Genomic DNA, 55902 nt, shown 5'->3' on the forward strand with positions numbered 1-55902 from the left:
AAATAATTTTATTTTTAAAATTTTAGATACAATGTTTAACTCTCTGTTTCATTAAAAATTACAATTAATATTTTATTTTTTTATTATTAGATGATAAAACATAAATATTATGCGTGACCAATTTTTAAAAACTTTAATAAAATTTTTAAATAAAAGGAATGGTCAAAGGCTGAACATAATTTTTTTTAGATGGAGAGAGTACTTATTTTGGTAGAGAGTGAGGATCTGTTTGTTTTCCTAGTGACTTTTTTTAAGTATCTGTACGTCACATCGAATATTTAAACACTAATTAGAACCATACCATTTTACGAGACAAATCTATTAAACTTAATTAGTCTATCATTAATAAATATGATACTAAAGTAAATATTTGCTAATTATGATTTAATTAAGTTTAAAAAATTTATCTAATAAAATAACATTTATTTATATAATTAGCTTTATTATCGGTCTATATTTAATACTTCTAATTAACTCAGCCTCTCTCCTGAGTACTCATCGAATGGAATCATGGTTGCTTGCGTGGAACATAAATGCGGGAGCGCGACGGGAGACAGACGCCGCCATTAAATCCTGTGGCAGCTGAGCTGCTGCATCGATCGACCTGACCGATTTCTCCTCATCATCTTCTGGTCATCGATCTGGTGTGCTGCGCTGAGTGGTCACCTACTCCTACGTACGTTAGTACCCAGGCCCAGGGTTGGTTAGCATGGACTGAAAAAAATATATCAAATGATTTGTTTTAGTCATTTTAATGATTGATTTTGAATTTTAAATTGATTATATCTAATTGGATCTGAGCTCATTGAAATGATTAAAATCATGACAACCAATACAGAAATACTATAGATATGTTCTAGCCATACGACCCACGTATGACCGGAACAACGCAGCGGCTTTCTGTGTGCTGTGGGGCTGTGCCCGATGCTTGACTCCTACTGCATGTTTGCTACGGTACAGTTTCTATCGCTGCGTCTATCTCGGTCGTACACGAGTCATACGACTAGGACGTACGTATATCACGTTTACAATCAATATAGAAATTTTAGATAAAAAGGCTCAAGTGTGAGCCCTGCTTTTACTCAAAGCAAGGTAACCTATCTATATAGTAATTTACTGTGGTGCAAACTTTAAAACTAACAAATACTAATATTTGAGTATGGTGGTACTATGACCATGTTATTTTGATGATGACAGATTATTTGATTTTTTATACCTAGTTAATGTATAAAAGATAAAATTGAAAACATAAGATGATAACTTTTATATAGTTTTCTTTAATAAAAAAGTCATGTTTAGCATGCAAAAAAAAAAGAGTCATGTTTAACGATAGGCCAAACAAAAGCCGGCCGGCCGCATGGATCCACTCAGAAAATGATCATCCACCTAAGACACACGATCGATGACGCAGCATGCAGACGTCGTCGTGTCGGTCCATCCGTAATGTTGCATGCAGCATCGCATACGACATGCATGTATTGCTCTCCGTCTTTCTACCTCCGTTGTTTACTTTTTTTTCTGTTTGCAACATTTGTTTTATTTAAAAATTTAGTATAAATATAAAAAAATAACAAGTCATGTTTAAAGTTTTTAATAATAAAGTAAGTCACAAGCAAAATAAATAATATTTTTATAACTTTTTAAATTAGATAATTGGTCAAGCATTGCAAGCAAAAAGCTCAAACATCTAATATTATAAAACGAAGGGAGTATTTGTATTCCATTAAAATTCATATCGATACTAATAAATATAAATATATAATATTTATTAACTTATGAATGCATTGAGTTAAAAATCTTATAATCCATACACATGCGATGCTCATGACAAAGTCTGTTAGTGGCTAGTAGTATCTGATCTTCCGTAGAAGTATCTTAGATAGTATACATCCTATTAAACCGGAACCATATCAATTTTATCCAGTATTATAGTTTTCGTAGAATCACAATCTTATTACTCATATTCATACTAATTTTTTTTATCGTATTTAGATAGTATTCCGGTCTTACTATATAAAAAATTATTTAAAGTCAGGTGGATTAAAAGTAAGATGAAAAAACCCCAATTAAATTTATCAAAATCATATTGCTTCAATGCATTCAACACAATAAAAATTTCTATATAAAAGTATGTATTTTCTGAAGTACCAAAAATTACACAAAAATATGCATATACTACACTTTCTAAAGTTCGGAGCATCTCAATCCAACGATACTACGAAGCAAAAATAAATAAATAAATAAATAAATAAATAAATAAATAAACCCTATATTGATTATCTTATTATTGGCAACAATACTGCCAGCTAGCATACATGGAAAATCATTCTTAATCCTTTTTTTTATCCATGAATAATACACAGCGTTTCTAGTGAAGCACAGATGCAGAGAGGCTGCATGAAGGCTTGCATACTGTGGGCTTCTTTCTACCACTGGGCCTATCCTAATTGGGCCGTCAAGGCCCATGACCGCATTAACAGGCCAGGCCGCCTACTCTTTGGCAATTCCAAGACCAACTAATAGCCAGCCCATATACGAACGCACGTACAAGGATCCGCGGCCGACATACCGTACGTACGCACACGAGTATACGTACTCGTGTACATACGTACATACAAGTACTGGTGTATACGTGCGTACGACAACATTCGGACCAAGTACCGAGCAGAGTGCGTCAGCATCGTCAGAGCGAATTACTAGCGATGGAATTTGATCGATCTGGATAATATAGGATAAGATAGGCACCACGCTCTATTTCAGAAATATATGAAGTTTTAGAGTTAAATACGGTATTAAAAAACTGGTATTATAATTGATTGAAAAAATGAAAGCAGGTAATAGAACACATCAGTGGTATAAAGTTTGCGATTATAGATAAAAATGTGGTAAAAAATAGTTGTTTGGTTACGCGTACGATATATACGACGTTATTGACTTTTGGATCTAAAATTTGATCACTTGCCTTATCTAAAAAAATTATTTAAATATATAATATTATAAGTCATACTCAAAGTTCCTATACTAATAAATCAAATAATAATAACAATTAATAATTATATATTTTTTTAATAAGACGAATAGCGAAAAGTAACATAAAAGTAAAAAAAAATACAGAGGGGGTACTAATTTTGGTTTTTCTCTACGTTCCTCTATACGCGGCGTGGTGCAATACTAGCAAGCTCACTCTACGGTATATATGCCTATGTATTTATACAAATAGAGGAGTACAAGTATAGCTAGCTACGTACCTTCCTCCGATATATAGTTCCAATCGTACATTGCATGCGTATAAATTTCGTTTCCTATCAGTTAGCACGTCCTCATCTTTCATTTATACTTATAATTATAAACCAAAATTTAATTTCCAATCATAAATTTTGGTGAATTTCTAGCTTTGGCTTTTAGATAGCTAAAAATATGTATATAAAAATTTTATTATAAATTATTTTTTATTTGCAAGTTAATCACCATGAATGTGTTTATTTCTTGGTCCCGACTATTAGTGGAACAAGTTGTAATTAATTAATCACCATAACCAAGTTGTCTCCGAATCCTCATAAGCTGCATTAAAACCTCATCAAAAATCTGTAATTATCCATTAGGAAGATCCACTTTCGCTTCCTCCGCCACTTGTAACTCTTTGATGTTGTACAAAAAGGGTTTAAATTTATGTAATGCCATTTCAGGTAGGGAACCTCTCACCGTTGAAAAATTCAAAAAGAAAAAAAGAGAGAGAAACAAGTTGTAATTGATCTTAATTAAGACATCGATTAAGATCGATCATCAACTCCCCCTAAAAAAAATAAATCAGTTTGCAGCCTGACGAATTCCAAGCTAGGATTTTTGTACATCAGGTGCGTGTGTTCATCCCCTTTTTTTTTTCTGCATTGTGTGGCAGACAATTAACCGGAGAGAGATGCATCTCCACTTTTTCGAAGTCGATCGATCCCATCTCGTCTCATCTCATTTCATCCCATCTCGATCATCTGCTCACAAAAATATCTAGGATGGATGCATGATGCTTGAGCATGAACAACCCAGCAGTTTATCCCAGCTAGCTAGGTTAGAGCAAACTGGAGCGACGATGACAGCTGAAAAGAGAACAAAAGCGACGGCATTTCATAGACGAGCACACCGCTTTTTTATTTCTGCTTATACTTATAACTTAAAATTTAAATTGTTAAACTTAAATTTTAAAAATTTATTTTAGGATTTTTTTCACCTAAGTTTAATTTCCAGCTTTTTAGCTTTTAGATTACTAAGAATAGGTAAAAAAAATTTATTAACAAATTATTTTTTACTTACAAATATATTATTCGGCAATCGCCTCCGAGTGGATGCTACCCCGATCATCTGCCGCTATCTTGAACTTTGGATATATATAGCAGCTGCAGAGAGATAGATATATATAATTGCAGATTAGAAGCCATATCACACAAATCGCTTTCAGTACTTGCCTAGTAGCAGCATGGCCTGTGATGGATACGTGTCCAGGGTACGTACGTAGATCGAGCCGAATTTTTATCATCATTTATGATTGATCGTGGTAGACTTGATCCTTTCCTGTTTGGCTAAACATCGTTGTATACCATATAGGCCGCGTTCGTCACCACCGACTAGTTAACTAAGCCCTTCTCGTTTTCGTGTGCACGTTTTTCGAACTATTAAATGATATTTTTTTTAAAAAAAATTCTAAAGAAAAATTGTTTTAAAAAATCATATTAATCTATTTTATTTTTTAATAATTAATTAACATATACTAATCTATTACTAATCAATAGTATAGCCAACTACTAGCTCTAATTTATCTATAGTCAATCTAGTCAATTTATACAATAGTTACCTACAAAACATCAATACATGTCTCACATGTCACACACATATTTTGTCTTAAAAGCACGTATGCAGTTGGCTACAAATTAGTAGCACACCTCTCTTCTCTTCCCTTTTATCTCTTTAAATATACTTATAGTGGACTTATACCCTGTTATTATTGCTCTAAGTTAACTTATTTAGCCATGTCCAACGCGGCCATAGTAATCTCGCTGCTTGTCGCCCACAGTTTGCTTGCCTGATTATGGTTTTTCATGCTCTCAGAGATAGATGGCCAGAGAAATTTATAGTAGTGTAGCACACTGTTGGAGTATATAATTAATTAAGCTGCATGCATGATCTGATATATAGTAGAATTGATATAGACATTAATTAATTATGTTCTTTTTTTTCTCATCCAACTGAAGTAATGGATGTACTGATGCAGCGCTGGTGAAGCACAGATGGGATTATGGGGCAATTGGTGGGTGGCGGTGGATTGGGAGATCGCGAGGAGAAAAGATGAGAGTTAAATTTATTTACACAAATCTTGACAACATCTGAATATTTTAAAAGGTTAAATGAAATCAATGTCAATAGGATGATAAGTAGCTAGCCCGACAATGCTAGTGTAAGTAGTACAAGCTAGTTGGCTTTCGAATTGAGATCATCCCCGGTAAAACCTACTGACATATAGACCTATGGTCTCAGTGGCAAAAGTCACGTGACTTCGACTGCGGACAAACTTGATCCTCCTATAAACATGCCTTTGTCACATTCATGCTCATGCTATCATGCAACATCTTGGAATGATTGTTTGGTTTTTTTTAGAAAAAGACAAACGACGCATTCGTAAATAAAAATAATTTATGAATAAGTTTTTTTATTTATGTGTTTTTATGATCTAAAATCATAAACCAAAAATAAATTATGATGAAAATACTCCTAAAATTAACTCTAAATTTAAGTTTGAAAATCCAAATTTTGGCTAATAAGCATAAGCAAAAGTGAAAAAAATGATGGTGATTGCCTTTCGAGGATTCAGCAATTTTTGGTTGCACAACACGATCGATTAGGATCGGCTCCATCAGATATTTTGACCGCACTTCACACTTTTCCCCCTATTCAAAATCCTCCCAAAAAAACCTTCAATTGCCCTTTATACCTATAAATAAATAAATTCAACTCAAAATTGTAAAACTTTCAACTCGGTTACCTCCTAAAAAAATTTCAACATGAATCACAAATTTTCTATCAAAATTTAAACTTTAATATCCAATTTTAAAAACTTTTGAATCGAAAACATTGAACTTCCAAATGCACCGAGAGAGGGCTAGCAGTCGAGGATTGAGTGGCACACCATAGCAAACACTGCAGATAGAGGAGAGGAAAGGGGATAGCGCAGCTCGTTGTCATGTTTGACCTCCACGGTTTAATTTCAACTGCAACTGAAGAGGCGAATGAGAGGATTGGGACGAAACATGTGATGGAACTTTTTTTTTTCTTAAGTAGATATAAAGTTTTCGTTTTCAATGAGTTCGTTAAGTATGTGCCCCTGAGTAGTCTACTGATAAAATTCATATTAAAGATTTTTTTATGAGAACGCTAGAGAATAGGACCCATCCCCTAGCATCGAGAAGAAGTTCCCTCGCAGATGCAAGGAGTCGGATCTGACAAGGGAGAAAGGTAGGTTGATGTGTCGCGTGAAGAAAAAGAGGAACCTGATCTAACTAGGGTTCATGAAACTATTTGAACTTTCAAAGCTAACCCCAAACGGTAGAGTGATTGTTGCGATAATTGTAAAAACTATGGAAACCGCAATGAATTCAACTTCCAAAATTTAAATTTATAATCGGTGTTAGGGATGTTTTTTTTCTCGGTTTTGTCCTGTTAACCATGTGGTTTGAAGCAAAAATTGTTGCTGGTTGAACCAAGGAAAATCACGGTAGGGATGGTTTTGTCATGGTTTCACTGTGGTAACCTCACAATTTAAAGTGAAAATAATTGTTTGTCGTAACCGAGAATCTTTTGCATTTAGACAAATACTATTGAAATGAAACCATCAATTACCGCAACCATGCCCTAGCGGTAAGCCTAGTTAATGCAGCGGTAACCGTTGATTTCATGATCTCAAAATATGATAACAGAGACTAGACAACCATTTGCCCACTGAGCCATTGACCACCCCCCCCCCCCCCATATACCCTGCTATGGCACCGCCGTGCCTCTTTCCCTCTAGTCATGTTTATTTACCTTACTGTGACGATCCTGTCTCTATCCCGAGACAACACCGTTATACCTCTCACCTATCCTCTCCCTTTCCAATATCATTGTGCTTTTAGGGAGACAGTTTAGCTTAAAGTTTCGAATAAGAATGCTAATACGGTTGGCGGGTAAAATTCTGTGATCGTACCCATACTTGTCGTACAAGGGTATGTCCGATAGGTACCCAATAAATTTTATATGAGTAATATTTGAATAGATAATAATTTACCAAAGAGCAAAAAAATTAATAAATTTTTCATTAGCAGTTATAAAGAGCAACATAAGTTAACACTAAACTAGTATAGTTTTATCGAAGTTCATTTCTTAGATAGGATAAGATAGGATAGTGATTTATCACTCGAAAGCAGCTAAAGACGACGCGCGGCAACGTCCCATGCTTTTTAGGCCATGCGAGTAGGGAAAAAAATTTGGTGGATACCGCCTGCAAACATTAGCCCGTGCAACCCCGATTTGAATGTGTGACACGTGGATGAGAGTGAGATCCGACGTTCAGGCGCTCAGTTCCAGACTTCCAGACACTAGGTGAGAATACTCGCCTCGGCTCGGCTTGCTCGCGTAGGCTACGACGAGCAGAAGCTTGAGCGGGACGACGGGCGTATACATACATATATGCCTTATATCTAGGTAAACCTTATACATATAAACTTTATATAATTTGTATGAATAGGTGTACTCTCACCGGTAAGTAGGTATGGAAAAAAATTTGGTGGAAAAAAGTAGGTATAAAGTGGTTATATATATATATATATATATATATATACTCTCTCCGTTTCTAAATATTTAACGTCGTTGATATTTTATACACGTTTGATTATTCGTCTTATTTAAAAATTACATAATGATAATTATTTATATATCATTTTATTTATTGTTAATATATTTTTATGCATATATATAGCTTTACATATTTTTTTAAAAAAATAAAATAAACGGTCAAATATGTATCAAAAAGTTAATGGTGTCAAATATTTAGAGACGAATAAAGTATGTATGTATGTATACGTATCCTTATACGTATCGCATGCGGCGGAGGCGTGCCTGCATGCGCATTAGATCGGCCCGTCGCCCTGCTCGATGACAATGCTTCTGTTTGCCGTAGCCAACGCGAGCGAGCCGAGCCGAGTATTCTCTCCCTTCCTCTCGAAGTCTGGAGCCGATCGACTGAACGTGAGATCTCACTCTCATTCACGTATCGTACATCTAAATCAGGGTTACACGGGTTGATATTTGCAGCCGGTATCCACCAATTTTTTTTCCGCGAGGAGCGGAGTCGGGACACGGGACGGGAGAAAGCGGTGGTGGCGAAGCGGGCGAGATTAGAGGTCAAAGCGATGGCCGGGGCACGGACGTCGGCCCGATCGACCGCCGCTCCGTGGATCGTCCGGTCAATTCGAGTCCCCACGCGCCACGTGATCGTCTCCCCGCCCACGTTGGCGCCATGCCATCCGGTAGCTAAGCCGCGAGAGCTCCTCCTCCTCGTCGTCGTCGTCGACGCGGAGGGATAATAATATCTGCGCCATGCGCGTCACTCTCCCCACCCCACCTCTCGCCACAGCTCCCAACTCCCCCGCGGCACATCAACCTCGATTCGGTCCCCGACAAAAACCCCCGGCCGGCCAGCCACCGCCTGCCTCTGTCTTGTCCACTTCCGGCCTGATCCTCAATTCCGTTGCCGCCGCGGCCGCCGCCGTGCGAGGTGGCGGATGAGCGTGGTGGAACGATGAAGGTGCTCTGCTCGGGGTGCGAGGCGGCGGAGGCGCGCGTGCTCTGCTGCGCCGACGACGCCGCGCTCTGCCCGCGCTGCGACCGCGACGTGCACGCGGCCAACCGCCTCGCCGGCAAGCACCACCGCTTGCCGCTCCTCTCCTCCTCTTCCTCCTCCTCCGCTCCCGCCGCCGCCGCCTCCTCCTCGCCCCCAAACTGCGACATATGCCAGGTATATATGTCCAAGCTACCTCAAATTAAGAAGTTTCTTTCTTCATTCTTTTCTGGTTCTGATGATGATGTTGATTGAATCCAGGAGAGCCACGCCTACTTCTTCTGCGTGGAGGACCGCGCGCTGCTGTGCCGGAGCTGCGACGTCGCCGTGCACACCGCCAACGCCTTCGTCTCCGCGCACCGGAGGTTCCTCCTCACCGGCGTACAGGTCGGCCTCGACCCCGCAGCCGCCGACGACGACAACCAGCCAGACCCCGAGCCACATAACAACAACGCCTCCTCGGCACCTCCCCTGCAGCCTCCGCCGCAGTGTGCGAGGAAGCGCAGCCCCTCGCCGCTCTACAGCGACGACGACGTGATCGACTGGGCGACCGGCGGCCAGGCCGTCAGCATCACCGGGAACCTTCCCGACTGGTCGGTCGTCAACGAGCAGTTCAGCACGCCGGCCCCGGCGGTGGGGCAGGCGGCGGAGCCGGTGGTGACAAAGACCCCGCCCAAGCGGAGCTCCCGCGGCCCCGTCACGCCAGCGACCGCCGCCGCGGTGTTCGGCAACCTCGCCGGCGGCTCGCCGGACTGGCCGCTCGACGAGTTCTTCGGCTTCGCCGAGTTCAACGCCGGCTTCGGCTTCACCGAGAACACCACCACGTCCAAGGTCAGTACAGTACGTGTCATCACAGTGTCACTTTCCTTCCACACAGCGCAAGAAAGCTCAGATTTTTTATTTTCCAAGTCTTGTTGAACTGCAACTACTAAAAACCAGATTTTTTTTCTTTGCTCACCATATCTTGTTGAATTCGAAATACTAAAAATTCGATTTTTGTTAATGACCTCACGATTCGCTCATGCTGATCTGAGCGGTGGCAATAGATATTTGGGCAAGCCGATCTCTTCGTCACACAGCGTGTGCTAACGTGGCGCGCTCCGTTGGCATGCAGGCGGACAGCGGCAAGCTCGGGAGCATGGACGGCACGCCGAACGGCAGGTCGTCGTCGTCGTCGTCGTCCGCCGCCGCCGCCGCCGGCCAGGACTTCTTCGGCCAGGTGCCGGACGTCCACTGGGCCGTGCCGGAGCTCCCCTCGCCGCCCACGGCCTCCGGGCTCCACTGGCAACGGGACCCACGCCACGGCGGCGTCGCCACCGCCGCCGCCGCCGAGGCCGGCGCGGTCTTCGTGCCGGACATCTCCTCGCCGGAGAATCCCTTCCGCTGCTTCGCCGCCGGCGCCGGTGACCACACAGTGAAACGGCGGAGACGATGCTAAGCCGCAGACACCGGCGACAAAAATTAGAAAGAGAAAAATTAAGAGCAAAATAATAAGGGTCAAAATGTTCAACTTGGTACATGTAAGCTGTAACTAGCTAGAGAGTAGTAATATTATGAGTGTGAGATTAATTAGTGGTAATCCGTTGAAGCAAGTTGATACTGCTGCTACTACTACTAGGTGATTAATTAGGGGGTGCAATGTTGCATTTGTGTCACGTTCTGTTCCTAGCTGAAGTAGAAATTAAGGCCAGTTAAAAAAAATCCTAGAAAAAGGAAATAAAACGGAGAAAATCGACATGCAGGTTCTTATACATGTTGCCTATGTTTCTTTCGGATTTAGTCCATCCATAGAGGATTATATTTTTGCAATATTTTGCTCAGTTAGTTCGAATTTGTTCCATATTATTCATTTTTCGAGGAATTCGACCGCAGTTGGCCTGCCACAAATCATTGGCGTCTCACCTGAAAAATCTAAGCCTTTTTTTGTTGTCGCTACGGTTTGCTATTTATGAGAACGGCTTCGCACTAATTAGTTCTGACTTTGCAAAAAGGCGCGTACACACTGCATCCCTGCTGAGATTGGCGACAGTTAATTCAAGTTTGTATTTGTGTTTATACACCAAAATTTAAATTGGAGTGGATCTCGAGTTTTTTTTACCGAAGTTTATTTTCCAGACTTTTACATCGCTAATAATATATGTATAAAAATTTTGTTTATAAATTATTTTTCGTTTCCAAATATGTTGTTTGACTTTTCATGAAAGACCTAAAATATCACCCCATAATCGTGTTTATAGCACTCTAATTTGTTAGCAGATGTCTACTTCATTTCAGAATTAAAGCTCGTACTACAAATTGAGCATGGTTTTCGTAACTGACTCCAATTCTTCACCAACAGATGACTTCACAGGTCAAATAGTATAGAGCTGCTCTAGTTTTAGAGTATTACTGGAAGAACAAACAGCTGAATCGAGATTATGTACACCGGCATAAAGAAATGGTTCATGGACAAAGGAAATCTCCAAGTATAACTGCAGTCTAGCTGTTTGTCATTGCCATAATCCCACAATTTGTTTTGATCACTTTGACCACAACTCTTCTTTTATACAGTACTACTTCCCAGAAGGAAGCAAAACAGCCCAATTCTCCAACCTGAATATAAATAACAAAACAGTCACAATTTTTTTTCTTTTGAAAGAAAAATAAATATCCTTTAAATTGTTAAATGGGCCCAGTTCAACAGGGCCTCATCAGACCATGCCCGAGAGTCAGAGTGCTTTGCAAAGGAGTGGAGGCCCACTAGGTCAACCAAGCGGTTTGGCCCATGACGAAGTCAAACCGAGCAGAAGCGTGGGCTGCAAGGATCCCCGGCCCACTAGCCCGTGGAGGCCCAAAAGAAAGAAAGGTTGCGCCTCTCGTTGCCATCTGCGTCGGCCTAAAATATTCTCCCTCCATATTTTTTTTATATGACGCCGTTGACTTTTAGGTCCACGTTTGACCATTCGTCTTATTCAAAAAATTATATAATTATTAATTATTTTGTTATAATATGATTTATTATTATAGAAACTTTAATGATGCATTATAATTTTACATATTTGGATATAAATTTTAAATAAGACTAATGGTCAAACGTGATTCTAAAAGTCAACAGTGTCATACATAAAAATATAGAGGGAGTATATATCTATCGATTGTGAAAGGGATCTTCCTTGGCGTTATGTTAGAGGGCATAAAAATATTCAGTTCCTTTAAATTATATCTAAAATGATAAGAATTATGGAATAGGAGGAAGTACCATACAAACGTTATAGTGACAAGCATGTAGTTATTCATATTATTATTAGAAATCCTTCTATTCAAAATCTATAAGGCTTTTTAAGTAAAAGAATAAGGCAATATAAAACATTAAGCTCCCAACTCATAACGGCTTAATTACATTCTTCTTCCACTGTGCACGTAAGCCAAGCCATAAGCCCATCAAGTCTACTCTTTGGCCCACAAGAGCACCAGCTGATCAACCTTATCTTTTCAAACTGTAACTGAAAATTTGGGTATTTTGACCGTGTTGACTTAATTAGGAGTAAAATGGTCTTTCAACACCACTTAACTGATGGCCACTAGCAGAAAACTGATGACTATGATATTTCTTATTAGATAAAGTGGTTTGTACAGTGTTATTTTTAGAACCATTGTTGCAAAATGTGGAATCATCAGATGCTTGTCGATGACATCTGTATGATTTTTCTAATAGTAACCACTTTCTATATTTGCACCATCTGTCCGTTCGGATTGGATGGATGACTTCAATTTTCTTCCTGCGTAGGAGGGGAACGCAAGGGTTTCAAAGAAATTTTGGAGGGCACACAGGGAATTCGGTATTTTTCAAGTGCACAGAAAAGACTAGGTGAGTTTTTAGGTGCACGGAAGGAATTGTTCTATTTCTTAAATATCTATTGGACTGCTCCTCTCTCTCCAACTGTGTAATTCCAGCGATAATTTTGAATAAAAGGACCAACAGATTTGATTTCCCATGCATATGTTTTGTTTCTCATTTGCACTGTTCAAGTGCATAACGTTATTCTGATGCAGATGGGTAACAAAGGTGGATATATTCCATTCGCTGATCCATATCTAAAGCAGGATACTGCAACATATTTTAGATGTGGAATGTCCTTTTTGAATTTGAATAGAAGCTTCCACACCCATGGGTACTTAGTAATGTTATATATTTCTCCAACACTACCTCTCCCTACTCCTTGGAATTGGATGCAAATACTCCTAACAGATCCCATGGCAAACACTGTTTACCAATATCAGTAGTTCAACAATCCAGTGAAGAGTGTTAAAATAGTTGCTTAATTTGCAAATGACCAAAAGTTAGGATTGTGAAAAATATAGGATTGCAAAATACAGAAGAAAACATACATGACCGTTTGATGGGATCACATGAAAAAACAGAAACTAGAAAAGATATAATAAAAAGAAAAGTTTTCAAGAGGTTTGATCTCATGCTATAGCATAGAGATTTGCTTCGGTCCAACAAAAAATACCTCGAAGTACCAATACCTCATAGTACCAAATTATTTTCTACGTATACCATTAGATTTAGCTAAGTATGATGTGCACTGTTAGATCCAACGATCAGAAATGATTTGGTACTGCAGGGTACCGGTATCTTAAGGTACTTTTTGTTAGACAGAAGCAAATCTCTATAGCATATATATGATTCTTTGAATCCCTATTCCTTTGTTTCGAAAGATGAAATCGAAAACATCCTTATAGGATTTAAATCCTACAGATTTTCTATATTATTCTCTACGAATCAAAGGGACCTTAATAATAATCAAACTAGAAAAAAGGCAACCAAATTAACTTGAACGGCATCCTTTGAATGGGTTTACTGAGATGGTTATGAAGATAAAAGAGACTAAATTACTACGCGAGTTAATTAATTAGTAGAATGTTGACGGCACTGCTCTTGTTAACTGTTACAGCTGAAGTCAAGCCGATTCACATCTTGTCTTTCAGTTTGCATTGCCGACTTTTCGTTGTGTTTCCAATACATTTGACCAGCCATATCTATCCTGTACGTGTCACTAGCTTTATGTTCCTCCTTTTACCAGTATGAACACCTGAGGAATATATCGTGCCTTTCTCTCCATATATGATGCTGTATGTGCGATCTATCTGGAGATTCCTCATCTTTCGTAAAACATAGGATAGGTCAATTTATTAACACGGGTTGCCACGTCAAATATTAAGCATACCATAATTTATTATATTTGACGTGTTTTAATTTTTTTAACCCCATCTTTCTGCTTTTTCTTATGCTTATAAGTCAAAACTTAAATTTCAATCTTAAATTTCAGACTGATTTTGATGTTTTTCATCGTAGTTTATTTTTCAGTCTTATCTTTTAGATCGCTAAAAGCATATATATATATATATATATATATATATATATATATATATATATATATATATATATATATATATATATATATATATATTATTTAAGAAAAAATCCGAACGATATATTTGCATATAAAAGTATTTTATGAATAAAATTTTATGTGTGTGTTCTTAGAGATTTAAAATTCAATGTTAAAAAATAAACTATATTAAAAAACTTTAAAATCAGCTCCAAATTTAAAATTAAAAAAAATTAAATTTGGCATATAAGCCTAAGAAAAAAATGAAAAGATGATGCTGTTAATCTACGGCGGATATCACTGGTTATAGGAGTAGCTTGATCCTTTTATATGAACCGGTGAACGCATTTTTTTCCCGGCATATTTTATCACGTGTGAATGATTTGATATGATCTGATAACCAGCCAATCAAATATCCTAGGATTGATTGCTAAGTCGGGTGCCACTTGCCCACTACATCTTGCCTTTTTGCATTCTTCACTATTGCCTTGAATATCCCTTTTGTAAGAATAGTACTACCTTTTGGCTTATTTAAAATGTTTTCCTTTCAGTTATAAATACTAATAACATGCATCGTACTCTTTTCAGTTTTCTTTATTCGACATTATTAAATTTTAGATCTATCTTTTGGCTTATTTAAAATATTTGTGTAAATATGCAAAATTATAAGCGACGCTTAAAGTTTCTTTAGTAATAAATTAGATCATAATAAAATAGTTAATAATTATATATTTTTTAAATAAGAAAAATGTGTCAAATGTAAATGTAAAAGTCAATAGTGTCAAATAAAAAAAAGAAATTTATTATGCTTCTAGCTAGCTATATGCAACATCATATACATAATTTTTTAATAAAGAAATAAAGGAAGGAAGGAATTCGGTAGCCAGCCACACACTTTTCCTAGCCTTGTTGATAAGACATGTGTTTTTGTGGCCAGCCAATGAAATTTTTTTGGAGGCAGAGAGGAAAAGGATCCCCAGCGTGGATCACACCACGATTTCACTGCAAAGTAGTATTAGATTCCTAGCCGATATGATTGTAACATTTCAAAAGCTCAGCTCTCTCTTTAACATTTTCAAAAGTTACTCTTAATTAAGACATTGGAACATAGCAATTCTGTGGAAATCCAGTCAAATATATGAACCTTAATCGGTGTATGTGCACGTGTGCAGTCTCTCTGTATGCGTGTATATATATATATATATATATATATAGACATGTAAATGATACAGCTACATGTATAGAGTTTATACTTTCTGTTTGAAAGAGGGAAGAAATATGTATAGAAGTGTTTCTGCACCTTAGACGTGAGGGGTATAGCTACACCTGGTAGTAGGATAGAGAATTCATATATATATATATATATATATATATATATATATATATATATATATATATATGTGTGTGTGTGTGTGTGTGTGTGTGTGTGTGTGTGTGTGTGTGTATGTACTCCTGAGGCACACTGCTTTAATTTCTGAACCCAAACCTATCTCCCATGATTCCATGCATTTTACTATATCGCTAGGATTGATCTTTCCTAATTAATGTAGTACTCTCAAGGGCATCAAAATAATTTTACCTTAGCCTTAATCTATGCTAAAACTCTTATAATTGCTTATATTTGTGGATGGAGTGAACAGCTAGCTACTAGTTAAAATTATGTTCGGTCATATATATATATGGAGTCGCTAAAAGAACATCTGATCATTTTTAGAAGAAAACTTTGATTTTTAGCCATCATATATGCTTTGAGATTGCGGCTACGGGGAGAATAAAAATTTACCCACGCACGCTTAGTGCTACATGGAACTACACTCGTTTTTGCTATATAACTAAAGACCAATAATACATGACCTGCACAGTTACTTGTACCGGTACAAAGCTATATAGCTAGTCCTTGGATATCACCCACATTTTTTGTTTTTTTTGCTTATGTTTACATGCCCAAATTTGAATTTTTAACTTAAATTTAGAGTTGATTTTGAGGCTTTTTTATCGCAGTTTATTTTTTAGCCTTAGCTTTTAGATCAACGTGAACACGTATATAAAACTTTTATTCATAAATTATTTTTTATTTATAAATATGTCGTTTGACTTTTTGCTATTGGAATGACGCATTGCTCGATACATAATAGAATAAGATATTTTGGATGCAGGGATCATATCATAAGATGCTTGACTATGACACTCGCAGCCAAAGCTATCTACTACTGTCTCGGTTCTCACTTTTAGATTGTTCAGCAGAGATTAAGGGTAAGAAGAGAATACTATATTTTTCTTAATAAATAAGTAATTGATATATGTGGGTAAGAAGGTATGTGAGGATAAAATAAGAAGAATTTTGAATGAGAAGTGATAGGTAAGACAATTAATAATATGAATAATAATAGAAATATTTATATTTTAGTACAAGATTCAAATCCTAAAAATTAGCTATTCACTCATTTCCACGTTATAAAACTTTTATCTTTGCCTAATGTATGCCAATAAATCTAGATACATATGTAAAACATATATATGATATAGGGATGGATGAATCTAAAGAAATCTAAAAATTTTATAATATGAAACAGAGTGAATACATTATAAAGCGGAAAGCGGACAGAGTACCGTAATCTTATATAATGCGAGCAGGGCTCAAATCCAATCGTCCTCAAGGCTACGTACAGCTTCTGCGCTGGTGATTGGATCGAAGACTGTCCTCATATAAATATTCTAGGTCGATCGGTTTCTCGATCACACAAAATTAAAAGCGATTGCAAAGCTAAATATGTCGGCGAACAGCCTGGTGCTGGGGCGGGTGATCGGCGACGTGGTGGACCCGTTCTCGCCGGCGGTGACGCTCCGCGTCTCGTACAACGGCGTGCGGGTCGTCAACGGCGAAGACCTCAGGCCGTCGGCGGTGGCGGCGAGGCCCCGCGTCGAGGTCGGATCAGGAGACGACATCCGCGACTACTCCTACACGCTCGTCAGTATATATACAAAATGCATATAACTTAATATATAGCACTTTACTTAATTTCTTGTATAATTATGTGATGCATATGTAATTATTACATCTTGATTAATTAACTTATGTATATTGCTCACCAAAACTAAGGTTATGGTGGATCCAGATGCTCCAAACCCAAGCAATCCCACGTTGAGAGAGTACTTACACTGGTGATGATCGATATATCAATCGTTATTGTTTCGTACTTTACTCTCTTTTTTTTTTGGTATATTTATGTGTATGCAACACCTGAGCTCAAAAGTTGATTATTTCGATTTTTTTACCATTAAATTTCTTTGCAGGCTGGTTACAGATATTCCTGGTGCAACTGATGCAAACTATGGTAAGGAGAAACATTGATTAACCGCCAGTTGAATCAGTTTCATAATTGTGCAATAAGATTATATTTTCTGATCGGAATTGTACGTTTAGTTTATTTTATGTGTGGGATTAGATGCATGAGAGAAATCATTTTAAGACAACTTAACGGTAAGTGACAAATAAACGGCTAAACGATGTATTTTATTGCTAAGAGTTTCTATACAAAATTTCATCATCATATATTTCTAGCTAAAGTAGTTTTAAAATTTTATACTAGTTAATGTAATCATTTATACCATTAATAGCTATAAAAAATAGATAATCTTTCTATTAACACCAATGCGTAACAACCTATTCTTTTCGATACTATCAAGCAAATTTCTGCTATGTACACATTGTCTCAAAATCTGGTAGAGAACTATTTACAAATGCCAGCTCTTTAATTTTTACAAAGTTTCATCGGCGTATTGTATATTTATTTACTTCATTCATCCCAAAATGTACCAAACTCTAGCATCGAAAATTTGTCCCAAGATATAACTTACATGCATCTTCTTTTCAAACAATTAATGTCAACAATCCTTATTTAATTCCATGCATATTTTCTTAATATACATATCTAAGCCTAAAAATCATATATTTGGGATGGAGTTAGTACTTAGTACATGCAAATACAGTCCTTTAGTTTTAACAATGGGTAAATGTATATATTCATCTACAGTTTTTCTCAGATATATGTTTATCTTGATATTGCACATGCAATTCTCTTTCAGCTGTGTACTTGGCTCTCATATTTTTCACTTTTGCTTACAGTTATAAGCCAAAATATTTTTTCGCTTTTGTTTACGCTTATAAGTCATGTTTAAAATTTATTTACTAATAAATTAAATTACAACAAGTTATATAATTTTAAAGAAGACGATGGCATTAACTAAAAAAATTAGAGGGAGTAATTTAATCAGCATGCCATAATCGCACATTAATATGTTGAGCAAATTAATATGCCGTAACTGATGCAGGGCGAGAGGTGGTGTGCTACGAGAGCCCCCGGCCGGCGGCGGGGATCCACCGGGTGGCGGTGGTGCTGTTCCGGCAGATGGCGCACGGCACCGTGGGGCAGCCGCCGCTGCTCCGCCACAACTTCTCCACCCGCAGCTTCGCCGACGACCACGGCCTCGGCGCGCCCGCCGCCGCCGCCTTCTTCACCTGCCAGCCCGAGGGCGGCACCGGCGGCCGCCGCTTCACCCCGTTACGGTCACCGCCGGCCGGTCAATGACTCCTGCTGATGGCGTAACCCTTCCTTTTACTCATATATTTATATATATATATATATAACATATTTATTAATCTATAAATAAATATAGATAGGAAAAAAGTAACAAGTATATTGTCTTCAAAGTATTTTTTTTTCCTTCTTTGTATATAAGGTAGAGTTGGTGGAGGACGTTTTACGTGCGAGTCATATGTCACCTTTTAAAAAGAGGAGTCGGTGGCGGGGATGGCAGGTTTATCACTAATACGATTATGTATCCTGAGACGCGAGTGAAAAGATAAATATACGTTGATCGAGACTTAAAATTTACCCTCCCGTTCTGGGCTGTATACATATGGACACTGTAAACACAGGCTTTCCTAGCATGGGTATGCCACTTAGGCCGCATTCGGTGATAAGGTAAGTAAGTTAATTTACCCTGAAAAAAAATATATAATAGATTAATACATAATTAATTAATTATTAAAAAATATAAAATAGATTATTATGATTCTTTAAAATAATTTTTTCATAGAAATTTTTTATAAAAAGGAAGCATGCGCGTGATAAACAAGAGGAATAAGTTAACTAACGTCCGAGAACTAACGTGGCCTTAATGGGCCAAGCTAACAAGCTCCGATCCGGGCGGCCCACCACGAACATGGGCCGGCCCATGCCGGCGCAACGCACGCACAAGCGTCGTCGTGGACCACTTATCTGACAAGATGCTCATGGACCAGGCCTAGCTACCGTGGATCCCCATGGAGAAAACGAAAGAGGGGAAGGGGAGAAACAAGCGTATGGTAAAGTTCGATTTTCACCCCCCTTTACCGCAAAATCGAGTATAACGTATCTCTCATCTCTCGAAATCGGTGTAAACTAAGTTCTAAGATAGTATTGAGCATGACTTATATTTTTAACATATTTGCACACTTGAAAATGATAAATAATCAAACATATGCATCAAAACCAATGACGTCGAGCATAAAAAATCAGAAGAATCAATTTACCAACTGCTACTGCCACTCCAACCCATTATAAGTGGACTTTTTAAGGATACCCTCCTATAATTATGAGCTGTTCGTTACTTTAGATCTAACAGATACTACGCCGGTATTCTCGACATCATCTCGATGGTGTTCTTCCTGCAAATTGGCCGGAATACCCGGTGCGAGGACGCAGAAAGATCACAGTTTGATCAGCTGTGTAGTTAGCGCTCCTGCTTTTAACTCGATCGATGCGTGCTCCTGGTCAGGAAGGATCCGGCCATGGCAATCTCCCGCAGCGGCTTGTCGGTGAACCGGATCAGGTTGTACGCCCACGCGCCGCACACCGCCCCGCCCACCGGCGCCGCCACGTACACCCACACGCCGCCGTACCGCCCTGCCACCATCGCCGGACCCAGGCTCCTCGCCGGGTTCATCGACGCCCCTGTCACTGGCCTGCAAACCCAAAAATAAAATGCAACTTCACTTCCACTCCAGATCAAGTGGGTCATCTTTTGATCCTTTTCTACAACATATTCGCAAGTGAAAAATAGTATATGAATAAAAACTTTTAAATAGGACGGACGATTAAACATCGAACGTAAACAGTGCAAAAATGCGCTTATTACTAGCAGCAGGGAAATTAGTAAAATTACTGTGACACATTATAACGTACCCTGCGAAGAGCACGTTCACCGCGACAGTTGCACCGACGGCGAGGCCGGCGAGTTCACCGATCTGCAACTCGGCACGCATCATTTGTCATCTCGCGTATCGATCTCAGATGGCACACGATGCTGATGCTGTGTTGGTGTTTGGTAGTGTTCTTACGGCTCTGTTGTCCGTGGCCACGCCGGAGACGACGAACATGAGGAAGAAGGAGATGACGAACTCCAGCGCCGCCGCCTGCGCGCTCGACCCCGCCGGCGCCGTCCCGAAGAAGTGCTCCCGCGCGCCGCCGCCGAACACCACGCGCAGCGTCAGGCTGGCCATGGTGGATCCTAGCACCTGAGCCACCACGTACGATGGCACCTGCACACACACGCACATACACATTGACAATTGATCATCACATTTCAGCGCACAACGAGTTCTATTCATTGTTTGACTGAAATTAAGTAAAATCAGAAAGGTTTATTAACGATTAAAACATGATTTACAGCTAAAACCATTATATACGTGTTCTCGCCGATCTAAAGACAGCCAGGAAAATAAACCACGATGAAAACGACCGATAAATAATCCGTCTTGTCGGACAGTCTACAGTGTCACGGAAAATTGATCGTTGGTTGGATGTCATTTTCAGATCCCGGAAAAATGGCAGCTTGCTGCTCGATCGTAAGCAAAGACGTGCTGCTGATTGTCACTACCTGCTTCCACGGGAAGCGCCCGCACGTGGCGAAGGCGACGGTGACGGCCGGGTTGAAGTGCGCGCCGGAGATGTGGCCGACGGAGTAGACCAGAACCATGACGACGAGCCCCCACACGGCGCAGATCCCCGGGAACGTCACCGTGCCGCCGGTGCTCAGGTTCACCGCCACCGCGCCGCACCCGGCGAATATCATGAAGTATGTCCCCAGAATTTCCGCCAGAATCTGCAGGTTTTCATCAAGGAATGTGCAACTGCTGTTCATTCAGATTTTGATCCACCATCTGATGAGCAGGCAGATTCAGATGAAGAGTTATGAAGAATTATTCGTTGGTCAGACAAGGAATTCTCGATCCAGTGCTGTTTCTGGATTTGTCTCCGTGAAGAAATGAACACTCACAAAGTCACTGATGGTACTAATCAGCGAAAGAATTAGTGCAACGTGTTACTGGTGCTGAAATGGAATAGCGAAGAAATAATACTTTTGGGGAATTTTAATAGTAGATAAGATTGCACCAGGAGTTACCACATTTTCTAATATAAAATTTAATACTACATCTAGATACCATGTACCTTTTTTCAGTATAAAATTTAGTACCTACCAGTATTTTCTCAACTAGCATAAAATTTCCCATGCTTTTGATATGAATTTCAAGTTCAGAGCTTCAGCTGTGAAAAGCTTCAGAGTAATTGTTATTCAGTAGGGCAGGCTTCAGGCTTTGAGGTCTGCTAAACTCAATTGTAGCAATATTTTTTCATCTATTTTTGTATTACTAAGTTGAATCTGAACTCGCATCCGGACTCTTATTATGCGGAACAAGACAATGGACTGAATACCTATCAGCCAGTCAAAAGGAATGTCTAATGCTGTTTCTGAATTAGTCTCCGTGCAGAAATGAAGACTCGCAAAGTCACAGATGATACTAATCACCAACAGAATCAGTACAACGTGTTACTGCTGCTGAAAAATAATGGAGAATTAAGCTTTGTTTTTGACATAAACGTCAAAGTTCAGAGTTTCAGATTGCGAGTTCAGATACGGCACTGGTTGTCCCAGGAGACCGCATGCGTACCTTCTGCATGAATTGGACGGAGATCACGTCGTTGCCATGGCATCTGCTGCTGCTGCTGCTGCTGTTGCTTCCATCCTCTGAATTCTCACACTTGGCCTCTTTCCTGGCTTGCCCTTCTTCCATGGATCCTGCTGCTGCTGCTGCACCATCCTCTCTCCCTGCCATCTTGCCCAACTCGATCGCAATGGCAGGCTATCTGTTGAGAGTACAATGACTAGTCCAGCTGCATCATGTTCCAAGTGTTTTTATAGAACTATGCAGCAGCATCTTCTTGGATTGACCACCTACTCTACATGAGTGTTGATGCAGGCAGGCGTGTGCAGGGACGAAACCCAGCTGAAGTAAGATAAATTAAAATCAGAATCTGGGCAATAAACTCTTTGCTGGTACAGTTTTTCCCACCTAACTGAATTCATCTAAGTCATTCTTTAAAAAAAAAAGATGAAATTCAGACTTTCAGTACCTGACAAACCATCCATGTAAAAATAATGCGTTTTCATGCATATACAACAGTCCAGCCTACTTGGAGAGTCTTGGAGACAACTCGGAGGCTAATTCTTAGCTGATGGACTGAAGCATAACTAAAATTGTTTTATAATATGTTTTTACCTGCTTGACTTGTACCAAATGTTCAGAAACCAGGTGTCGTTTCTTCACTACCACAAGTCAAGATTAACCCTCAGAAATGCATACTTCCTCCATCCAAAAAAAAAATTTACCTGGAATGAATCTAGACATAGCCGCTATGTTTATATTCATTCCTTGGAATTAATTCCCCTGTTTTATATTATAAGACTTTCTAAATTTATCTAGATTTATCAATGTATATATTTTGCATGTGTCTAAATTCATCAACACATATGAATCTAAACAAAACCGAAAAAATCTTGTAATATGGAAAAAAGAATATATATTTTTTGGTTCCTTTTTCTTTGGGCGGAGGGTGCAGCTGACTCGCTCAAAACGCGGTTGATTGAATTCTTGCGCAGGTTTGGCAAACAACCCGCCCGTCTCCTCCAAGCCGTTGTGCTTGTGCAGCAGCAGGCAGGGTTGGTGAGCTGTGATCAGGCCATGGATTCTTCATTTGATTAGGTCAATCCAAGGGTTTGAAAAGAAAGAAACAAACAAAAAAAAATGTTAGCATCAGGTACTCGACCACTCCTGCTGTCACGCTCACACAGAGAAGAGACGTGTAGTACGAGGGGTGTTTAGATTGCAAAATTTTTGAAAGAAATGTCACATTAAATGTTTGACCAGATGTTGGAAGGACTTTTGGACACGAATGAAAAAACGAATTTCACGTCTAGCCTGGAAACCGCAAAACGAATTTCACGGCTAGCCTAATGTTGGTTACTGTAACACTTATGGCTAATCATAGACTAATTAGACTCAAAAGATTCATCTCAAGATTTCTTCCGTAACTGTACAATTAGTTTTTTGGTTCATCTATATTTAATGTTTTATTTAGGTGTCAAAAATTCGATGTGATGTTTTTAAAAAGAAATTTTGGAAACTTGTTTAGCCCAAGTGTGGTCTGGCTTTTCAAGAGCAGGATTTGCAAGGCAGTGGAAAAGGACGGCACAATCGCAGCTCACACTCACACAGCTGCATTTGCTGACTTCCAATGGGTCCTTCAATTTAAGACCGAAAACGACCGTAATGCAAGGAAAAGAATGGACAGGTCAGGCCAGGCAAGATAGCCTCATCATCACCACCGCCAGCGCCGGAGAAGAGGACGACCACGGCGGCGGCGCCGGCGAGAACCCCGTCCCCGCACCGCCGCCGTCCTCGCCGTGAAGCTTAAGAAAAGCAGCAGTGCACGCGTGCAATAGTTCGACCGTGAGCTGAAGGCTACATGATTTTTTTTTTTTGGCATGATTTCTCACATCAATTTACATTTGTCACAACAAAGGAGGGCTTGAAAGTACAGCCAGCTGAGATTACCTACCAGCAGGTGATGGGTTACCAATCACAGCTGGAATTGGCCGCATTAAGCCCTTTTTTCTCTCTAGGTCGTGTTCCACATAAATAACACAATTATCATCACAAGTGAAGCTATCTGAAGGAACCACACGATTGGTCTCTCTTTCAGAAACTAATCAACAGGAACAAATAAGCTACAGACAAGAATGCCTCCAGGTTAGAATTTTTGTTGCTAAGCAGCAGCTCTCGTCCTAGAGCTTCCAAGGGTGAGCTCTAGGTCATCCGATCCAGAGTCCTCATGAATCCTCTCGCCTTCCCACGCCCTCACCAGACCAGCTGCCTGATGGCCACCGTTGGTGCTGCTTCCAAATGCAAACTCGTCAGAAACCACATCCATCATGTGAATATCTGGGTGCGGTGCCATGCCGGGAATTGCAGGGGAGCATGTGCCGCTCTGCCCTGGCGTGCACATCCTCGATGAACTGTTTCCCACAGGAATTGCGTCTTTAAAGACGCTAAATGGATTTGTCGACACAAGACTAAATGTCGGTGATGATGGACTTGTTGATGAGATTTGGATACCAGCTAACCATGCTGGGTCTGGAAGCATTGTGCGTCCAGGGCTGGGTGGGCTGGAGTTCACCACACATGGACTGTTCGAACCAGTCCATTGAGGCTGGGCATTTGATTCATCCCAATCAGTCTTCATTCGAGGAGTACGAGCAGTTGGTGAACTTAATGGAGGAGTTACAGGCGCACTAATGGAGCCACCATGAATCAACAATGGGGGGAGTTGTGGATGTTTCTTCGATGCGGGAGAATGGGACAGTGTCTTAAGCCATGGGAGGATGGGGTTGTTATCAACACCATTGGCCATGTTACTCGGATGAGGAAGGAAGGGGGAAGATGCACCACTAGGGAACGAAGAGGAAGTAGGACTTGCATTGTATGATGCCCGTGGGCTTGGTTGATACGAGGAACATGGGCTTGGTGATACGGAGCACCCAATCACATCCATTCGTTCAGGAGGCTTGTATCCCTGCAGAATAAGGTGCAATCAGTTAATAAGTAAAACCAGCCATTCATAAATTCTTCAATTAGCTGAAAGTAAGTTAAAACACATGGTGTGCCAGATGTTTGGTATAAAGACAAGCAAATTTGATAGTACAAAACAAGGTGAGTGCACTAACAACACAAACAATCTCCTAGCACTATAAGCAACTTATGAATCCGTTATGATCATGCAACTCCGACAGCTAATCATTCAATTCTTCTCTAAAAATGATGTCTATGCTTCATCAATTTACGATCTCCAACTATTTTTCGACACATGTTCTAGTTCTAGGAGTAATACATGATGAATTAGCGGTAGCCCTGATAATCTGAAGATACATACAGCCTTAGCCAATGCTAATGCCCGGTATTGAAGGACGAAGAGTATCGCTAAAGTACACTCCGTTAAATCTATTCTCAAATCCAAGGCGAAACAACAACACAGTCAACATCATACAAGATCAAGGCCGATCCAAACCAAATGCTCCTCAGTTCATTCATTCATTCACACAGGCACAAATCTAAACGGCCAATCAGGTAAAAACGGATCCGCCGCTTATCCTAGCAAGTGCTAAACGGGAATCTTAGGGGAGTCGGTGGTAATAATCTCCATGTCCAAAATCCACCCAAGCATCGCCTAGCGAAGGATTTCACGAATCTGCGATGCTCCCCGAGCAGAAATTCCACCCACCCCACTCACCCACCCACCACGCCCGTGCGCGGGTCCAGACTGGCGGCATCTCCCCCCACCTTTGCCGGTCGCCACCACGTGCAGCCGCAACACACATCTCCACGGCGGAGAAAGAGGAATCACAGTTCACACCGTACAGGCACACGTCAACCCCCCCCCCCCCCCCAACCACCACCAGCGACGCTGATCTGAGCCTCGCCGGCCGGCGATGGAGAGGGAGGCGGGAGGAGGGGAGATCTAGGGGGGTGGAGGGGCGCGCGTACCTTGCGGTAGGTGGTGCCGTCGGGCTCGACGACCCAGCCGGCCTCGTTGCAGAGCGCCTTGAGCACCTCGTTGTTGTCGCAGTGCTTGGGGAGCTTGTACCCTCCGTGGGCGCGCAGGCCGGCGAAGATCTTGGCGGCGATCGCCCGCCGCCGCCGCTCCCTCCTCTTGTTGTTCTCCCTCTCCCTCCACGTCGGCATCCTGCCCCCAACTCCCCCTCCTCCTCCTCCCCCCGCCGCCCCCATCCCTCCCCCTCCCGTCGCCATACCGACCCAACCCAACCCAGAGGCCCGGAGGACGACTCCCCCGCCGCCGGCCGCCTCGCCCTCGCCCTCGCGTCGCGGGCGCTCGAGGAGGAGGAGAAGCGTGAAGCGAGAGAGAGAGAGAGAGAGAGAGAGGAGAAGATCACATTGGGTGTGGGTGTGGGTGGCGTGCGCTTTGACGAAGGCTAGCTCGCCTCGCCACGTCACTGCCCCTCGATCTCCGCCTATTTACGCCTCCTGCCACCGAGCCGCGTCTTCTCTCCTAGTAATCCCCCACCACCAGGGGCAGTCTCGTAATTCGGGCGGCATCTCCACCCCGGCAACCCACGAAGCGTGCTCTCGCGCGGGGGCGGGTGGGGCCCACCCCCGGCTCGGTCCACGTCAACGAGGCTGCACGTGGGCACCCATGCGGGGTGGGGCCCACGAGCGGGACACGTGAGCCTGTTCGCTTTTGCGATCAACCCACACCTCCTCCTCCCTCTCCCTCTCTCTCTCTCTTTATTTTTTTCCCTCTCTCTCCTTTTTTTTTATTTTTGTATTTTTCTTTTGCTGGGGAGACGAGCACGGCAGAGTCGCAGAGTGTGCTACTTCTGCTCTCCGTCCTGTATTTTTGTTTAATTTTTGGCGCGTGTGGTTATACGAGTAATAATTATTTGTTTTTTCCCCACCACCGCCTCGGCGTACGGCGTAGGCCCGGGTGTCGGGGACTCCTTTGCTCGATAATTACTCCTATTTTCTAAAAAGAGATTCCTATAATTGTAACGCAAAAATGTTGACAACGTTCTACTACAAATATACACCCTAGTTTTTGACTCTGCCTTGTGCTTATAGCTTATTTGTTAGGTTTAACTGATAGATTGTTACGAACATATAAATAAATTATTAATAAATTAATTTTTATTTGTAAATATATCATTTCGGACCAAAAGGTGGCCTGGTCTTATCCATTTTGAACTTATAAAAGCAAGTTTTTCAAACACTTAAATGGTATTATTCACACAAAAAATTCTAGTATATAAGTTCTTTATAGACAAAATTTTTATTTTGTATTAGCTAATTTAGTCATTTATATGTATAAAAAATTATATAATCATTCCATCTTAAGATCCTAGTATCTTAAGCACCCCATAAATAAATAGTCTTCATCAAAGTAAATAATAGCGTTGGTCGACAGAGGTAAGAAGGTTACCCTGAGATAATTTTTTTTGGATTTATGGACCAACGATACTTAATCGCTATGTTCCAAAATAGTATAAATTTTATATTATCTAAAATGCATTCCAAATCATAAACTTCTATATATATTTTTTCAATGAATTAAAATCTTCCACCAATAAACTTTCTCGTATATTTCCTCTTGTCATCCCAACATTCTCCTAAATAATTCTACTTTCTTACTACCTATGACTAACTTGAAAATTCTTATATTCTTCGACGAAGAGAGTAAAAGCATAGAAATTAATTTATTTTGTGACAAAATCCAAGACTATTTTTGTTTATTGTATGACATATGAGAATAGTATGGATCTCACTAGAGATGAACAGAGAAAGGCGAAACAAAAAGACTTGGTTATTATTTTTTCTTAGTACCGGTCGATCCTGAAATTACGGTGACCAAAATTTATTTATTAGCCAAATGTCCACCATATAAATTTTTTTGGTTATTATTTCTACGAAAAATGAAAACTATCACATTGTAACTGCTCGCGGGTGAACAACAGGCGCGGGCGGGGGTTGGGACCGGGAGGCGTCGACACGTGGCGCTGCGCGGGGGCCCACGTGGAGGAGAGGAGAAACGGCGGTGGGGACAAACGGACGCGGGCGCGCGGCGTGCACGTGAGCGAGGAGGGGCGGGCCCAAGCCGCCGCACGGGCGCGCGGCGATTGGTCCGCGCCACGCGCGATGTTGCCTTGCCAGTTGCCACCACGTGATCAACCCCGGGCGGCCGGGCCCCCATGCCGTGCGGGTGCAGCTGCAGCTGCACCGCCCTGAGCCCCCCTCACGCTGGGCTGCTCCCTTTTCGGGCGTTCTATGAACTATTCGACGATAAAATGTTAGTTTTAAATACTGTAATTGATTTATTTGGCAATTTTGACCGTTTGTCTTTTTAAAATATATTATGTATATCGAAAAATATGTTATATTTATAATGTATGGCGTATAATATACATCAGTACCACTTTTACTAATCATCAACTTATCGTTTAATTGTTATTAACAGTTAAAATTGAAATAGTAATGGTAAACGGTGACAAGTAAATAAAGACGAAGGGAGTATATGTAAGTCTATCATTTTATATATTTAAAATATAATTTTAAGTTTAAGTTAATTTCATTAGTTATATCATTAAATAGATATTATAAAAGTAAGTACTTTTTTCATCTTTTATCTTCATCTTCATACATAAAAAGAAAATGAACACACCATGTGTGTGGCTAGCTTACTGGATTCTACTTTGGGTATGGGTAGGGGTGTTAACGGGGTGGGGGTAGGGGTGCTAACGGGGTGGATTTGGATGGACAGTGGTTATACCATATCATAAACAATAATTTTTAAGCGGATACAGATATTTTCGGATACAGATGCGGATTGTTGCGAATGTCGGAAATGGTGCAGAGTCCGCTCGGAAACGGATTATTATGACCGGATGTGATATACACATGTAATCAATACATTGTTATTTAATATTGGATAAAAATATTTGGGCTATTGATGGACTATTGATTGAGAGTTGTGTGGGCTAAAAAACTTCGATTATCTGCTAAAATGACTATCGGATAATCCGGTAAAAAAATCGGATAATCGCATCCACTAGGTATTTAACGATACCATGTTTGTATCCGAATCGACAACTCACTGTCCGAATCCGACTCTATATCCACCGGATAGTTGCAAACCCCTATCTATTATAGTACCATATCTTCAATTCGAGTGGATTTAGATTCGGATCGGATATTATCCGATCCGTTAACACCCCTAGCTTTGGGCATATATGAGTATGCCGATGCTGCGCTGGTGTTTTACATACAGCAGTATTGCTATGTTTGAAGTGCACGACATTATAAAAGATGTAGTTTCTATAGCTATTTAATTATATAATTATAACCTAACTATTACAAAGGTGATATATGTGTTATAAAAGTGAAATTATGGACTTTCGTATTGGAATTTTTTATGGAAAAGAAGTACTGTTTAGCCTTCTCAAAAACATGCTTAAAAAACTGAGAAAAGAATAAGAGAAACATGCTCAAAGTTAAATTTCCCACTTTTAGCGATAGTTAGGATGTCACCTACTACTGGCCATAAATTTGGATGGAATTGATTGTTTCTGGAATGCTTAGTATACTGGCATGGGTTTAAGTGCAGAAAATTATCGAGGAGTCCAGATAAAGTTTCAAGGAAGGTCATTTTATACTGAATTTAAACCCACTAGCGGAAACAATTCATTTCACATGGTCTTTGGACATATTTTAGGAAAAAAAATCCGTTCTCTTGGAAATCAGCATGTCGGAGTGCGAACCACTAGATTAATAGATCGAAGGAACCTTTTGTGTTCGACTCGGGTAATATATAGCTTATTTGGTTTGGAGAAATTTTAACCTACAGAGAAGGAATGCAAAGACACATTATTTCATATGATTTTTTTGAAGAAATTTGGGTCAGGGAAAATTTTCATATGTTTTCTCTCTCTAACTTATAGGAAAATAATATTTCATAATTTACCTACACTTCATTTCTACCGACTAAATGACACTCATAGTAATTATTTCTTAGGAATCCAAATATTTTGTTTACCTCCTAAATGAATGAGCCCTCAGGCCCAATTTCCCCCCCTGTGATTCGAGACACACTTCACAAGTTGACATAGAAAGTTCATGGAATACTTTCCTATATCCGTTTTCAACTGTATATTATTTAATTTATTTATTTACACCCTTACATAATAATCACAAACCCAAAATACTATACCATCCATCCTCCACAGTCTAAAACGATTTACTTTATGATGGATTGAAACTGAAAGGTTTGTGGACTTTCTACTTGTGAGGAATCGTAGCTGCATCAATGATAAAGTTCACGAATACGCAGCCACGAGGAAAACAAAGCGGATATGTACGAACAACTCCCGTACCGTATTTAATTTTATATTTTTAGCCGTATACGAATAACTCGGATAAAGCAATAGATACGAATTGCTTCAAATACAAACAAAGAATAAGATCGGACATAAATAAATATGGAAAACTGATATTTTTGGAACATAAAAACCACTTAAAATGCTCATAGAGATAAAAAAAATCATGCATAATTAGGTAATTAGAGACAAATATTTAGAACATGAACCAAATGATGTCCATTGAGTTTGGACACATCATAACTGGTGTAAATACATGCCTAGTTGATAGACCGATACAAATATATGTCTAAGATAGCTATGTTGATGATAGATATCCGTAGGACACGTAACTCTTGCATTTTTTTAGCTCTAGTCCACTACCAATTTTATTTGGTCTTTAATGATATTTTAGCATGCAACATTCGTGAATAGTAGCTTTTTACTTATGCTTATAAGCCAAAGACAAAATTTAAATTTTTAACCTTATATATGAAGTTGATTTTCAGATTTTTTTTCATCATAGTTTATTTTCCAGCTTTGACTTTTATATCAATATGAACACATATATAAAAATTGTATTTACAAATTATTCTCTGTTTACAAATATGTCGTTTGTCTTTTTCCACAAACAAGCTAAAAGATGACCCCATATCCGCGTCCGCCGAAAATTCGCATACCATATTTGTACTTATATACAGTAAAATTATCAGTATCTGAATTATCCGCTCAGGACTGTATCTCTATCCGTGTTTCTCCGGAGCGGACGAAAATCCATTTTCATCGCTAGATGCAGCACCCTGCCATCCCTGCCCTTAGTTGCAACGCTATTTGCCCTTCTACCCAGCGCATAAGCATTAATCCTACCTTTCCAAACGTTAGAACAGCTACACGTTTGCCCTGGTCAATCTTGCTAAAAGAAGTCAATGCAAGGAGGCGAAAAAAAAATATCACTACTAATTAACTTTGGGTTTAGACTTAATGCGAGGAGACCTGTGCTACTAGTGGACAGGCCACACTACCAGGCAACAAGCGGCAAACCGGGGAGAGAAGAAAAGCAGTCGCTGGCTGGGACAAATGTGAAAGAGGCCACCGAGTTTCAGCCGAACAAAAATCAAGCAGCCATCAGCACGAGAAGACGACTTTGAATACTTTGATCAGAAGCACGAGGCCAGAAGAAACCAACACAACTGAACTGTCCAAGAGATTGGGGAAAAAACCAAAGGGTAAAAAAAAAAGAACAGAGAGAGCAGCAGCAGCACTTTGTAGAAGATTCATAGGTGATTGTTTAGCTATTTTAGGAAAAAAGTCATATGGCTTATTTATAAACAAAAAATAATGTATGAATAAAACTTGGAACTGTCTATACAATATACAGATAGCCGGCTGAAAAATTTTATGTTTTCAGCCGGATTTATAGCCGTACGATTTTCCACGAGTGCAACTCCCCTCGGTTGCGCCGGCGCCCCTCACGCACGCACAGTCACAAGGCTTGTTGGGTCAATTATGGGAAAAAGGGCCAACAAACACCTGGCTTAACCCTCAACACCGATTGAAATGTTCATCAGTTCTCGCAAGTATAAAAACATCAATAAGATTAGTCTGCTAAAATGGATTACCAACAAATTTGAAGCCCAAACAGGTATACAGAACAGAGGAAATAAAATGTGTTACCTCCACATTCTCCCACATTCTTTTTTTTTTCACTTCAGAACGTAAGCTCCTTCAATTAAGGCCCCGTTTAGATTCCAAAATCTTTTGGAAGAGTAGTCACATCGACGTGTATGGTCACATATTTGAAGTATTAAACGTAGTTTAATTATAAAATAAATTTTAGATTCTGCCTTAAATCGTGAGACAAATCTTTTGAGTCTAATTAATCTGTCATTAGCACATGTTGGTTACTGTAGCACTTATGTCTAATCATATCATAATTAGGCTAAAAAAATTCGCCTTATGATTTCCTTCATAACTGTGTAATTAGTTTTGATATTCATTTATGTTTAATGCTTTATTTAGATGTCCAAAGATTTGATGTGATATTTTTAAGAAAAGTTTTTGAAAACTAAACAGGCCTAAGTACTCCTACTCTGACCACGACTGCTCAAATAAAACTATATAACTTTGCTATTAGCCACTTACAGCTAGCAAATTTAGAATATTTTGGTACATATCTGATAGAAATTTGATTACATGACTATAGAACCGGAAAATTTAGACAAATTGTATGATATGCTACTAACGTTAACGAGGCAACAAGATGCTATCAACTAATACCTTGTTGCCTTGTTAAAGTTAGTACTCAGTAGCACATCATACAATTTGTTTAAATTCAAAAAATCGGTTAAGAAGTTGGGGTTTTGACTTCAAACTGCATGGATACTACAATGAAACCAGGATAAAACTGTCCCTATTGCACCTTACCACGGTTCAACCGGGGGGAGGTTTTCGGTTCAAATTGCCCAGTTAAAGTGGATTACCGCGCGGAGTCCAAAAGAATGAATTTAAATGTTTGTTGTGTGAATTTGAAACTGTTTTGGCGGTGCCACATGGTTACCGCCCTACTGCTAGGTGGTGGATTTAGCTTCATGGATGATTTTGTAAATCCTAGTTGATAATTCAAATCGTAACAAAACGTACAAAACTTTCCTTAGTTTTTTGTTGATAAGGGAACAAAACTCACAAAACATAACTTATTTTCTTGCACTCACAAAACTAACAAAACTATCTTCATTTTTGACAAAACTGACAGAACTCCTACTCCCTGACCATGACTGCTCAAATAGAACTGTATAACTTTGCTATTAGCCACTTACAACTAGCAAATTTAGAATATTTCAGTACCTATTTGATAGAAATTTGATTACAGGACTATAGAACGGGAAAACTGATTTACAAATTAAACTAATTGGTTTTAAGTAGACACTTTTAGCTAGTTGCCTACAAAACTCCATATAATGCCTAAAATTTGTATATGTGTCACAATTTACAATTTAAAAATGACAAAACTATGTACGACTAACAAAACTATTTTAAAAGAAATGAAAAAAATCCTTTAATCTAAAAAAATAGAAATAGACAAAAAGTGACTAGACAAATCTGAAATAGACACGAGTACAAAATCATCCTTGATGGCTTGATCTACCGCTCAACGTGGATAATCATATGTATTTCTGCTGAATAAAAGCAGAAAATGCACTACCTTATTGTATAAATCGATGTGGCCTCCTTGTTACTTGCTGGTTCACAAATCACAAGCTTTATACTGGGATCCAACGGAGAAGTGTATTAGGTGTGTGTGGCTGAAAGCAACGTTAGAATAACGTACGGGAGGCCGGTCAAAGATTCACATCTCGAAGAAAATCCAATGGACAAGAAAACTGCTGATAAAAACAAAAAAAAAAACAGACTGCAATCCTGTAGCAATTCCCTAAAACTTTTATATACGTGTTCTTAGTGATTTAAAAACAAAGTATGAAAATAAACTTAGATGGAAAAAAAAAGTAAAATCAACTCTAAATCTAAAGTTAAACATTCAAATATCGACTTATAAGCATAAGTATAATTAGGCTGCAATGGAAGGATTTGCATAAATGCAGTGGCCTACCGACCTAGCCTCAGGGTTAACAGCTACTCTTTTCGTTTTAAAATATAGATATGCTTGATTAACAGCTACTCTTTTTGTTTCAAATTGTAGCTATTTTTGGCTACGAATCCAGATAGAGCTACATTCAAGATGGGAGTACAGCCGTACAGGAGGTGTGCCATGCAGAGAAGCAGTCCAGTCTGGAACAGAACTGTTGCTCCCTGCAAAACATACCAAAGATCAGTGTTTCCAGCCAGTCTGAAAACGAACTCTTGATCCTGGCTACATGACAATGGTTGGACTAGAATACAGCACAAGTATCCATCATATGAAGGGGAACAAAAGCTCGTGACTAGGAGTTAAAAGTTAGAAAGTGACTGCGCCTAGTATAGAATTGGTCTGAAAAAGGACCTGTGATTTTCTACTTCATCATATTTTACCAAGTTAGCATGTGCTAATAGGATAATGGAATACATATGCCAATTGGAGCTTCAGGAGGAAATGAACTGTGTGGTGCACTGGTGCTTCAAATATAATATGCCCAACAAAACCTGAAGGCAGATGCATTGCTGGCTAAGGGCATACGTTGCCAGATCCTTTTCTAATCACAAAAGGAACAGGTTACTAAAGAAAGAGTTTCAGTGTTAGATTGAGTGATAGGGGTACAGTACCTTGTCCAAATTAAATGGTCTACAGTTAGCTAAACATCACATGGGAAGTCTGACTGATGCAGGATTGCTGGGTGAGCCACTTCACCTTAGCTTCAGCGCATCTGCTTCTACGGTGCAGTCAGGATGAGTTGCTTAAGTACAAAAACAAGTAACCAATAACAGGGTACATGATACATGTGTTGGAATTTGAAAGTGTTAAAAAAAATGGAATATCATGGTTGGAGGTGTGTAAACTTTTATGAATTGGCAGAGAAATAACAAATCATAAGAAATAGGAAACAAGATATCCTTTTGTTTTCCTTGATTTAAGGTCATGCGTATACTGAAACAGACAGCGGCTTTTGAAAGCAAAAGAGCTTAGAAAAAGCTACGAAGTATCACTTGTCAAGCTGACACAAGATACTTAAGAGACAAGCAACTTCACAAATATGCAGAGCTGACAAAAAGGAATCAAATGGTGTATTAAAACAATTTGAGCTTGGGATCTTGTGGTTATTGTCAACGGCCAGCCAGTCAAGTTCACGTACCGGCATCTTAACAATTTACATACAATATAAACATGTGAGGTCAGAACTCTAACCTTTAGGTAGTATTTGGAAACAAAACATGTGCCTCATCTATTTCATCCAAATAAATTTGGTCATCATTCTATCAAATGCACCAGAAAGCATGTTATAATCATGTTTCAAACCTTGTCACATAGCATCATGTAAACAAAATGTAGAAAAAACATGAATGCTATGTCTGTCTCATATACACAAATACCTTCTATGATTACCAATGCCCTGCTTAGTAATCATTGGCTTAGGTTTATGGTGTCCTTAACAAGCTTGCAAATGCTAGCTCTCAATTCAGAAGTAACCTTGAGTCGCTGCGGGAAAGCATCCAGTACGAATAAAGTAACAATTCTCATAGTATCTGACAAGATCACTTTATCATGCCTAGATACTTGCTGGTTAACAAACTGGCACGAATTTTTCAGCTTACAGGAGCTGCATGTCTGGAAGAGGACAACATGTTAAATGTTAACCACACGCATGAGTTGACAGTAGTTCTCCAGCAGGATTAAATTGAGAATTATAGAATACCTACTTTAGCTTCCTGGATGTTAAAGAAAGCTCGTAGTCTTTTTGATGCAAAAACTGTTCTTCGCTCAACAGATGGGCAACCAAACAATGCAACCGTCTTCAAGTCACTTCCTGACAACCATCTACAGTGTACACGGAAGATTCAACTTGAACAGCAGAGAAATTGAGTGGTAAAAGATAGATTTTCAATGTTATTTTCCACTTATTTTTCATTAGAGAATAGAGAGTATTAAATTCAAACATAAAAGACCAAATGAACTGTTCAACAAAATATCAAGCATGGCCAGCTCATGGTGCTCTCCACAATTGCGGAGAGTTAGGACTTAGATGTAGCATATGCAGAGAGAATGAACAATGTTGTTCACAAGGAGTATTACGCCTGGAATCATTATTAACCTTGAAACTAAATCATTTCAGAGCATGGAGAATTAAGTGGAAGAGTTTCTGTAACTTGCAAATATTTTATAGCATGCTGTCGCCGATTTCCCATATAAAAGATGTGCATGAGCTTCAATCAGGCCAATAACTTAAGTGTGTCCACTTTGACAGGGCAAAAAGAAAAAAAAACTGTGTTTCCAAGTTGAACCCTATGGTGTATCAACTGGACAGGTAGCATGTAAAATCTGAATGCACGCATATCTAACCATGACAAGCTATCAGTTCTATGAATTAACACCGATGGACATAAGCTCTATGGAATGTTGGGCCTGTTTGGGGAGCTTTAGATTCTGAGAAGCAGCTGCTTGGTAGCCAGCTTTTGAGAATCTGGAAAAGCTCCTAAACCCAACTTCTCCAGCTTCTGGATTCTTAGTTCATTTTCCAGAATCTGTAACTATAGATTCTCAGAAGCTATGGACCGTTTGGAGCAGCTTCTAGCAGAAGCAGCTTTTGGGAAAAGCTGTAGCTAGGAGAAGCTCCCCCAAACAGGCCCGTCATCATACAAGCGTTTTTCTTCCTCTTTTGCCATCACCGTCAACTGACCATTAGTTGACCTCTGTCAACCCAATGGTGAAGGTCCATTTCATTCTTAGAAGTGCAATATCAGTCTAGAGAGTACTTATACATCCTAGGGGTAAAAGGTACCACTTCCAAATTGGACGTAGAACAATTAACAAAACTAAACTCATCCCCCAAATACTAAACATTCCATTTCCAAATTGAGGAAAAACTACGCATTGGTACTTCCCCACGGTAGATGTTTACTTGATTTCTCCTAGAAGCTCACACCAACGAAATCAGAAATGCAACGCATTCACCCACCATATTTCAGAATTCACACAACATGTTATTCAGAGATGCGTTCCAGTTTTAACTCACGAAATCTAGCGTTCCATGGTAAGTTAGTGGCACACAACGACGCTATGGAACGCGAAAAATGGTACAAGCAATCCGAGAGGCGGCACTCACTTGGCGACGACCTGGTGATCATGGCCGAACCGCTCCGCCGCGCCCTTGACGACGTCGGGGGAGAGCACCTGCGGCGCCGTCGTCAGGTCAGGCCCCGGAAGGTACCCCCCGTCGTAAAACCTCCGGAGCAGCGCCGTCGCCGCCTGCCCCCACGGCCGCCGGGGCTTCGGCCTCGGCCTAGGCTTCCTCCGCTCCCGCGGCCCATCCCCGGGCTCCGAATGCGGAGAGCGAGGCTTAGGGCTGCTTCGAGGCGCGAAGAGGGAGGAGAGTGCCCCCGGCTGCGGGGCGGCGGCGGCGCCGGCGGTGGAGGAGGAGAGCCGGCGAGCGGCGGAGAGTGCCATGAGACGGGGAAGAGATCTGGTGCGATCTGAACCGTCCGATCAAAATACCGTATGGCCTCGTTTGGATGGGCCTAAAGCTCAAATTTAAGACCATTTTTACGTTGATGGGCCAGTATACAAAACCTCCGGCCCATACTGTAGATGGCCCGAATTTGGGCCTAAATAATAATAATACTGGCCCAATAAGCATTCGTTTGCCGTGGAGGCTATGGCGCACACTCGTATTTACTACATCCGTTTTTTATTTAAGTCTTTTTAGTATTGTCTAAATTTATTAATTGATGAATGTATATAATTTATATATATGTTTAGATTTATTAGCATCCATATGAATCTAGACAATGTTAGAAAGACTTATATTGTAAAATGGATGGAGTAGAGATGAAAACAGTTGGAAGAGCTATCTCTAGTATTTTCATTTTCATATCTTTTTGTTTGGAAACAGAAATGGAATGGTAAAAGTGGAACGGAAATGATATTGGTATTGTGGAAACTCCAAAAACGGGACCATTGAGACGGAATAATTATATATTCAGCATAAGAAATAAGTGCACGATAAAACCACTTCATATTCGCGTCATATTAATTAATACCATATTAGTATGGAGAACAGGAGGGAAAACGTTGTTCAGGGTTGGTGAGTAAGATAGGTTGTGCAACTTGGGCGGACTGGGGGCTTTGCGGTCTTTCGAAAACTTTTTAGAAATTTATGGCCCAATACGGAATTTTGACAAAACGGTCGAAAAATGCATTACAGTTTCACTATTTTTATTTCTATTTTTAAGAATTTTCGTTGCCGGTTAAAATGATCCGGAGAAAGCGAAAACAATAGCCGTTATGGTTGGGATTTTCGTACTATTTTTAACCCTACTTGTATCAATTCCCATCGCAACTGAGTTGTACCCTCGCAAATTTTGATTTTCCTTTTTTTTCTAAAAAGGAATGTTTTGCAACTGTATATGTCGTTTTTCTTTGTTTGTCTCGCACATGGAGTCTCATCCAAAAATGTTGATACAAAATCCTGATAAAAAGAAGGCATTCACGTCCGTGTTGGTCTAGTCAGCCGACCATTCGCTAGTCAACGACGGTAAACCGCCATGATCAAGAGGTAATCGTTGGATTAGTTGATTTCACAGACTAGTCAGCCAAAGTCATTTTAGTCGATTGTACGTTTATAAACCAAAATTTAAATTTTTAACTTTAAATTAGAGTAGATTTTGGGATTTTTATTGTAAGCTTATTTTCTCGTATTGGCTTTAGATCTCTAACAACATGTGAATAAAAGTCTTATTTATAAATTAAATTTTTATTTTTAATATGTCGTTTGATTTTTTTTTTCTAAATAAGCCAAACAATCGCCCCCTTCCCAATTAAACCGACAGACTATGAGATAGAATTTGATGCTAACTAAAACCTTTCTATCCTTAAAAGTGCAGGGTGGCTGGGAGATAGAATTGGATGCAGCGACGCTAGTCGTGGTGTCGAAATTTACTCTAAACATGGTTACATGACTAGTTATTCCTGTGAAAAACGTATTTATGGTCATATTATAGAGGCTCTAAGACTCTAACTAGTTGTCAGTTGCCACCAAATCAAGCTATGAACACCACTTTCTTCACGTATACGTACACGCTCATTGTTTGGATTTTCGTGTAAAAAAATCAAACAACTTATTTATAAATAACTTATGAATACAACTTTTATATATATATATATATATATATATATATATATATATATATATATATATATCTTTAACAATATAAAGCAAGTATGAAAAATAACTATAATAAACAAAACCCTAAAATCAACGTTAAATTTAAATTTAAAATTTTGCTCGCAAGAAAAAGCTAAAAAAACGAGGCCATAATAAACATTCGCGAAAGGACGTACGTGAACACGAATCAAAATGCATTGAAAGATTTGTCCGAGCCGAGGTGGCGCCACATCAGACTCGATCCGGATCAGTACAGGTAGTTCAGGAAACCGGAGAAGAAGCTTCCCCAATCTGAAGAAACAACACACTGCCCTGCGCCGGCTGCTACTTGACTGACGCATCGATCACCAAATCAAAATCAAGCCTTCAATGCCTTGTTCTGAATTCTCCCGTAGATCGTTACGGCTCTCAACAACATGACAAACTGCAGCTTTTTTGAGTGCAGATTTGGCAGAAATCAGCCCGTCGTTTTAATTTATTGCTCTTGGATAAACCGCATTTATATTAGCGATATGATCTTCCTCCTACTTTCCAGGCAAAAGTGCCAGTTGAGTATTTGGACGTCGACGGATCGACGTATATCTTGAGACGAATATGTTAGCAGCAAAGACGATCTAAGAGCTGTGTTATTTTCGGATCAATAAAGTGGCGATGATCAGGATGTCGCAGAAGTTACTGCTACATCTCTGTGTTCTTCAGATGCTCCCATTTGCTGTCAGCTCTACCTTTTCAGTTCAGAAAATCTATCAAGTCAACACTCAAAAGGACTACGTATTGTTTAGCAAAAACGAAATTAGATTATCTCTTTCCTTCTGCGACGAATGGATAGTGTTCTTGGCAACCCAAAAAGGAAAAAAAAAGAAAGGGAAAAAAAGTTCAGTGATAAGCCATATGCTCCCCTGTTTGGCTGTTTCATGAGAAGCATTGGCAGGGAAGGAACACCTACCTGATACATTCTCCAATCACCTGGATTACTTTGGGAATGAATCAAACGACATATTTATAAATGAAAAATAATTTATCAATAAATTTTTTATATACGTATTATTAACAATCTAAAATTTAAGGCCAAAAAATAAACTTCGATGAAAATTTCTAAAATCAACTTCAAATTTAAGATTATAAATTTTGGCTTACAAGCATAAGTTAACCGAAAAGATGGAGTTGCAAGAGTGCCCATGAACTGAAGCACAGGCGAGCAAAGAAGCCACTGCATTGATAATGCACCAATAGCATGGTTGCTGCTGATACAGAGGAACATGTGTCCAAGGCGCCACTGCAACAGCATGAGGGTTTGGGTTGATCTGTGGCATTTGTCCAAGGATACAATTGAGGCTTGGCTTGGAAGGAAGAGCCACTCTTTCCCCCACGGTGGAGCAGATCAGACAAGAACGAGCACCGGCTGCTCAAGGAAGACAAACACACATCATTTGTTGTGTGATCATCTCTGATTAGCTAATCATAAGGTAGTTATGTATACATGTTGATGCAACGTGCATAAGCGAGGGATAATCATAGTGATATATATAGAGAGAGACTTAGAGGGAGTGTATGAAGCATACCAACCTGTGACATGTAGTTAGAATCAGGTTGCTGGGTACAAGTTAACTTATGTCTAGCACGAAAAACGTATTAATAGATTAGTACATGATTAATTAATTATTAAATATTAAATATTAAAAAAATATAAAATAGATTAATATGATTTTTTTAAAACAACTTTCCTATAGAATTTTTTTTGTAAAAAATATACCGTTTAGCAGTTCGGGAAGCGTGCATGCGAAAAAGAGAGAGATAAGTTAACTAACGGGGGCTGTCGATCGCGGCCTCAATGATCTACTGGAATATCATATTGTTTACTCTAACATAAGTAAAATTTTATAGTCATTAAGAAATGTCTATAGCTACCATGTAAATTGTTGATATCTCGAGGTGACAAGATTTTAAAATAAATGGTATCTCAAGATATATTATCAAAGATGCTAAACAAGCTTGTAATGTAAAAGTTATCAATATCAAGGAGTATCGGACCGTCTTTGATTCGAAAGACATAATACGAATTTTAGAGGATTTTATTTCTACAAGATTTTTTTCTAGGCCGTTTGAAACGGAGGAATTCATAATTCTATAAAATCCATATATAATGCTTCATTACGTACAAGTTTTTGCTGAAATTTAACATGAGATACAACCTCATGGAAATTTTTTTTAGCCTTCATCTTTCTTAAATTCCCGTATTTTCTGCATTATAATCAAATGGCTATTCTTATTTTTTTCTTCGTGTGTTTTATAATCCTCTGTTTTACCATTGCATTCTTGTTAAAATTCGGTGTTTTTGTATTTTTCTTGTTTCAGAGGAGCCCTCGAATTGGTGTGTATATAGTGGATACTGATCCCTGAACAGTACGCTACAACAGATGGGTAGGTTAGCAGTGGCAAAGCGCCGTTTTTCCTGAAGCATTTGTGTGCAGAAAATGACTTTTACCCCCAGACTGTTACCACCTTTAATTGCAGTTCAGTGGGCCAATAATGCAGAAGCTTTTGATTGCTTGTTTCTTGTTTAGTTGCCAAAATTTTTTGGCAAAAAGGTTACGTCGAACAATTGATCGGATGTCGGAAAGAGTTTTAGGACACGAATGAAAAAACGAATTTCACAGCTCGCTTGAAAACCACGAGACGAATCTTTTGAGTCTAATTAATCTATCATTAGCACATGTTGGTTACCGTAGTATTTATGGCTAATCATGAACTAATTAGGCTTAAAAAATTCATCTCACGGTTTCCCCATAACTATGTAATTAGTTTTTATTTTCATCTAGGTTTAATGTTCTATTTAAATTTTAAAGATTCGATTTGATGTTCTTAGAAAAAAAATTGGGAAACTAAGGCCTTGATAGTGACTTGACTCCATGAATGCAGGACCTGAATGTTAGCGACCGTACGTTGTGGCAACATCGATCCTTAACACAAAGAAGAATTTCATGTCGATCGGTAACTGAGGCCTTATTTAGTTTCTAAAACTTTTTTCTAAAAACATCCCATCGAATTTTTGATACATAAATAAAGCATTAAATATAGATGAACTAAAAAACTAATTACACAGTTATGAAAGAAAATCTTGAGACGAATCTTTTAAGCCTAATTAGCACATGATTAGCCATAAATACTACAGTAACCAACATGTACTAATGATGGATTAATTAGGCTCAAAAGATTCGTCTCGCGGTTTCTAGGCTAGCCGTGAAATTCGTTTTTTCATTCGTGTCCGAAAACCTGTTCCGACATCCGGTTAAACATTTGACGTGACACTTCTTCCAAAAATTTTCTCAATCCAAACACCACCTGACATGCATGCTTGTTGGTTTCCCCTGCCAGCTGGGACGACCTAACTGAATTGCTTGTTGTTGCAGAAATTAATCTGCTCCAAGAATCGTGCTGGATCAGTTGCAGATAGCCCATGGCAGTCATACGTCGAACCTTGACTGGAATGATCAGGCCTGCGACCAGCTTAAGTGCTCCGTACTATCATTTTGCTGCTGTTTATGTTTATAAGCTAAAATTTAATTTTTTAATCTTAAAGAAGATTCTAAAGTTTTTTCAGCATTGACTCTTAGATCCATTATTAGAATATGTATTTAACGGTTCTTACTCATAAATTATTTTATTTATAAATTTAATTATTGTTTGTCTTTTTTCTGAATAAGCCAAACAATCGCCTCACCTCAAGATCTTCGCGTGTTGCAAGCCAATTTGTCATTGAGAGTTAAGGTAGCTCGAGAGACATACGATGTAGTCCGAATTCTGGAAGCAACCGAAGCTTCCCTGTCGCTGCATCGCCGTCGGCCGGCCGGCGGCAGCGACCTGCACTGCACCTGCTCACCATAATTTAGCGCACGATTTCATCAGGTTTTGCGATTGCATAACGCATAGGAGTATTTGCATGACTCCATTGCCGGCCTCTCGTATTCCTTCCCCTATGCAAGTAGCCAGGAGGAGGAGAAGGATGCGTATAATATGACGCCGCTCGTGTTTGACTTTTGACTCTCCCTGTCCTTCTTCCACGCGGCACGCATTATCCGCATTGTCGCGGCGCGATCAGTCTCGCGCGCACGTACGTGTTCTTTGTTGTCATTTTTCCAGTTGCTTTTGCATTCGTATTTTTTAAATTAATGAGCGGTGTATTTTTTAAAAAAATTAATCATCTTATTCTTTCTTGTAACTATAATTCTCTAACTTTTATATAGTTAATTTCATCGTTTGTATCAGAAAATAATCATTAGAAAATCAGACAATGTTTTGTCAGCAATCTTACGTCAATAAAAGACCACAGATGCAGGCATAGGAGTAGTACTAGTTTTTGACGAGACGCTCGTTAGCAAGTCAAGCCCTAGACCCTAGTACAGAGGACCGTGCCTGTAATTTCATTGCCTGATTTTCAGGGAAGAACTAGCAGCTGTATTAATTGCAGGAGACCGAGGATGATTGTTAAAAGCTATATATTTATAAACAAAAAAATTATAAATAAAAATTTTATATATATTCTTAGGGATCTAAAAGCTAGTGTTAAAAAAATAAACTATGATAAAATAAACTCTAAATTTAAATTTAAGATTAAAATTTTAAACTTTCAGGAACGGAAAGAAAAATCGGGAGAACAGATGCAAGCAGAGCAATCTGATCTGCGTGTGTACGCCACTCGGCCCACTCCCACGTCTCACGGCGTCTGCCTGCACGCCCCTCCATTTCCAAGTGCCGCAGCTACTATACATTTCTCTTGGTCGTCGTCGTCGTCGTCCACCTCCGTCTCTGCCTATAAATACCCACCACTCACATCCTCCTCTGCAACACATATCACCGAGTCCAGCTACATCGATCCCCTCATCAATCTCTCTCTCTCTCTCTCCCCCTGATCCTGAGCTGAGTTTGTGATTGGCGGTCATGGCGTCTGCAACCAGTGCGACGGTACTGCTGCTGCTGGTCTTCTTCCTGGTCGTGGCGTCGGCGCCGACGCTTCTGCAGGCCAGGCCGACGCCCCCCGGAGACGGCGTGGTGCTACATCAGGAGGAGCTTGCCCATGGCGAGACGACTGCGGGATCCTCTGCTTCCGCCACCGCCGCAGCTGCTGGGACGTCTTCGTCTTCGCAGGACGGGCTGCTCATTGTCCAGAGACCCCCGCGGCCGCCGCTGCCGCGACCGGCGACCGCCGGAGCGCGCGGCAGGATGCTCGGGTCGGTGCCTAGCCCCGGTGTGGGCCACTAGCGCAGCAGAAAATTAGTGGAGACTCAGGAGGATCTTTACGAGCCTAGAGTCGGTAGCGGAGGCTCGAGATTCCGCTACATGGCAACGGACCTATGGGATCAATGATAGGCTTTACGGTTCTATATGGCTGATGATACGGTAAACGGAGCTATATGATTAGAGATGGAGATGGAGTAGGATGTAGATCGAGCATAAAGCATCATATCAACCAGTTTTTTCGTTAGCAAAATATTTTTTTTTAAGGTTTTGGTTGGGGAGGATTTGGTTACAAGATTTGTATAACATGAGAAAAACTGATAATCCACTCAACAGTTGGAGTGAGTGTACATAAGAGATTATGCAGTTCAATTATACCATTCAGTTGTAACGATTCGATCATTCTTCAATAATGAATTGATTAGTCGTCTCGTCTGATCAATGATCACCACTTGGAGTACGAGCAAAACTTGCTGATCTGATTAGCTGGCTGTGTTGAAACCGTTTCCGTGTCCATGTGCTTGCCGCCAAAATTATCGCCCACTTTGCTTAGACTTCGTTGGTTGCTTGATTTGCAGCATTACATAGTACAGATGTACTCCCATCGTCAAGTTGAGTGCATTGCTCTCAAATCCCATTATGTGTTTGTACTAGTTGATCTGCAATTCCAAGGTGATTGTGTGTATTTTTGTTAGTGCTAAGAGACTCCTACAATTTTTTTTATATATACTCTATCCGTTTTAGGCTATAAGATATTTTGGTTTTATCTAAATTTATAAATAAACCAATATATATATAAATATATATTTTTTGTATGTTAAGATTCATCGGTATTCATAAGAATTTACGGAAAACCAAAACTACTTATAATCTAAAAGGGATGTAATAAAAAAATATGTTACATTATTTTTATCTGTTTTATTTTAATTGGGTTAATTTTGACTCATTTGATAGCTAGTGCTCCAGATGATCTTGGTTGTTATCGCCCTAAAGGAACATAGTTGAGATATTGTCTTCAGTGGGAGAAGTATCTCTAGCTTAGAGACATTTGGTAATATAAGAACTTACTTCCCTATTCTTGCACAAAATTAATCTGTTCCCTTTCTCAAGTTAATTATAGCGAGATCCACGCATTCCAAGTAGGGTCTAATTCTTGGATAATTGTCATTGTTGACTACGGTTGTTTCACTGATTTGACCTTAAATTAGCTCTATATGATAAAGTTATATTGAATGAAAATTGTATGGTCCACTACAACATAAACAATTTTTCGTTAGACCCCCTTTTTTTCAGATTGACTAAAAATAGAGCCATCAATGAAAGCCACGTTCATTTTTACTGCCGGGTGAAAGCATCCAATAGTGAAAATTGATTTTAAATATTTTAAGTTTCGAACAATGAAAATCAAAACAATAACATTTTGAATATAGATAACAGGTGCTTCATATTGAGATGTTAATATGATGTGTGTGTAGAGAGATGTATTGGGTTCGAATCCGACAATCACGTACTTGTGAATTTAATCCAAAAAAAAAACCTAGATTATCGATTAGGATGCACTGTTTGTGTTATAGATGCGTGCTAAAAAATCAAAGTATTTTTCATTTTACCTTCGCATCTAAAAAAACAAAATGTGGAATTAGATTTTCGTTGGCGGGTGCGTGCGCCTGATTTTCACTCATGGTATTTTGATTTTATTTTTGCAACTAAAAACATTTAAATGTGGAAAGCAATTTTCACTATCGATTATGTTATGTCGTCTGATTTTCACTGACTTTTAATTGATCACATCTTAATTTTATTTTCGCAGCTAAAGAAAATCAAAATGTGGAAAGTTATTTCCACCGTCGGCTGTGTTATGTTGCCTGATTTTCAATGACTTTTAATTCTAGGCGGTAGTGTCTGGCCACAAGCAAAAACGTGTTTTAGTCGCCAGTAAAAATATATTTTTGAGTTGTGGTTATATTTATTACACTGCACTTCGGTAATACAGGTACTGCCTTCGTCTTCGATGAAAGCCCTTACATTCAAGGACAAGGATAGTATATTTTTCAAGAATTTATTTTTAGATAAAAAAGAAAATCATCCAAAATTTAAGCACAAACAGTGGCATTGTCAAATTATTCGAGAAGTCGTCGAATATGACAAACCTTACTAGTAGCATTACTGTGTAGCTCAGGTAGGCATACTAGCATGAGTACATTCAGCTGCCTGACACTGTTGAAGATAATGACGGGACGTGATATCACTAGGGGTTGTTTGGAACAAGCGGGTAAAGTTTAGCTCCCTGTCCCATCGAATGTTTAGACCCTTATTAAAAATAGTAAACATAGATTATTAATTAAATCCATCCATAATCTTGGACTAATTTGCGAGACGAATCTATTGAGCCTAATTAATCTATAATTAGCCTATGTGATGTTACAGTAAACATACTCTAATTATAGATCAATTAGGCTTAAAAAATTCGTCTCGTAGATTAGCTGTCACGTCCCGACCCTAGAAACCCCCTAGGCCAGGCCCGTACTCTAGGACATAATGCGCACCCAGGAATAACTTCACGGTCGGCCACCCATCCCAAGATTGTTACAGGCCAAGCACGCTTAACCTTGGAGTTCTCTTAAGATAAGCTTCCGGAAAAGAAGTTGCAACTTATTGACATGAGTATTCTATCAAATCCTATTAAGCGTTGGGCTAGGATATCACATACACCCACCCTCAAAGGAACCGACGTCCCCGTCGATCCAACATATCCATACTTGGGCAAAAACAAACAGGAACGTTCCCCTCTTGGCCACGTCCGTGTGTACAGGTCTGGCCCATGTGCCATATCGTGTCCCCGCAGGACCCACGCGCCATGCGCAACATGCTCGCGCCCCTGCGCCTGTGAAACCGCGAGGGTCGACTCTGATACCATTCTGTCACGTCCCGACCCTAGGAACCCCCGAGGACATCAAACCGCGAGGGTCAGTTCTGATACCATTTTGTCACGTGCTGACCCTAGGAACCCCCACGTCTCTGACTCTAGGAACCCCCCTAGGACATCAAGACTTCCCTCACACAACTAACACAAGTCTTTTCTACGCACTTTGCTCCAGGACATCAAGACTTCCCTCACACAACCAACACAAGTCTAGACAAGCACGTTTAACCTTGGAGTTCTCTTAAGATAAGCTTCCGAAAAAGAAGTTACAACTTGTTTGGTATGAGTATTCTATCAAATCCTATTAAGCGTTGAGCTAGGATGTCACATTAGCACTCATTTATGAAATTAGTTTTTTTATTAGTTTATATTTAATACTTTAAATTAGTATCCAAATATCGATGTGACATGGTACTAAAAAAATTTAGTCCCATCCAAATAGCCCCTAACTAATACGGGTCATGGAATCTAAGAAAAATCTTCTCGTAGACTCCTACGTAAGCCAAATTTCGCCCGGTTATCAGGACACGAGACAATCAATAATTGGTACCCAGGTAAAAGTAGTGAAACTCGTCGCTCAACCCCATGCATGCCATCAGATAAAATGAAAAGCGAACATTGACGCAGAATTAATCAAGGCATTGTCTTTTTGAGCTATTTTAACATCTTTGAAAAAATAGCGAGGCAGCATGTACCTTGAGATATTATATCTGTATTAAAATTTTTGGTACCTTAAAGTGCTTTTTAAAGATAAAAATCAATTGTCTTTTCACTTCTAATTATGTTTATAAGTCAAAAATTCAACCTTAAATTTAAAGTTGATTTTAGAGTTTTTTTTATCATAGTTTATCTGTTTAATTTTTCTTTTAAATCGCTAGACCATGTATATAAAAATTTTATTTATAAATTATTTTTATCTGTAAATATGATGTTTTATTTTTTTTCTTAAAAAAGCCAAATGATGACGGTGTAACATCACAAGCTTAAGGCTCCAAACTTTAGATGTCTAAACCAGAGTGGATAAACATGACAGTTAAGTAGAAAAGTACGGAGTAACAAGTAGTATTTACTAATTACAGAAGAGATAAAGCTATTGTTCCCACCAATGCACGGCACGTTGGAATTTGGAAATTGCATGCAACTAACGCATTCCTGCCGGGTCTCCCAGGAGATGTGCATGTCAAAAAAAATTGACAGAATTCACGACCAATTCTAAGCCCAGCAGCCACCCAATTTGGGTTTCAACGCGAGTGCGTTTTGAGCAGACCCTTCTGGCATTTCTGCACTTTTGTTCCCCACGAAGCAAAGATACAATTTTTGTAGTTTTCGAATAAGCTACTCCCTCCTATTTTTTTAATTAATGACGGCAATTTTTTATTTACGTTTGCCCTTTAATCTTATTCAAATTTTTTATCTAAACATATAAAATTATAAATCATACATAAAATTACTTTAGTAATAAATCAAATCATAAAAATCAATAATTATATAATTATATAATTTTATATATACTATTAGACCGGGGGTGATTGTTTGGCTTGACGTATTTGAAAACGAAAAATAATTTATAAATAAAATTTATATATATATCTTTTTTGTCTAAAAGACAAAACTAACAAAAATAAACTAGAGTAAAAACCCTTAAATTAAAAAGGAGATGAGGTAACAGTAAGCCATCAATTTTTGCGATGAGATGCGCAGCTCACGTTTGGCTGGAGCATGTGCGTGTACTATTTCAATAGAAAGTATAACTATAGTTAGTCCTTGGATTGATTTGATGTAATATATAATGTGAAATGTGTAGCTCCTCACAAACAAAAGTCATAATGAATGCATATCTTTGATATCGATAAAACCCATATCAGTTGATGTAAACTTGTCCTTTACAACGAAGAGTTGAAATGACGTGTGCACATAAATGTTGGCATAAGTAGTCATAAGACCATTACAGAATTTTATCGTCCGATTATTAATAGTGTAAGGTTATCAAGTGGACGAATGAAATAAGTTTTGTCAATATAAATTTTACTTCACGGTTTTATTATATCAAAGTGACCAATAAAAGTTATTAAATGTATAGAGGTGAAACGAAATGGTCTTTGTGACCAATAAAAATTGATTAAATGTATAGATGTGAAACGAAATGGTCCTTGTAGATATTTCAATCCAGTTTCGGTTTAGGTTACTGCAGTTGCAATCTTTTGATTAGATTACTGGTTGTTTTTCACGTGAGGCTTCCCAACTATTAAATAATGTATTTTCTCTTCAAAAATTATATATAGAATTTATCACTTTGTAGAGTATTTTTAATTTTTTCTCGTTTATACTTAAATAGTTATAAAAATAAATAATCATTTATCTTTTTCAACCAAACACATTTTGTATACGTTAGGTTTCATACCCATAAAACTCAACTCTCTTTGCACATGTTATGTAATACTCCCTCCATTTCAAAATATAAGACACAACCCTTTTCTCCTATGTTCTAAAATATTAGATGTGTATTAATTACATTGCTACATACATTGGTAAAATAATATACTAAAGAAAAAATAGATAGCATACATTGGTTGGTTTGTACTAGTTAAATATATGATTAAATGTTTGTCAGTCTTTATATCTAAGATTGTTATGACTTATATTTTAGAACAGATGGAGTAAGATTAAAATCTCATAAAACTTGTATTGATAATGGTATAAAGATATGTCATGATCAAGTATCATGTAGATATTATCCGAACCGATACAGCTAAGTAGGCTTTATGTAAATTTCAATGTGGTTTCATTGAAAAAAACTTTTTAAAGGAATCGCCACAGTTTCAAATAGATTTCATAGATGTTTAATGATCCTGTTCCCTAGAGTAACTTTCTCTTTGCTGAAATTTGCCACGGTGAGAACAGCTTACACATAGAGGAAGTAAACCGGCATCTTCCCATGATGTTCAATTCAACCAAACATGCATGCCATGTCTTCTCCACTGCATATTGTACTAGAACTAGTGCAAGGAGGTCCACAAGATATTTTCATTATCCCCATCATATCGATCTAATTAGGTCTTTTTAGCACTAGCAACAAAGATCTGCCTTCAAAAGATGAGAAAAAGAAATGCATGCGTTATTGTGGAAAAACCAAACGACATATTTATAAAAAATAATTTACAAATAAAACTATTATATACATGTTTTTATCTATCTAAAAGTCAAATCTAGAAAATAAACTATGATAAAAAGAAAACCCTAAAATCAACTCTAAACTTATGGTTAAAAATTTAAATTGGCTTAAAGTATAAACAAAAGCGAAAAGATACGCTGGAAAACACTTTTGTTGTATTCTCATTCAACTATTTTCTTTCAACTCCCACGACTAAATAGATGGAAAATTGCAATGGTTGGTAGAGATAAAAGACTTTACTTTAGGAGTCTCTTCTTGGATTCAACTCTATGTAGGGCCCTATTTGTGGCTGTACTTTTGAGAAGGATTGGTATGGCAACATTTTTAAAGATGCCCTACTCGAGTGGGTGTGTGGACATGTGTGTTGACTTGCTCTGGATTGTGATGTGTGATGGATCATTAGAGAAATGGTGCATGCAAATCTACAATGTAAGGATAGGGCCAGTTGTTGGGCCAGCAGCGTCGTGGAGTCCGATTGATGAAGAGTTAACTCACAGCATTTTCTGGTTAATTATAAACATAGTGACGACATTGGCGATGTCACTCGAGTGATTATCTGACTGGCCCAGTTACCCTGTCTTCTTTTCTTCTATTTATGCTTAAAATTTAAAGTTTTAATCTTAAATTTAGAATTTATTTTGGAGCTCTTTCACTAAAGTTTATTTTTCAGCATTAGTACATTTTTAGATCGCTAAGAATAAGTATATAAAAATTTTATTTATAAATTATTCATTTGCGAATATATATAGATTTGCTAGATATACAACGGGAGACCGTCGATCGACCCTAGCTAACACTAACATGGCTAGTTTGATACTTCATACTGGTGCGTGACAAGTATATCCTGCTATAAATATAGTCATGCCTCTATTCATATACCTAGATAGATGCCGAGAAATACTTATGCTCCCCCATTCAAACATAAATTTATTTGTTTAATTCAAATTTGAACTAAAAATAAACTTATTATGGAATGAAAGAAATAGTTTAGAACAAAAGGAATAAATCACAAGGATTTTTCTTAGGGACTATTCCATTCATTTTAAAATATAGCCACTAGATTGATATCAAGGTTAGAAAAAAGGAAAGGACTACATATTTTATCAATAAATATGAAAGGATGATTGGGGATAATATTTAAAAAATAAATATGAAGTGGTTGATTAGACCAGCATTACTATAAATCATACTTATTTATACATGCCTATGTTATAAAAAATATTTAAATACTAGAAATATGTATATTTTGAAACTGACTATCTAGCTAGGTTTAATACTGAGGGCACGCATAGTGCTCCTACGTGGCGAGGAGCTCTAGCTCGCCACGTAGGAGCTGGTCCGCTAGGTCGGTGTGGACCGTGCCCCAGCTGGGGTGCGCGTCCCTTTGCGAGGGAACGATGGCTTCGTCAAAGAGAGGACAGAGAAACCGAAGAAAAGAAAGAGAAAGGAGAGAGACGCACGCCCCCCCGCTCCGTCGACGCCGAGACCGGCCACCGCCACCATCCGCGACCCGTCCCTGGCGAGCTCCGCCCGAATCCGTAACGCGCCACCATGCAGATCCGACGTCTGTCGCCCGCACGATCCGATGTCCTCTGCCCACCGAGATCGCCGCCGCGGCCATCGTTTGCCTAGGTCTGCAGCCGTTGCCCGCCTCGGTCCGTGGCCGCCGCCGACGCGCCGCTGTCCTTCGCCGTCGACCACGAACGCCTCGTGCTCCGCCGACCGGAAGAGAGTGGAGAGAGCTCAGGAGGGGGAGGGGGGAGGGAGAGGGAGAGGCGAGAGAGAGTTGCCAGGGAAATTTAAAAAATGGTTTTGTAAGACCCATCTAGAGCACTTGACATTGCGGGGTGGGTAGCCTCATCCTTGTGACATGCTAGGGCTCCTCATGTGAGAAGTTTGCATAGTGCATGCTCTGATAACTGATGTCCCATGATTTGAGGCACCGCGTTCAATGGATCTCCGCGAGGTGTACACGGGCAAAGTGCCAAAGCAAGGTTCAGTGGATCTCCGCCAGCGAAGTGGCAAAGCAGGCCAGAGAGCATATAGTTGTATGAGCCAAAAAAGAGGGGAAAAAATAAAGTTTGACAAAAGGACCGTTCGATTCTGGTCAGGTCAACGTCATCACCCAACGCGTTTTTTTTTCTCTTTTTTGTTCCGTTGCGTGTCTCGTCCCGGGCCGACACCACGTAAGCACGCCACCACTTGCGCGCGCCTCGCCTGGGCCTCTTGGCCCAACAGCGACGTCGCTTCGTCCAATGGGCCGACGCGTTGGGGCCCATCGCCCGCCCCCGCGCGTGCGCCGCCGTCGTGGCCGGGGCCAGTCTCGCACCGACCGACCGTTGCCGCGGACCACGGCCAAGTTGCCGACTTGCCGTCGCACGCGCGCTCGTCGTCGGCGGCGGCGGCGCAGCCGGTGAGCACAGAGTAAAGCATTAATACGTGTAACAGATTGAATGATTCATATAGACTTTTTTACCGTCCTCGATGTAATTTGAGGTAAACAAAATTGTGCAAAATTCTATTATCTAAGTTATATTGCATCCCGGTATACTAAATTCTTAATGAAAAATATGGTATATCAAGATTTTTTTTGGTGGCGAAAGATAGAAGATAATAAATTATTCTCTCTGTTTCACGTTATAATACTTTTGAAACATTATAAGATTTTCTGGTATTGTGTAGATTTATACGTGTGCTAATTAATCTAGATACATATATAAAACATATGCATTGATATATGGATTAATCTAGTCAAAAAAAATCATGTTATAATATGGAACAGAGAATATCTGATTTTTTTAAATAGCTATTTAATGTTATAAATAAAGAAATTAAGAACTATAAAATTGAAAATATACCAAAAAAATTAGCCAATCAACTTCTAACAGAAACGTTTCATAAAATACGTTTAGCCGTTTAGAAACCGACACGTAAAAAAGCAGCCATAAGCCATAATATTGTACATGTATAGTGTAGTTATGTACAAGATCGATCGCAACTACATGTGACCGCCGTCGCTGGGGCCGGACGGCGGCAGCGCCGGCCGGCCCGTCCTGGCAACGGCGGACTGTCCGTTCATCGATACCCGCCACCGCTCCTCTCCGTGCCCGCCGGCCACGACCGCCGCCGCCGCCGCCTCCGCCGACGGGGACGGCCCTGAGGACGACGACGCCGCCACCACCGTAGAAGCAGAGTCGTACGCGCCACGTTGCTCTCTCAGCGCGACGCTTGCCGGCGCCGCCGCAGCAGCAACGGCGAGCCCCAGGAGGAGCACGAGCCCTGCCATCACCAGCATCGCAACATCACGTCGCGGCGACGGCGACGGCGACGGCGACGGAGATGGCGACGGCGACGGCGAGTGAGACCGCATGGTCGATCGAGACGCCGAGAAGAGGAGAGAGGTATAGCTAGCAGCTTCGCCGGCGGCTTTATCTCCCGCAAAGAATATATGTAATGTAATATGGAGATGTGTTCATCCCCGTATCGATTTGATTTGATTTGATTACGTAAAGGGCGAGACGTAGCTACGCGTGATTGTGTCGGGATGCATGCATGGGTGTACGTACGCGATGGGATTGAGGATTAGGTTTTCAAATCGCAGAGATGAGTCCAGGATAATCTTGACAACTGCAAATTGCTGCTCTAATTGGCGTAAAGTTACCTAGATGCTGCCTTTAGGAATCCAACCCATGTCTGGACAGGTAGGGAATCAAGTCCTCCTTTGGAATGTAGGAGTTTTATAGCAATTTGGTTAGTACCCTTAATTATATAATTCACTAGAATCCTTGCATTACATAGCAATTTGGTTAGTAGGCCCAAGTGTTCAGGGCTCCTATATATGGATTGGATAGAACCATAGGATTTTTGGAGGACGATGATCATCAGGGGAAAAATCATATAGTTCTGGTGTTTTAATTTATGTGAACCATCCAAACACATTATCCCAAGCATCTGTCAAAAAAAAAACACAGTATCCCAAGCTTTCCTATGTTCTGAAGTCTTATAGTATTTGATAGCATACGACAATCTATCCTGTGTTTTTTTGGGGGGCTTGCATTATGAGAATCGTGTGTTACAAAGAAGCCCTTGGATTGTACATACACGCAGTGGCTCATTTTAAAGTCATCAACTCTCAGTAACATTTAATCCTCGGACCCACGTGTTATAAACATATGGAGGTATAAATATGTAAACATGTTAATGTAACACCGAAGAAAAATTAAATATCTCCAGTTTTCTCTTTTCTTGTCATTTGTTTCCCATGCACCACCGATGTTAGTGCCAAGGGCGGAGCTACTCTTTGCAAACCGGGTGCAAAAAAAAATTAGCTAGAGTTCATCTATTTTCACCATGTATACACCCCCTCAATTCAAATTTAGTCATTTGCAACAGTTTAAAACCAGTTCAAAATAAGTGGTGGCACTCTCTTATATTTTGTTCTAGCTCCGTCCCTGGTTATTGCAATGTTGCATTAACCCAATATAACCAAACATGATGAGGGTGAACTCACACTTTTATACTCATCTTGATATGCATAAGTTAACAAGATTTTACTTCGCAGGGTAGCATGAGCATTGTGCTAGTATATATATAAACAAACGAAACAACACATAATACACCGCCAAGATCAAACTTTGCACGTAACGCTCTCATGGCTTCTTTAAAATGGAGGAATCACGGAGAAGTTTCATAGGAATTGAACTGATTTTCATAAAGATTCTATAAGATGCATGCACTCCCAAAGAACCATCATTAATATGCCACTAGATACATAGTTTTGCTTCAGACCAGAAAATTATTGTATATATGGGCCTAACTTCTTGCGCACAGGTTTGTGGCCCTATGGGCAGCTACTATGGAGAACATTGTCCATTCTCACTTTAAAATATTTGGCAAACTAAACCTTTGATTAAATCTAAAATTCAAAATAGTTTATCTCTTCTTAATGTGCGATGCAGTGCTTTTAATTCGTAACAACCTACGGGTATTTTAGTAGTTTTTTATTTAAAATAATCATACGTGACATCTTAATATACAGAGTACACCTTACAAATCTAGAGTATTGCAAATCCAGACGGTGAAAAACAATCCAGTAGTCTATCTCCATAGTATATGTGCGGCTGTGTCTGCCTTAGGCTGTTTTATTTTCTGATTAAAGATTAAGTATGATAGATTATGTGATTTTCAATAGCTGTATAATAGTGTAAATGATGAAATTAACTTTAAAAAAT

At 39.4% G+C, this 55902-nt stretch overlaps 5 protein-coding genes across 8 annotated transcripts; 2 read left to right on the forward strand and 3 right to left on the reverse strand.

Annotated features, from left to right (window-relative positions):
* Nucleotides 1-8502: 8502 nt before the first annotated feature.
* On the forward strand, nt 8503-10608 carry LOC102705852 (B-box zinc finger protein 22). The gene is made up of 3 exons (XM_015840898.2): nt 8503-9034; nt 9119-9688; nt 9972-10608. The coding sequence occupies exons 1-3, from the start codon at nt 8819-8821 to the stop codon at nt 10293-10295; spliced, it is 1110 nt and encodes a 369-aa protein (XP_015696384.2). The 5' UTR covers nt 8503-8818; the 3' UTR covers nt 10296-10608.
* A 6394-nt stretch (nt 10609-17002) lies between these two features.
* LOC102704195 (protein FLOWERING LOCUS T-like) lies at nt 17003-18821 on the forward strand. Its single transcript, XM_006645550.2, has 4 exons — nt 17003-17200; nt 17333-17394; nt 17527-17567; nt 18565-18821. Exons 1-4 carry the CDS (start codon nt 17003-17005, stop codon nt 18819-18821), a joined length of 558 nt encoding a protein of 185 aa, XP_006645613.2.
* Nucleotides 18822-19729: 908 nt separating this feature from the next.
* LOC102706136 (aquaporin NIP1-2-like) lies at nt 19730-22519 on the reverse strand. The gene is made up of 5 exons (XM_006643819.3): nt 22226-22519; nt 21154-21378; nt 20615-20815; nt 20460-20521; nt 19730-20239 (listed from the first exon to the last, which is right to left on the reverse strand). Exons 1-5 carry the CDS (start codon nt 22388-22390, stop codon nt 20023-20025), a joined length of 870 nt encoding a protein of 289 aa, XP_006643882.2. The 5' UTR covers nt 22391-22519; the 3' UTR covers nt 19730-20022.
* Nucleotides 22520-24150: 1631 nt separating this feature from the next.
* LOC102706416 (protein BZR1 homolog 2) lies at nt 24151-26524 on the reverse strand. Its single transcript, XM_040525175.1, has 2 exons — nt 26156-26524; nt 24151-25187 (listed from the first exon to the last, which is right to left on the reverse strand). Exons 1-2 carry the CDS (start codon nt 26417-26419, stop codon nt 24381-24383), a joined length of 1071 nt encoding a protein of 356 aa, XP_040381109.1. The 5' UTR covers nt 26420-26524; the 3' UTR covers nt 24151-24380.
* Nucleotides 26525-34107: 7583 nt separating this feature from the next.
* On the reverse strand, nt 34108-37649 carry LOC102706691. 4 transcript variants are annotated; one of them, XR_001550772.1, is made up of 5 exons: nt 37284-37649; nt 35881-35998; nt 35369-35788; nt 34789-34889; nt 34108-34338 (listed from the first exon to the last, which is right to left on the reverse strand). XR_001550772.1 is itself a non-coding variant. In XM_015840058.1 (3 exons), the coding sequence occupies exons 1-3, from the start codon at nt 37622-37624 to the stop codon at nt 35585-35587; spliced, it is 663 nt and encodes a 220-aa protein (XP_015695544.1). In that variant the 5' UTR covers nt 37625-37649; the 3' UTR covers nt 34924-35584. The 4 variants fall into 4 exon arrangements, 1 of the variants encoding a protein (XP_015695544.1); XR_001550771.1 differs by having other exon boundaries at nt 34789-34895; XR_001550773.1 differs by lacking the exon at nt 34789-34889.
* Nucleotides 37650-55902: the final 18253 nt, after the last annotated feature.

Source organism: Oryza brachyantha, chromosome 1, assembly GCF_000231095.2.
Source record: "Oryza brachyantha chromosome 1, ObraRS2, whole genome shotgun sequence".
Lineage (NCBI taxonomy): Eukaryota > Viridiplantae > Streptophyta > Magnoliopsida > Poales > Poaceae > Oryza > Oryza brachyantha.

Bases quoted from the DNA above. Each gene is read 5' to 3' on its own strand.
- LOC102705852 (XM_015840898.2), top strand. From the start codon at position 8,819: ATGAAGGTGCTCTGCTCGGGGTGCGAGGCGGCGGAGGCGCGCGTGCTC. The intron at 9,035-9,118 runs GTATATATGTCC...GATTGAATCCAG, and splicing joins CAAACTGCGACATATGCCAG to GAGAGCCACGCCTACTTCTT. The intron at 9,689-9,971 runs GTCAGTACAGTA...GTTGGCATGCAG, and splicing joins AGAACACCACCACGTCCAAG to GCGGACAGCGGCAAGCTCGG.
- LOC102704195 (XM_006645550.2), top strand. From the start codon at position 17,003: ATGTCGGCGAACAGCCTGGTGCTGGGGCGGGTGATCGGCGACGTGGTG. The intron at 17,395-17,526 runs GTGATGATCGAT...ATTTCTTTGCAG, and splicing joins TTGAGAGAGTACTTACACTG to GCTGGTTACAGATATTCCTG. The intron at 17,568-18,564 runs GTAAGGAGAAAC...TAACTGATGCAG, and splicing joins TGCAACTGATGCAAACTATG to GGCGAGAGGTGGTGTGCTAC.
- LOC102706136 (XM_006643819.3), bottom strand. From the start codon at position 22,390: ATGGCAGGGAGAGAGGATGGTGCAGCAGCAGCAGCAGGATCCATGGAA. The intron at 20,816-21,153 runs GTAGTGACAATC...GTGTGTGTGCAG, and splicing joins GGCGCTTCCCGTGGAAGCAG to GTGCCATCGTACGTGGTGGC. The intron at 20,522-20,614 runs GTAAGAACACTA...GCCGAGTTGCAG, and splicing joins TGGCCACGGACAACAGAGCC to ATCGGTGAACTCGCCGGCCT.
- LOC102706416 (XM_040525175.1), bottom strand. From the start codon at position 26,419: ATGGCGACGGGAGGGGGAGGGATGGGGGCGGCGGGGGGAGGAGGAGGA. The intron at 25,188-26,155 runs GTACGCGCGCCC...CTTATTCTGCAG, and splicing joins ACGGCACCACCTACCGCAAG to GGATACAAGCCTCCTGAACG.
- LOC102706691 (XM_015840058.1), bottom strand. From the start codon at position 37,624: ATGGCACTCTCCGCCGCTCGCCGGCTCTCCTCCTCCACCGCCGGCGCC. The intron at 35,999-37,283 runs GTGAGTGCCGCC...TGTACACTGTAG, and splicing joins GATCACCAGGTCGTCGCCAA to ATGGTTGTCAGGAAGTGACT. The intron at 35,789-35,880 runs GTAGGTATTCTA...GTCCTCTTCCAG, and splicing joins TTAACATCCAGGAAGCTAAA to ACATGCAGCTCCTGTAAGCT.